This window comes from Emys orbicularis, chromosome 2 (genome assembly GCF_028017835.1).
Source record: "Emys orbicularis isolate rEmyOrb1 chromosome 2, rEmyOrb1.hap1, whole genome shotgun sequence".
In the NCBI taxonomy this organism is placed as follows: Eukaryota; Metazoa; Chordata; order Testudines; family Emydidae; genus Emys; species Emys orbicularis.
In genome coordinates this window covers 131,408,347-131,478,051 of record NC_088684.1, presented here as the reverse complement: position 1 = coordinate 131,478,051, position 69,705 = coordinate 131,408,347, and the positions used below count along the sequence as shown (strand labels likewise).

The 69,705-nt window shown below is 47.9% G+C and overlaps 4 protein-coding genes across 5 annotated transcripts in view; 2 read left to right on the top strand and 2 right to left on the bottom strand.

Moving 5' to 3' along the window:
- The window catches only part of EIF4EBP1 (eukaryotic translation initiation factor 4E binding protein 1), an 8,711-nt gene extending 6,439 nt beyond the window's left edge, over positions 1-2,272 (top strand). The window contains exons 2-3 of the mRNA XM_065398583.1: positions 448-618; positions 1,855-2,272. Of these exons, the coding sequence (XP_065254655.1) occupies positions 448-618; positions 1,855-1,886 (203 nt within the window). The 3' untranslated portion in view covers positions 1,887-2,272. The remainder of the gene's footprint in view (positions 1-447; positions 619-1,854) is intronic.
- Positions 2,273-22,692: 20,420 nt separating this feature from the next.
- NODAL (nodal growth differentiation factor) lies at positions 22,693-28,038 on the bottom strand. The gene is made up of 3 exons (XM_065398342.1): positions 27,741-28,038; positions 23,829-24,649; positions 22,693-22,845 (listed from the first exon to the last, which is right to left on the bottom strand). The coding sequence occupies exons 1-3, from the start codon at positions 28,036-28,038 to the stop codon at positions 22,693-22,695; spliced, it is 1,272 nt and encodes a 423-aa protein (XP_065254414.1).
- A 13,084-nt stretch (positions 28,039-41,122) lies between these two features.
- On the top strand, positions 41,123-54,424 carry ASH2L (ASH2 like, histone lysine methyltransferase complex subunit). 2 transcript variants are annotated; one of them, XM_065397960.1, is made up of 15 exons: positions 41,123-41,250; positions 43,174-43,262; positions 43,699-43,793; positions 44,039-44,134; positions 44,361-44,456; positions 45,599-45,674; positions 47,041-47,058; positions 48,596-48,689; positions 49,221-49,438; positions 49,628-49,795; positions 50,407-50,600; positions 51,200-51,292; positions 51,805-51,903; positions 52,371-52,430; positions 53,718-54,424. In XM_065397960.1, the coding sequence occupies exons 2-15, from the start codon at positions 43,190-43,192 to the stop codon at positions 53,823-53,825; spliced, it is 1,488 nt and encodes a 495-aa protein (XP_065254032.1). In that variant the 5' UTR covers positions 41,123-41,250; positions 43,174-43,189; the 3' UTR covers positions 53,826-54,424. The 2 variants fall into 2 exon arrangements, with proteins under 2 accessions (XP_065254032.1, XP_065254031.1); XM_065397959.1 differs by lacking the exon at positions 47,041-47,058.
- Positions 54,425-56,406: 1,982 nt separating this feature from the next.
- On the bottom strand, positions 56,407-61,835 carry STAR (steroidogenic acute regulatory protein). The gene is made up of 7 exons (XM_065397961.1): positions 61,772-61,835; positions 60,324-60,437; positions 59,799-59,926; positions 59,545-59,703; positions 58,574-58,758; positions 56,866-56,959; positions 56,407-56,523 (listed from the first exon to the last, which is right to left on the bottom strand). Exons 1-7 carry the CDS (start codon positions 61,833-61,835, stop codon positions 56,407-56,409), a joined length of 861 nt encoding a protein of 286 aa, XP_065254033.1.
- Positions 61,836-69,705: the final 7,870 nt, after the last annotated feature.

Genomic DNA, 69,705 nt, shown 5'->3' with positions numbered 1-69,705 from the left:
TCCATGCAGAAAACTCTGCTGTAATAACACTAAAAATCTGACTTTAAAAAGAGAGGCAATTTCCACTACAAATTTCCTGATCTATCTGCTTAAACGTGTGATCTTTCAGAATTGTAGGTAATCTCAGAAAAGTGTGTGAAATTTATATACTGCCACCATAAGGGAGATGGGATGAGACTAACAGAAGCAGTTTAAATCTTAATTTAACTGATTTTTTCCTAGTTTTGCAGGAGCCTAAATATTATTTTCATGTAGACTTTGTAACTAGGTGTTCACTGGGATGCAGTGTGTCCTAGTAGGTTGAGCACTGTATTCTGTTCCCAGCTCTGCTACTGGCCTCTTTGTGGCTCAGTTTTATGTAAGTTAGGGCTATTGATATTTGCTTTCCTTGTAAAGCACTTTGAGATATGCTAAAAGCTGACAGTATTTCACATTTTTTTCCTCTAGGTACAAGAATTATTTATGACCGGAAGTTTTTGATGGAATGCCGCAATTCCCCAGTTGCCAAAACCTCACCTTGTGACCTTCCAGACATTCCAGGTGTTACCAGTCCAAACGTGGAGGAGTTGAAGATTGAAAACAACCATGTCCACAATTACGAGGAGAAGGTGGGCGTAGGTGAGTGGCACCCCCTGGCAAAGCCTGAAAATAACTTGCATGCTTCATCTTTTTTCCTTGGAAAATACACAAGAGCACACCCGGGCTGAAGCCAGAATATTGTTATAACAGCTAGGGAGGAATTGATGCTGTGTGTGGATTGTGGATTCAGGCTAAATCAAGATATCTCTGGGGTTAGACTTTTGCTACTGTGCTTCTTCCTTACACCAGAATGGTATGGGGATCAAAGGGGAATTGAGTTTGTGGCCCGTACAGTCCTTGATCTCTCTGCAGAGATGTCTAGTCTCAAGGACCAATTACTGTAAATTGCACTGTCAGTTTTGTGATGTGGGCATGTGTCCACTGAAAACTAAGTAGGTTGAGTTTCCTAACTTAGCTCACACAGACCACTGAGCAAGATTTGGCTGGTAACTTTTGGTCACTGTCTCACTCCCTGGCTTCAACTATCAAAATTGATCAGCCTACAAGTCAAAATAAGATTTGTTCCTCTTTTGGCTCAGTTTGGTACCTGAAAAGTTTCTTCTGCATCCCTGGCAATAAGGAGTGTAACAGAGCTGACCATTTATGTAGCTTGCAGTGTTGTAGCTGTGTTGGTCCCAGGATGTTAGATTCAGGGTAGGTGAGGTGATATCTTTTATGGGTCAGCTGAGTAGTAGGGTCCTGGCTTACACTGGCGTCCTATCAACAGCAGCAGCTACAATAGCAATCATACATGCAACAGTAATTGCATCATGCTGTGCTGACTAAAAATTACATTTGCCTCTTGTTGCAAACAGAAACCCACATTCGTGGTCAAACATGTCATAGGGAAAAGGTAAAAAATACTTCTGTTGCTGTGGATTTTTTTGAGTAGTGTTCCAAATGATGGGCAGATTTCTATTCTCAGATCCCCCCCAGATGCATCATATCTCTGAGGCTCTGCGCGCTCTGCATTGGCAGAGTGCCTGCTGGCAGAGTAGATGTTCTTTGTATAGAAGGAGAGCAGAACATCACCAAAGAGGAATGGTTTTCCCCCCAACACCAGAGCAAGCCGCCATCTCTCACAACAGTTCTCCAGGAAAACTCAATTCCTGTACATAGCAGGCTGAGAGTTTCCCCAATCTTCACTGCCACATCCAAACTTCTATGCTTTTGTGAGGCTGCTGGTCTCTGAGCGTCACATCCATGTAGTGTTTGATATTTAACATAGGACTTCATCAAGTACTCACCTGCATTTTTGTCGTTTCTTTTCAACAGGTGAGGAAGCTCAATTTGACATGGACATCTAAAGTATGTGCCCTGAGAGTGTTTATCCGGTGAAGAATGGGACCTCAGCGTGAGGGCTCCCACCAGCCAGGCTTTTAGAATAGCCGTGCTTTTCTGAGTGACTTGCTCTTTCCTACGAAGGGCAGTCCATTCGCTTTGACTGAGAGCAGAACACATCCTGTTACGTGAGGACTGGAAGTATCAACTGATTCATATGGGTGTAAATCCATGAGTATGGCCCCTGCTGGCGATGGGCAACAGTGAGAGGAGGAAAGCTCTCTCTGATTTTTTGTTTCATGTTTCTATGCCTTTGTTAATTGGTGTATATCAGTACTGTAAAGGTGACTGAAATGTAATATCAGGGGAGAAATAAAATCATTTGGGGTCTCCAGGTTTGGGGATTAATGCAGTAATGTGGGTATTTGGTCTTTGCTGATTAGAGCAAGCAAACTGCTGCCTATTACTGTGCCGGAAAGGTATATTAGGGCAATCCCACAAACTAGATTGAGGCCAGAGTCTTTCATACAAGGGCCTGGGCATAAGTGCTCCAAAAAAAGACACTGGGCAGCACCCACTGATGTGCCTTAGAGTGCAGGTGGTGGAGTCCCCCCTTGGTATGCTGGAGGATGGGCCTGGCTGGGGCCACCAGAATCAGAGACTACCTGGACTACGCTCAGAAGGGCTGGGTGCATGCTGCAGCATTCGACCAGTGCATGGGGCTGCCAACCCTGGGTGTCCCCTGTCTTGTGCTTTGGGAGGTGAGGGCAGCCTGGTCTCCTGCTTCTCTTGCTTTCCTTGAGCCGGTCCTGTGGGAGGGTGCTCCCACCCCTCCCCTTCCATAATGTGTCATTGGGCCTCTGCCCCCAGAGCGTCCCCGTCCACCCCCAACACACCGCCTCAGCCAACTGAATGATGTCCAGCCGGTCTGGTTCCAAACTGCATCCACAGCACATCTCTACACACTCGTGCCCCATAGCATCCACTTCCTTGCCCTTGTGTCCCACACTGTGTGGCAGGACCTGTTGCTGCATGGGGAGGGTGAGGAACCCCAGTGGGCCAGACTATATTTTGGGCCCACCAGGGATATTGGTGGCTCCTCCGTGGAACCATGAGCACAGGCGTGTATGTGGCGTGGTTCACCATTTCCCCTGACACTTGTCCCTTCTGCAGTGAGAGGGAGACCCTAGCGTACATCCATGTAGTGCATCAGGTTATAGCCCCTCCCGAATCTTTTCCTGAGGTTCTGGCTGCACTTTTCCCCACACCTGCTGATTTATGGACACCCCATCCAGTGCCCCACCCTGTCACAGGACAGCCTTGTCAGTCTCCTCCTGGCACAGGCCAAGGCAGCTATCTACTCTGGGAGGGGCGGGGTGCTCATTTCCAGTCCCGTCTCCGGGCAGTGTCCACTGACTCCTTAGACGCCTCTGAGGAGCGGTAGGCATTGCTGAGGGTTCTCTGCACAGTATCCTCTGGAGCCCTCATTTTTAACCTGGGACCTCACTCCTGTTCCTGTTTTCTCCTTCCTTGTCTCATGTAAGCAATTGTGCCCTGGGCTTAGTGGTTCGTCCCTGTTAATGGGGAGGGAAGGCCATTAGGTTTGGGGGGGCCTAGACCCGCCTGCTCCAGTCCAGCAAATAGCACACACATAATCCCCATTACAAAACATCTAGAATGCCCCAAAGTCCAGCTAGCCTTTTAAGACTGAGGTCACCTTTAATGCTTCCCAGGACTACTAGAAATCCACAACAGCCCAATGTCTAGTCACTTGCAAGAGATTGAAACACGTCTTCCAAGCATGCTTCCAGAACGAGTTCTCAAGCCCTGTGTCCATAGAGGCTCTGTAGCCAGCTCCTCGGGTGGTTCATCCTTTTGCAAGCACCCCAAAAAACCTCTCTCCTATACAATCACCTCCCCTCCTCCCTCAAAAGAGGGTTTAATAGCTTCCTTCTATTGCAGGGCCAGCCTCAGCAAGCCCACAGGTGGAAGCTCTCTCTAGCCCATCTAGTCTTAAAAGGAGACACCTGCAGCCACGTCTGCCTAAGAGGAGCAGTTCAGCTGCACTCAGCTCCCAGACTGGAGCCTGTAGCAAGTCTCCTACCTGCAGTAGAAAGGACCCCCCCATACCCAGGGCCGGCTCTAGGCACCAGCAAAGCAAGCAGTTGCTTGGGGCGGCAGATTTGCAAGGGGCGCAAGAATCCAGCATGGGAGCTGAGAACCAACAGGGGGCCCTGGGAGCTGTAGTTCCTTGGTTAGCTCCCTGCCTATAGAGCCAGCCCTGGAGCAGGGAAAGAACTACATTTCCCAGCATTCCCTTGGCCACTAGCAACAGGAAAGGGTGTGGGAAAGGAGTATGGAACTGAAATCTGCAGCTTGCTGTGAATGGTAGGAACAGAGCCAGCTCTAGGTTTTTTGCCGCCCCCCCCCCGCGCACACCCCCTGCTGCCCCAGTTCTGGCCCCCACCCAGGGCCGTAGCAACAAAGAATGTGGCCCCCTCCAAACGGTGGCCCCCTCCGAACATATGTCCAGGCGGGGCCCCTTACAATGCAGAAACTGGAATGCGGTATTTATTTTGCCACTTTTAGGGGCCCCCTTCCTTGTGGGGCCCCCTCCGGTTGGAGGGTACGGAGGGCGCTCGCTACGCCTCTGCCCCCACCTGCACTCCCCTGCTGCCCCAGCCCTGGGCTCTTCCCCTCCCCCCCCCCCCGCACCCCCTGCTGCCCCAGCTCTGGCCCCCACCCGCACCCCCTGCCGCCCCAGCCCTGGGCTCTTCCCCCCCACCCGCACCTCCTGCTGCCCCAGCCCTGGGCTCTCCCCCAAAGAAGGAATTGGGGGGACTAAATGGACGGTGCACCTCTCTATCTGAAGCCTAGCAAGGGAGGTATGTGGATCCCACTAGAATTTAAAATGAAAAGTAAGGGAGGGGAGGCTCTGGACCTGGGCAGCTTTAGATACAGTACCAGGCACTTAGGAGGATTTCCACTTCTGAGCCATGGAAGCAGAAATTGACTTTTCCTCTCCAGATATAGCTAATATTCAGAAAGGGAATCTAGCACCTGCCTTCCAGATTTGAACACCCTCAAAATTCAGGAGTGCTCAAGCTCAATTTGGGCAGCTGTTACTTCATTTCCCCCAAATCAAATATACTGATCCATTGTAACTTGCTGTAGAAAAAGTAGAATAAATTGAGCAAGAAATGCTTCCCAGTGGTTATTAGGACTGGAATTGCTATTTATAACAGCCATTGCTTTTTTTAAAAAAAAAAGTTTTAGTTTTATTTGTTTAAAAGGGAGACGGTGATAGTGCATTCCCCATAGAAACAAAGAATGGAACAAAAGAATAATAAAGGCACCTCAACTTTTCCTCATTTATGTAGGACAGTCTTATAATATGCATCCAGATATCCTCCAGTCACAAAAGCTGAAAATTGTTCCACTTTACTGCAGTTCTGTAACCATATGGGAACCAATCCTGTCTGTGTTCTGTGCACATCCAAAATTCCTGCTGAATGACCCGCCCTGGGAGCGAGTTACCAGTGACCCAGGGCTGGGGCAGCAGGAGGGTTCAGTTGGGGGAAGGGGGAGAGCCCAGGGCTGGGGTTGGGGGCAGCCAAAAAATTTTTTGCTTGGGGCAGCAAAAAACCTAGAGCCGGCCCTGCCCATACCTGTCCCCAGCTATACCTAGCATCTCCTTCCAGGTAGGTAAGTCTGAGCCTCCAGTTCAAGTGTATTGATTAGGGACCCCCTGCCATCCCTGTTCCCCCAAACCACTAAACCCTTTCATCATATAAATGAGGACCACTTAGCCTAGTTCCCTCTCGAGTGTCTCTTCTCTCTGACCTATGTTAAAATTCTTGCTTAGAGCTTGTCTTTCACCAGATCACTTTGGTACAGGGCACCAGGCCCAATCCAGCATTTCTGTACTGGCAAAGCTCCTGATTGAAATCAATCATTTTGCTGGAGTCAAGACAACTGGATCAGAGCAATGCTTGGTAGCAGGTTGCAGACAGCACTCTAGTGTCTTGCTAGCTAGATACTGTCTTTAAATTTGGAGTTTTCTTTATAATTTTCTGCTCTTATTGGGCAGGGATTATTTACAGCTTGATGACAAATACTAGCTTTGACCGGATGTTTAGTTTTCAATGCTATTGAAGGCACAATAGGCTGCTGGTGTTGTCTGACTGGGTGCTCCAGGGAGGGAGTGAACACAGTGTAAAGCATTGGGATGTGGATTGGAAGTGGGGCTTTCCACAAGACTTATCTGGGGGAGAAGGCAGATCATGTGTCTTCATCTGCTTTTTACTGTTGAAAAGTCTGCTAATGAATTACAAAGGACACATCACATTAAATTACTCTATTACTCTGAGAATTACAAAGGAAACAAAGACAAAAGAAATGACACCGATCAAACTGCATCGAAGATAAGGTTTTAAATGAAACACTTGCAATCTGACAGGAACGGGTATTCAGAGTTGTTGCTTTCAGCAGTCATTCCATCCCTATCTTGACACTAGTGCTTAGCATGTGTGTAGGGTTTTACTGTGATCTGTATCTAGGGAGCTTTTCCTACCATTAGCAGAATGTGTACAATAGAGCAATAGAACTTACTGCCTCTCTTTGTTAATTGGCAGATCCATATGCACATCACTTGGTTGAGTTTTCTTTCTTTCGTTAAAGCGCTGGTAGCTATGCACAAGAGGTGATCGTATTCACATTTTCCAAAAGGAGTGCAATCTTCTGGTCACTGATATAACCAGCAGAGGACTGGGGGTAACAGTTTAGGTGCTTTGTGTCTGTGCTGAGATGGCTTTTCTAGAGCAGTATACAGACTGGGCGTTAAAGATACCAGCACAAATATCTGAGCCATCAGAGCAGAATTTAACATTTCAACTAGCCAATCGAAATTACGGATGTTGTAGAAAGAAACCAGAGGGATCAGCAGCACATGACATGGACTATTTGCTCTAAATAAACACCCATAAAAGTATCTTTCAGGCCTGCTCCATGCAATTTCTCAACCAATGTAACTATTTTGGTAAGGGTGGGGTGATTTTTTTTTAAATTGAAATAGTTATACTGGTACAACCTGGAGGGGACACAGTTCTATCAGTACAACGGTGTCTTAGAGCAGTATAGAGGTTTTTTCCTTTCCCAAAACTATACTGGTCTAAAACTGCATCCACACAAGGGGAGGCTGTATTCTTTTAACTGCACTAGTATAGCTAAAGCAATGCAACTTCTCTGTGTAGACAAGCCTATACTGTGCACTCATTATCTTGGGAGGCCAGTCAAGTTTGGCTCTGCAGAGAACTGGATAACCTGAGTGTCCATAGACCAGGACACTCAGGTCACATTTTAAAAACAGGGTTTTTTCAAAACAGCTGAGGGACCACTGGCAGACAAATGACAAGGTGAGTCATTTACAGAACAACTGTTACATGTGTGAAACTTCAGGGTTTTGCATAGACTGCAGGATAAGCAGACTTTTCTCTATTAGGGAGCATGCTGTGATGTTTATCTAGCATCAGGTTACAATAAGGTGCATAGTTATTAAAGATTTCATTCAACCTAAGTGTATCTAACCTGAATGATCAAAAGCAGCTCTGTTGTATGACTCCTGTAACCAGTTTTCCTACATGATGTTCCTTCCCCTTTCCAAAGGCTGACAATAGATCTGTTACAGGAAATGAGCTGCACAATTTATAGGACAGCCTGCAATAAGCTGCTACAAAAATAAAAAGGCATGTCCAACTGATTTGGCTCTGGAAAGATAGTCTCATTTTTTGTGAGAGTTTATCTCAGCCCATGGGATTCTTTAACAAAGCTCAACTAGGAAGGGACATTTGACACCGTAGGTGTTTGTTTTGGTGCAAAAGTGGCTGGACATTTATTCCCATTAAAATCTTTATGCGCTCCCTGTTGGACTTTTCAGATGAGCACTGCCTCTTGCTAGAAATAATCACGGTAAATTAACTTTCACTGATTCTATTTCCCACATCATCTAAAATAGCCACATTGAACATATAGCAAATACTTCCAAATATCATTAATCCTTTCTGCAGTTACGCATAGGCAGATATGTCATTTATGAGTGTAGGTCAAAGATTTTCAAAAGTGGCTAGTGACTTTGGGTGCCTAATTTGAGACATCTTAACAGCCCCTACATTTTAGAAAGCACTGAGCTCCCCTGCGATCCAAACTTTTTAAGGTTCTCACGTTGGGCATCCAGAATCACTGTTCACTTTTGAAAATCTTGGTCATAAGAGTTCACATATCAAATGAGGGAAGTATTATGGCCTGTTATACAGGAGCTCAGAGTAGATGATCACAACGGTCCCTCCAGGCTTTATAATCTATGAATCAGACACTTGGCCCCAGAGCCACAAAGGTATTTAGGCTCCCAACTTCCACTGAAATAAACAAATGAAAGTTAGACCCTTAAATACCTTTGTGGATCTGGGCCTTGGCCCTTGGTTCATCAAAGCCAGTGTAGCCTCCACGGGTGATTCATACTTGATGGTTCAAAGAAAGGCAAAGTATCATCATGAAGTACCTAGTCAAGTGTGAAATGCTCTAGGTGGGAGGCAGAATTCCTTCCTGACTCCTAGAGTGATCAACCCTGAAGCCTGAGATTTGATTACCTATATATTTTCCTTATCCTAAATTGCTTAGAAATTGTGTTTTGCAAGCTCTAAAGAGCTTGGTCATATCCAAAACATGCACAGAAATCTACAACTGATCAAATAAATCACTGAATAATTTTTTGGTAGATTCCACAATATCTTTCAAATAAGCTAGCTGATGTTTATTATTATCCCCCATCCAGTTATAAAGCTGGGCCGATAATTTGACAAATACAATAGTACCCTGATTTTATGAACATTTATCTTATGAATGACTTCTTATATGAACCAAAGAACAGATGCGGTTCTCTCAAACCAAGAAAAATCAGGCACACTGTACTGTATACATCTGTCACCATTCATTATGTACCCTGTCACTGAATGACTGTAGTTTTGCAATGTTCAATTTTATTAACCCCCTAATTAGTTCATAAAATGGGGGTCCTACTGTATATTCATGAATAGTTTATTGGAACTACATGCTATTTTAAAAATACATTTTGATTTGTTGTGTATTCACCTGGCTGGTCCCCTGACCGTGATTCTCTGTTGCATTCATTTATCCTTACACCAGTCCTCCGGGTTTGTAAGCAGCAGGATTCTCAATTTACAGATGGAGCGACTTTGGCACAGATCTTGCCCCGAAAGATTACACAGGGAGCTTCTAAAAGTCTGGAAGAGCTATGGAGAGTGGGCCCCAGCAGTGCTGCCTTACCGCTCTCTGCTCTGACCACTCTGTAGCACTCCTTCCCAGGGCAAGGAAGTTTGCCTCCCACTCCTTTGTTCTAACTACTAGGTAACACTGCATCCCTGAGCCCGGAGGAACCTTAATTTCCCCCTCTTTTGCATAAGATGTGCAAAGAGCAGCTAAGCCCTTCCAATACAGATCTCTGTGTTTTCTGGGGTTCATTACTTGTCTGTAAACCATGTGCTAAAAGATGGGCTTGGCTGGCAGCCTAGTGCAAGTGTTGCCGCTATCATTAGTACCCACAGACCTGCCACATGTTTGATGGCAGGTGATTAATGGAATTGTTGATTGGGTTGAAATAGCACAGCTGGGATTTTTTAACATAATGGTCTGAGTGTCAGCATTCGCATTAGATTTCCTGTCTCTTGTCACATTGCCTCATCTTTATGTGGAAGCCCAGTCCCCAGGTATTTAAAAATACCTATCATTCCTTGCTGACTGTTTTCCTGCTCACTTCTTTCTAAGCCTGGAAATCAAACCCCTTTTCTTACCCAGACTGTGTTTTCCTCTCAGTTGCATGTGTGCATTGATTCTTTGGACAAACAGTTTCATAACCTGAGCACACACTGATTTGTTGTTACAGAACCCCTCATAAATGCGGAGCTGTGTATGTTGGTTTGTTATTGTAGGTCACTCTTTAGTACTGGGCTGCATACACTGATTTGCTCCTTGGTGCTGGGCTCTGCCTGCTGGTTTGTTGTTACAGGACGGCATGTGAGTGCTGGGCCCGTGTGTTGCTTTGTTATTGAAAGGTGACTCGTTCGGCTAGTTTGTTTTGTACCATTGCTCAGGAGTGTTGGGTGGCTGCTGCCATTTTCATTTTTTTGTTTGGTGAAAAAATTGCAACCTATTGCTTGGTAAAGCACAGACCACAGCGGAACAAACTTCCTAACAGCCAAGAGCCTGCAGGGACCATCTCTGGGGCTGGGAAGATAACCCCTGGCCTCTTTGCTAAGACTGCTAACACAGGGCCAAATAGTAAATGACTGAAACCTCGCTAAGGATGAAATGGAGACTCCTTTAAACAACAGCGTGACACAACGTGTTTTCCTGTTGGGTCGATGGCTCGACAATGCATATCAGTTTCCTAACTGGTACTGATAAAACTAACTCTACAGTGTCCAAGGGAGACCAGCTCAGCTCTGTCCCAAAGCAAGCAAACCTAGAGTTTACCCAGCAAATCTAACTGCTTTCCTCGGGATAGCCTCACACTCGCTGAGAGGGGTCACCCGCTCCCCAAGAGGTATGTTCCGCAATGGGACAATGAGGGCTGCGTGTACCAGCTCCTGGGGAACCAGAAATGGCGCTGCTAAGCTGTGGATTGTGGGGGGAGTAGCAGAAAATGCACCAGTGTGTCTCCAAACGTTCCAGACATTGGCTTGTCTCCTGTGGGGTTAACTGGTAGGAATGCATTTGACAGCAGCTGTTTGCTTCTTCCTCACATGGTTAGTAGCCTTCTCCTTAGCACATCTTTAATCCCAGGGAGAGTGACCACCGGGCAGGCATTGGAATGCAAAGCTGTCACTAACGGCTAAATGCACTCTGCAGCTTTGAAAGTCTAGCTGCTGCATTTGTGTTGGGGTGACATGTCAAGCACAGGGCAAACCTCCTCCCAATTCACTTCCCATTGCTTAACAAGCAGAGGTGATAAACCCGGCTAGCAGAGCCTGCCTCTTGGGTTTTGTCTGCACACCAACCCGCTGCAGACCCCTGGGCAGGCACTTTTATTTCTGATAAAAAATAATCGTGGCTTAATCTGGTTCAGCTTCACTCTGTTCCTGACTGACGCTAACCTGAAATAAGCCTGATTTAAACCAAAATCAGACTCTCCACACGGGTTTGCAGCTGTGGTTTAACTAAATGGGTTTAAAATTGTGCCTTTAGTTAATCCAGTGCCTTGGAAGCCAGACAAGAAAGAGAGTTTTGGTGTTACATGCAGGTGTGCGATGGTGCCTGGCTGGCTCAGGGGCTGGGGTGAGCGAGAGCCTTTATCCTCTGGTCGCTGGTTGGGTTGCAAACCAGTGACTGGCTGTCATTACCACTTGTGGGCTTTCTAGTGGCCTGGGTCCATTTCCTACCACACAGGCATCCACATCACCACAGTCAGCACTAAACATCACTCTCCATGGCCATCTCCGAGCTGCTGGAGAGTGGGCAAGCCCGGGGATGCCATCTCATCGCTAGAGGCCTGGCCCCTCAAGGATTCAGGCTTTGTTCCCATTATGTGTGACACAGGAACTGTCTAAGCTAGAAGAATCCTTCAGCACAGGGGACTCGGGGCCCCTAGGAAGTCAGGGATCAGTGGAACCCCATCAGAAACAACCCCCCTCACCCTGCCCTCATCTACCCCTTCAGGGTGCGATGGTCTCATCTGCTTGTTTTGTGTTTGTACAGCACCTAGCACAGTGCGGCCCTGCTCCCTCACTGGGGTCCCTGGGGGCTGCTGCAATACAAATAATACCCGTAGTAGGGGAACGCTGTCCACAGAGTGGAGCGAGCGCCTCAGGACCCGAGGGGGCGGGAGGCCCATGGCACAAGGCCAGACTTGTTCTCTGTTACACCAGTATGAAACTCCACTGACCTCACTGTTCCTTTTCCTGCCCTCTGTGAAACTGAGACCAGAATGTGCCCCCTCGTATACTATCCCCCCGAGCCTGCAGCCCTACTTCTGTAGGGAGACACTTACACCTGGGCCAAGTCTCTTCAATCAATGGTGTTCTTTCTGCACAGGTTCCAGCGGGTCCCGTCCCCCCAGTATACACCCCCGCACCCTGATCCAATTAAAGGATCAGAGCCCCGTTAATTATTTTTACACATTGTATTTTATTTCTGGCACTAGTGCTTTCAGTGCCAGCCAGTGCTGGGAAGTGCAGAGACTGCAGGACCTTATGGCAAAACCCTGTCAAATTGAATAGGGAGGGGACACTTTAAAGACCAACAGGATTTCCCTCTCTCTTCAGGTTTCAGAGTAGCAGCCGTGTTAGTCTGTATCAGCAAAAACAACGAGGAGCCCTTGTAGCAGACTAACAAATGTATTTGGGCATAAGCTTTCGTGGGCTTTTCGTGATGAAGTGGGTTTTAGCCCACGAAAGCTTATGCCCAAATAAATTCGTTAGTCTCTAAGGTGCCACAAGGACTCCTCGTTGTTTTTCCTCTCTCTTCAGTTCCTTCTGTTGGGTTTTGTATCCAGTCCATAGCGGATGAATCCTCTGCTCAGTTCTTCAGGGTAGTTGCTCAAACCTCTAGCACTGTTCCCATTCTCTATTAAGTTCTATGGGGTTTTTCCATAGGGGAATTAAACTGAGAAGTAAAGGGGTGGGAGAAGCAGACTAGGAAGGCTTTGTCATTGTCTCCTTCAGTGTAGACACTCGCAGCACTGATGGGCAGGGTTCTCCTGTTGCTGTAGTTAGTCCACCCCACATAGAGACAGTAGCTAGGTGGATGGAAGAAGTCGTCCCTCAACCTAGCACTTTCTATGTTGCTCAGGGGTATGGATTTTTCAAACCACTGAGTGACATAGCTGAGTCTATGAGTTAACCTTTCCCGGAGTAGGAAAATCTCCAGTTAACTTCAGGGTAAGTCTGAGGGGTGGTCTACACCGGAAACTTACATTGGCATAGCTGTCTTTCTCCTGGGTGTGAAAAATCCACACCCCTGTGAGACGTCGTCAGCTGACCTGACCCCCAGTGTAGGCAGCGCTAGTCGATGGAATCATTCTTGCGTTGACCTAGCTACCACCTCTTGGGGAGGTGGATGACCTGTAATGACGGGACAACCCCTCCCGGCTCTGTCGTGAGGGTTGGTGCTGAAGCGCTACAGAAGCGCAGCTGTGCCCTTGGAGCGTGTAAACGTAGTCTGAATTTGGCATGAAGGTTCAGGGAGGATTTTACTTTATCTCACTATCTTAGATATTTGTGAGATGCTCAGATGCTGTCCCTTAATATCTCTCTCCTCACAACCCCTGTGAGGGAGGGCAGGGCTGCTAGCCCCATTTCACAGATGGGGAACTGAGGATAAAAATTTACAGAAGTTACTAGATGAGTAAGGAGACCAAGCCCCATTTCTAAAGCTAACTTAGGCACACAGGCGCTTACATTCCAAGGACTTCTGCTGAGACTGAGGCTCATAAGTGACTGGGGTGCGGACCCTGAACAGGTATTTAGGCACCTAACTTCCATTCGTGTCTAGAATCTAAATGGGACTAGGCTCCTTACTCACTTGGGGTAACATTTTGTAAAGCCTAAGTGACATCCTCAGGTCCCCTCTGCAGTCTGTGGTAGAGCAGGGAACTGACCTGAGTCCCAGTTTGTGCCCTGCCCATTGGGCCATCCTTCCTCTGAACCAGTGCCTTATCCACACTGTTCAAAGGGGCCATCTCCAGCTGAGCCAGTGAGTGAAAGGATCAGGCAGGGGAGGTAGAACCCAGTGCTCCCTTCTGGCCCAGGTGTTGCTCTTTGTCCGGCCAGGCCGGGCAGTAATCAACAGTTTGCTTTAGCATTACTCTTGTGCCTTTGATAAGCAATTTCCCCATAAACAGCCTTTCAGACTGTTTACTCTCACTCCCTCCTTTTCATATGGAACCAGAGCAAACTCCCCTTATCTTCTCCTCCTTGAACTCGGGCGTGGCCTTCCTGAGGGTGGATATTGTTAAGCAAACAGGCAGGTGGTAAGTCCCACAGGTTTCCATGGCTGACAGAGAGCTTTGCAGGCCCTGAACTGCAGAATGATCAGGCTAATGCTGTCTGCAAACTTACACTGTTGTCAGGTCAAGTACAGCCGACTGGAGCAATGACTCTCTCTCAGGAATCTGGTCTCATGCACTGAGGGAGGAAGCTAAAAAGATTCTGAGGTTCAGTGTTTATAGATTCCCAGGCCAGAAGGGACCACTGTGATTATCTAGTCTGACCTCCTGCGTAACACAGGCCCTAGGACTCCCCCGTAATAATTCCTGGTCCACTAGAGCAGGGGTGGGCAAACTATGGCCCAGGGGCTGCATCCTGCCCTCCAGACGTTTTAATCCGGCCCTCGAGCTCCCGCCGGGGAGCGGGGTCCGGGGTTTGCCCTGTTCCGTGTGGCTCCTGGAAGCAGCGGCATGTCCCCACTCCAGCTCCTACGTGTGGGGGCAGCCAGGGGGCTCCGCACGCTGCCCCTGTCCCAAGCGCCATCCTTGCAGCTCCCATTGGCCGGGAACCGCGGCCAATGGGAGCTACATGGGCGGCGCCTGCAGATGGGGCAGTGCGCAGAGCTGCCTGGCCAGGCCTTCACGTAGGAGCCAGAGCGGGAACATGCTGCTGCTTCTGGGAGTCGCTTGAGGTAAGCGCCGCCTGGAGCCTGCACCCCTGACCCCCTCCAGTGCTCCAACCCCCTGCCCCAGCCCTGATTCCCCTCCCACCCTCCAAACCCCTCAATCCCAGCCCAGAGCACCCTCCTGCACCCCCAACACCTCATCCCCACCCCAGAGCCCGCACCCACAGCCGGAGCCCTCATCCTCTCCCGCACCTCAAACCACAATTTCATGAGCATTCATGGCCTGCCATACAATTTCCATACCCAGATGTGGCCCTTGGGCCAAAAGGTTTGCCCACCCCTGCACTAGAGCATAGCTTAAAAAAATCCAGTCTTGATTTAAAAATGGTCAGTAATGGAGAATCCACCACAGACCCTGGTAAATTGTTCCACTGGTTAATTACACTCACTGTTAAAAATGTGCACCTTGTGTTCAGTCTGAATGTGTCTAGCTTCAACTTCCAGCCATTGGCTCTTGTTATATCTTTGTCTGCCACATAGAAGAGTCCATTATCAAATGTTTGTTCCCCAGGTAGCTACTCTCAAGCTGTGATCAAGTCACCCCGAACCTTCTCTTTGTTAGACTCAAGGAGTTCAATCGATTTAGCTTATCACTAGAAGGCAGGTTTTCCAATCCTTTAATCATTCTCATGGCTCTTCTCTCAACCCTCTCCAATTTATCAGCTTGACTAGCAATCAAAGCATTGGCTACTTCTCTACTTTGCAAATATGGTGAGAGTATTTTTTCCCATGAGATTTGTTTCCTGATTCCAGCCAGGTTGGAGGTGATGCAAGAGCTGCAGCTCTGTTGATTATGTGGGGTTTGCTCTTCCACGTCCCCTTGCTTTGGTGCTGGAGCCTCCTGTTCTAACCTGCCACCCAGCTGATGGGAAGGTTGAGATGATTCCTCTCTCCCTGGAGACCAGTAATTCATCCCTGCCCAGGCCAACTTGTAAAGATGTTTCTGAAGGGCAAATTCCCTGCCTGTAGAAGAGACCAAACTGCTCCAAATGGCAGGATGCTCACCCCATTCCTAAAAGGACTTCACCCCAATCACCTCGTCAGCGAGTTAGACGCTACACTGCAGTGTCTGCACACTCAGTCAATGGCAAACCCCCTGCTGACTTTGATAGGGCCAGGGTTCCACCCAACGCGTTGATCACGAATCTACACAGACACACACGCTATGTCACGGAGGGAAATTAGAACTGTTCACCAGACCTGGCTTAGGTGCAAAGCTCCGTGTCCCTCAGCTTGTGGGCAGGGCCGGCTCCAGCGTTTTTGCCGCCCCAAGCGGCCAAAAAAAAAAAAAAAAGGTGTGATCGGAGCTGCCGCCGCTTCATTCTTCGGCGGCAATTCGGCGGCAGGTCCTTCCCTCCGGGAGGGACTGAGGGACCCGCCGCCAAATTGCTGGACGTGCTGCCCCTCTCCGTTGGCCGCCCCAAGCACCTGCTTGCTGCGCTGGTGCCTGGAGCCGGCCCTGCTTGTGGGACTTAGTTGCAGAACCTTTCATGAGCGCTAACCGTGCATGCCCCAGGCCAGCACCTGCAGAGCCTGCATTCTGGTCAGGATGGAGAACTGCAGGCTAGGAGCTGAGGTTGTGGATACCGCAGCTTGGATCAAACTTCAACTTGGGTGCGATTCAGCCTGACCCAGAGCTGCACCCACACCCAGTTGGGGATAGAGCCAAGCAGGGGCTCTCTCCCCTTCAGGAATCAAACAGTGGAACCTGTGCTATGCACCATTCCCCCTGCTCAAACCCTAGTCGAAAGCAGCCAAGTGGTTTCCAGCACAGTTTTGTTCCTCTTTTAGTTAAAGACCCACTGGCCCATTTGGCTGGTCCCTAGATGGGCGCTCAAGGCAGATTTCACTGTGCTGTGAAGAGACTTTAAAGGAGTCATGCCCCCACCACCCAACTTCAGCACATTTTGGTTGATTTATTTATTTATTCATTTCAGGCCCCAATTCTACCCTCAGATGCTTAGAGTAGCACCATGAGGTCCCGTGGTGCCAGGTGCAGAAGGTACACATCATGAGAAACAGACAGTAAGTTCATCAGGGCAGGGACTAAATAGAGAAGACCGGGAGGGAGGGGAACCTGAGGCACAGAGCAGGGAAGTGACTTGCCCAAGGTTGCACAGCAGGTCACTGGCAGAACAAGGAACCGAACACAAGCCTCCTGGCTTCTAGCCCAGGGCCCTACCCACTCACCCGCCCTGCCTCTTATGGTGATGGGCCTGTGCTTTGCATTGACTTCAGCGAGAGTCCTGGTCAGGCACACAGAGGCAGGACTTGCCCTTCACAAGGGGCACTGACCTCAGAACACAGAGACGTGGCTACTGCATGAAAGGCAGGGAACACAATAACTGGCACTGCCAATGGAAACAGCCCGGGCACGTAGGGTCCAGAGGCCAGAACGTGCCTGGTCTCACTGCACTGCTGTTCTTCCCAACAAAAGCCTCGTCCCTGCGTTTCTCCTTAACACAGCAAATGTATATTGGGCTGATGCTCACAGGGGCTGCAAAGCTTTTTGCTAACAAAGATTAGGTCCCCATTCATAGCGCAAGCCCCAGAGCTCTATGCCCTTAAGTAGGCACCATGCATAGCAAGATCAATGAGATTTTATCCTGAGTCTCCTGGCGTTTGATGTTCTTCTTAAAGCCCTGGCTCCCGGAGTTGTAGGAGAGTCTCGGCTTTCAAAGTACCCACGCGAAACCTTGGAAATTCAACCCTTCAAGGCTCAACATTGAGAAGGCAAAAAGAGCCCCCAGGTTCCTGGTTTGTTTTCTAAACCAGCCTTGTAATTTTGGGGGCGTCTGACTCACGCTTGGCATTAGCACAGTGCAAGGCTTTCCCCCTTTTCGGAGCAGTTTAATGGCTCCTGCAAATGACCCTCAAGTGGCTTGTTAATTACTGGCGGGTCTCAGCAGGACATGCCATCTGAATATGTAAGCAGCTCTGGTGATCAATGCCAGGAGGAGGGCCTCTGCTGTGAGAACCAGACGCGCTTTGTTTATCCCTGGGCTTGGATGTGGATTGGAGTTAATCAGGCCAAAGCCCATGCTGGGGGATGTGGGATCCTCATGCTGATGGAGCTCTGCAGCGGGGAGGGGACTCGGGAAGGGCTTCTCGACCTCTGCTCCAACACCAGACATGCTTGGCCTCTCCTGGGAGCCATCCCAGAATCCTTCGGGCTTGCTCTTCAGGAGCGCCATGAGCACTGGCTCTGTGGTGTGGGGGAGAGGGGTGCTCTGAGCATGACCAGCAGCAAGGGGACAGGAACCTGCGTGCGCTCATCACCATTCCCATGGGGGTGGCATGATTTGCACCCCTAGAGAGGGCGTCCAGCTCTCGGAGGGAATGCATGACAGGGCTGGGCCAGGCCAGCAATCAGGGCAGGGAGGAGGGGTCCCCCAGGCCCTGTGCAGATGGTGAGGGAAGCACGAGTCACATGGGTAGCAAACTTCCCCAAAGTCAGACAGCCCTTCAGTAACAGGCGGGACACCTTGAGCAAGGAGAAACACAGGGCTGGAGAACAGGGATTGCTGGGAATGAGCCAGGTTAGGCTGTGGGCTAGTCTCCCCTGGGGCATGGGGAAGGTCCGGTTGCTCCGGATACTTTCAGCTAGACTGGACAAGGCACTAGCAAGTGGGGAATGCCTTGCCCTGTCCTGGGAATGGGCTAGGTGGGACCTGTCCAGCCAGGAAATGCAGTCGGGCTTCGCCAGCTGAGCCTGTTAGAAATGTGACCTTCTCCTAGTCGTGATGTGGCTTCTGTTATCTCTTACTTCCCTGATCCTTAAAACGGGGGGAGACCCTGGCCCCGGAGCAATGTCGCAGGGGCAGGGGGCTGCTGGAGACTTATTGACAAGGGACAGATGGGCTCGAGGAATGCTGTACAGTAAAGCTGGCTGCCACCAAGGGCCGCTCCCCACCACCACCACCTCCAGAATCAGGTCAGGACCAGCCTATGCATGGAGGGAGAAACCTCTCCCTTCCACTCTCTGCAATCCAAATGCTGTGCTCTTCTCTACCAAACCACTCACAGGAGGTGTCATTCTCCATACCTTACCCAGAGAGAAACTGAGGCCTGGTGCGAGGCAGTGACTCGCCCGAGGACCTGCAACATGCAGTTCAGCCCCTTGTATGTATGCATAATGACAAGATTGCATGCTATGCTTTCCCTCCGCCCCTGGCCCTGTTCAGGGCACAGGACAGACCTGCTTGGGGATGTGTCCTGGTTGTGTAGTGAATAGTGGTGCCCTAGGAGTCTGGCTGCAGCTCCAGCACTCCTTGGGAGTGGGGTGGGGCTTTCTCTTGTTACACAAACCTCCACATCCCCACTACCCAAAAGGTCCCAGAGGTGAGACTGAAGGACATGGCTAAATTGTGTAACTGGGGGGGGGGGGGGGGAATCTCTTCCTTGTTTTTAAGATGGGGGAGAAAAGCAAGAGAGAGAGACCCATTTAGCTCTTCCCATCCCAGGAGGGAGGTGTTTCACAAGCTTTGTCCTCCAATGAGAGGCAATCTATGAATTCTCCTGACTCATTCTCATACCACCATGCGCATGTCCCCCTTCATTGGGCTGCTTGGTAGTCTTTCACAAAGCCTGTCTAACTATGTCATGCCTCGGCTATCAGAGTGTCCTGCTCAAATGCACTCATGTGCGCACATGCACATATTATTTGTTTAATCAAAGGGGCCCAAATGCCACCTCACCATCTTCTGGGACCTGAGAAGTAGGAAGGAAGCCAGTGAAAGCCTCCCACCATCACCACCATTCACTCCCTCTGGAGTCTCAAGCAAACCAATCACACCCCCAAGCAGGGCTGTTTGGAGCTTGTTGGGAAGTTGATATTTTCCCCCATGAAAATTGTATGATGAAAACAAAACATTTTTCATTTTTGTCAAAAATTGCCTTTGAATTTTTTGGGGTTTTCATCAAAAAATGGAAACGCTTTTTTTTCCTGCAGTGTTTGACAATGGAAATGTTGGGTTCTGTGAGTTGTTTTGGTTTGGTTTTTTCCCCACAACATGACAAAATGTCCATTTGGTTGCAAAAGCTGTTTTCTGTCCGCCCAAAAAATGTGTTGATGGAAAAATTTTGCCCAGCTCTATGGTATTGCAGGCTGCTGATGGATCGAATGATTTCAGCATGGACACATTGGCCCTACCCTCAGCTGGTTTGCCTTCCTTGATCCTTTTCTTTCCCTGGGCTAAGCTGGTTTCCCGTCATAAGTTAGAGCAGTCTGAGGACTGTTCTAGTTTCCAGTGGCTGCCGGGGGCCCGAAGGCCAGCAGCTGGGGGAGCTAACAGAGTGGGCAGAACCCTGGTTTGGCTGTTCCCAAGGCAGGATTTCAGAGGAGCTGTCTCTGGGTGGACAATACCTGGCCGCACTCGCTGCTTGGCTTTGGAGTTCATTAGTTTGGGTATGTTTGAGAGCATGAATGGCTTTGCAGAGCCAGCCTGCCTCTGGGGTGAGCGCTCAGCCCTGCCACACAAGAGACAAATCGTTGGGGTCCAATCCACCCTCCCCAGGATCCCACTGGGGGGAAATCAGAGCGCCTCGTATTCTGCTGTGGGGAGTCAGCCCCTGGCACTTTGTGGCTTGCACAGTTGCCAACTTTCACGGGGTAAATAAGCACCCCGACTTTCACAATAAGCCAAAAAGCAAGCTAATCCCATTTCAAAACAAGGCCGAAACAAGCCAATCCCTAAGAACCCCAACACTCTTATGTGACTAGATCCCCCCGGTGTGCAGTCTGGGACTGTGGTGGGCCTGCTGTGCACCCCTGACTCTCTCCCACCCTTGCCCCTGCTTCCCTCCCTCCCCCTTTGCCCCTGCTTCCCAGGAGCCGATCAAAAAGAAGCAACAAGCTACAGGCCAAACAAGCAACAAGCTACAAGCCAAAAACTAGCCAACAGGCAATTCACAAGCCAATTAAGCCAAAACAAAGCCCAATTTCTGCGTTTTTTCCCATGGGTTTGGCATGTCTGGTGGCTTGATCCTGCATGGTGCTGAAGGCCCCCCCCGCTGCTGCTCAGGAATGTTCAGTGCCTTGGCAAGAACAAGCGTTTGCTGCTTTGCCACCAGGGACTGGAGCAGTGCCCCGAGCTCAGTGGTGCTGAGTGGTAAGGGATTCCCTCTGCCACAGGAGCTCCCCTCCCCAGGAGGCCTTGAAGCACAGAGGCAGTACAGGGAGAGTGTGTGTGGGGATGGGGGAGGTATAATGGAGATTAAAGCCAAAGAAGCAATTGCAACAGTGAAAACAAAGCACGATACTGAAATATGCCAGGCACCATTTTATTTAAATATGTCAGTTTGTTTATTGGTCAATAATACAACAAAAGACCTTTTATTGTGGATCTAGTCATTTAATCATAGTGTAGTTATCATGGCTTTAACACCGTGAGTTAGATTTTAGAGATAAAGGGATACTGAAGAAGCTGGAAGCATGAGCTGAGCTGAGATCTTTCACTCTATTTTTCCTAGAGGAGTCAGGTCTGTGCCAATCCAGACCTCTGCACCTCCATGATACTCACAACAAGTTTGCTTGCCAATAGCAACCCTCTTGCTGTCTCTGGTTACTAGTGAGCCCTGCAGGGGTTGAGAGGAAGGATGGTCTTGTGGTTAAGTTGTTGGCTAGGGCTCAGGAGGCCTGGGTTTAAATCCTGAGACTGTTCCAGAATCCCCGTGTGACCTTGGACAAGCCAGTGAATTGCTCTGTGCCTCAGTTTCCCATCTGTACAGTGAGGATAACAATAGTTCCTTTCTGCCAGCCTTGTCTGTTTAGATTGTAAACTCTTCAGGGCAGGGAGTATCTGTGTATGTACAGCACCTGGCACGATGGGGTTCCAATCTGTGTACCCAGTGTAATACTAATTATAAAAAGAATGCCGTGTGTTCATTGTGTCTAAATTCCCGAGACTGCTTTGAAAATCTCAACCATTAGTGTGATTAAATATTAAGACAAACGCCTGTGCCTCTCCTCTCAGCCAAACTGTAACGGGCCAGAACATTTATCACACGTGGAAGAAAAACAAATAACATTTGCAATGTTTAACAATAGTGAACAGTAACAAAGGAGACAGAGCTAGTGGCATTCTCAATGGCCCTGTGCATTCAAAGGTCAAATTCTGCTCTCTGCCTCCTGGGTGCCTCCGCTGGGAGGTGCGGTTCTGTCACTGAGAGCAGAATTTGGCTCCTAATGTTTTTGCAAGAGATGCTTCACATCGAAAATCCTGCAGACTAGAGCTGTTTCCCAGTGCAGTGTCTAGCAATACAGACACCGAAAGGAAACAGTGCTTTCACAACCCCTGAGGACGAGGGCAGAGCAGATAACGCCTATTGGTTTGGTTTTTACAAATAATACAGCATGCAGAAGAGGGAAAGCCCATACAAAGGAAAGTAACTAGCACGCTGCATTTTTTTTTTTTTGCTGGAAAACTGTTTTGTGCAAAAAAAATCCCCAGCTCTAGTCAGCAGTTCTGCCTCCCTTCTAGGTGCTCTGACCTCCCCCTCTTTGTGAATTACATGGTTCTCTTGGTGACCATGCACAGAACAAACTCCGTGTGCACTACTATGAAAGTAGCGATAAAAATCTCTTGGCCTATATGCACGAAATATAGATCTATGTATTTACAACATTCACAGAACATTATGAAGAGCTATTTACACCGGAGTGAGTACGTTTTGCTGGCCAGCATTGGCCCAGTTCAGACAAAGCTGCGGCAGGGGTTGTCAGGGGAAGGAAACGTCCACGAAATTCCCCTTGCAGAGCTTGTCTTCCCAGATTCTCCGATCAGGGTGGGGTTTAATATATCAACGGGGGTGTTGTGCATTTCCCACAGCCCTGCCTTTATCCTCCTCAGTCTTCTTCTCAGCCTTCTCTAGTGAGGGCTGCATGGAAAGGCCAGGTCAGAATCCCAAGAGGACAGCACCACGCGGGCAGCTTGATCCCCGCCATGCATTAATCGGTGGGTGGGTGATGACCTGAGCCTTTGTCCTTATAAGCACTTAGACTTCAGATTCTTGGGGATTGGTTCCTGGCTGCACAGGGCTTATTCCCTGCCACCCCCAGGGTGGGATGAGCCTTGAGTCTCATGTTGGTAGCCTGGCCATGCTCATCACTGAGCTGCAGGATCTCTGTCACTCAGAGGAGAAGAGCTTGCTTCAGTTGCAGCCACATTCCTCGATGATCATGTCTTCATGGTGGCGGAGGACGACTTCCCCTTTCTCATAGTACAGCATGGAGAGGGGGCTCATCTTGACTGGAGCACAGGCTGGACAGGGCACCCGGTTGGGCTGGTACAGCTTCAGCAAACTCTGTTGGGAAAGGGGAAGGCGTTAGTCACCTGGCTTGTACCAATGCAGCCTGTGGCCAAGGTTTGCCAACAAGTCTAGTGACTGTGGGTGCCCCACTTGAGACCCCTTACAGAGGCCTGATTCTCAGAAAGTGCTGAGCACCCTCCCCACCCCCACCCCGGGGATCCGGCCCTGGCAAGTCCTCTCTAGCCGTGCACCCAAAATCACTAGTCCCTTTGGAAAACGGCCAGTCCTGGTAGCACACACATGCTCCAACCATGAACCAGGACCCCCCTTGTGCAAGGTGCTGTACAAACAGAACAAAAGCTGCTCCCTGCCCCCAAATAGTCCTTGCTCTGTGAGTAGCCCTGCTGAAATCGGTGAGGTCACTCCTAGAGCACGGTACCCACTCAACAGCAGTATGGGTGGCCCTTAAATAGCCTGGATGCACCAATGTTCCCAGGATAGGACCTGCTGCAGGTAAAGGAGCCAACCCTTGCACAGAACCCCATTGGCTGCAGGGCCTGACTGATATTCCTGTGGCACGAAGGAGCTGCTTTCAGGGTGATGCTTAGGCCAGCGGATAGCAACTGCTTGAGAACCTCCCCGTCACCCCAGTCTTAATTCACCCCAATGTGTTCGGGTGGCAGAAGCCCTGTGCCCTGAGACATTTTAAAACCAGACTAAACCATACACTAAAAAGCATAGGGGCCAATCCTGCAGTGGCTTTAGGATGGGAACGGGGACATGGACTGTGGACTTAATGGGTCCTTCCCGTTTCAAATGTCTCTGGTTCTAGGATGCTGTGGTTGGCTTAGCAGTTCACATGAAACGGAACTTGGGAAACTGCCCACTATTCTTTGTGTTTCACTGTAATCTCCATGCGCAGCAGACCACACCCTGCACAGAGCCAGGGGGCAGCTCATCCTGTAGTGCTGGGGGGCAGTTCAGGGAACCTCTGTAGGAAACCTTTGCTCTAGCAGAGAGGAAGAGGCCTCATTTACCTGAATATACGCATGGTTAGTTGGTTTGAAGGTCTCATCCACGGGCGCTGGGCACTCTCCCTCACACCGGTAGGCGTTGTACTTCTTGGGGTAGACGATCCAGCTTCCCCAGCCGGTCTGCTCAAAGTTCACGATCATATCTACCCTCCTGCACAGAGACCTGCCTTCCTCCCCCAGGCCCGGGGTGGAGAGGTCAGCCATTTTAATCCTTTGCCTCTCCTGCTTGTTCCGGCGGTGCCGGCGGTTCCCCAGCTCTTTGGCAGCGTTGTCAATCATGACATGCTTGGAGGTCTCCGCAGTTCTGATGAGGGTGGATGCCCGGGAGGGCTCTGCTGAAGGTTTATCTTTGGAGAAGACAACCAGCAGGACCTTGTCCGTCACACCATGGGACACGGCTGGCTCCGCCTGGCTGGAGCCACTGGAATTCTGCACACCCATCGATCCAGTGGCATTGCTGTCTGACCCGGTCCTCTCCTCCCTCTCCTGCCCCTGGGAGCCCTGAGCATCTGCATGCTTCCCGTTGCCGGAGGCCACCCCTTGGTGGAGCCAGGACTGAAGCAAGCTGGTGATGTTGAACACTCTCCAGGAGGAGTGGCTGACAGCAGGACTGCTAGTGAAGGTGCCCAGGAAGAGCCTGTCCACGCGGGTCTGGTTGCCCTGGTGCTTGCGCTCGTGGCTGTGGTAGATGTCCACCGTCACATTGTGGGACTGGGGGAAGGACGGCAGGCGGACCCGCAGCTCGGCCAGCCTCACCTCATGGCTGCCGGAAATGGAGGTCATGTCGAAAGAGAGAGTCCAGTGATCCCCAGCCTGGAGAGAACCTGCAAGAGACCAACACAGTGCCAGAGGTGAGGGACCTGCCCAGCACAAAGCATTCACCCCACAGCCCTTTCTGGGGACTGTAAAGAATCCAGGGGTTGCCCACGGGGCACTGGTACTGCAGTGAGGGGTGGGCAGAGCTGCAATGCCCCCAGGAGAGCACTGGGGGGCACAATGCCTCCTGGAGCTTCTGGGGGTGCAGCTGCTCTGTCTCCCCCTCCCCCCCATGCCCACGAAGTCTACTCCTGCTGGTTGGTGCAGAGCAATGGACCAGGCCTGGGGGAGCAGGCCTCTCGCTGTCACAATGGTCATGTCCCCCAGGTGTGGGATGCTTTGCCCCATTCCAATGGATCTCCCCCAGTCTGGACCCAGATTTACCCCCCTACTCCCCACACGTGGAGTCGTATCTTGTTTATTGGTTTAATTTGCTAGGGCTGGGTTCTGCCTGGCCTCCCAGGGTGGCACAGCAGGTAGGGGCAGAGGGGGCAAGGAGCCTTCTCCACCTTCTTTACATGGGGCAGGGAGAACTGCCGCTCTGTGCTGGGTGAGGGAGCACAGGCCCCAGCTCCATTCTTCACCCCGAGGCACCAGCCACCTTGCCTGGCCTTCACACAGGAGAGCATGCTGCCCCTCACTAGGGGAGGTAGGAATAGACCCACAGCATCTGCACCCCGCATGGCGCCAAGAGATATCTGCCTAGTGCTGGCCCTGGGGCACTGCAGTGCCACCCTGTCCTGGCCTCGCTGGGGGCTGGGCCTTGGTGGTCCTGGCCAGCCCTTTTCTATAGTATGTATTTAGATGTACCGCTCTCTAAAGGCACAAAGCCATCCCTCCCTGGGCCGAATGAGCTACGCAGTGACGCAGCAGCTTCCCCAGAGCCAGGAAATACGGCAGGAATGAACCCCAAACTGCACCCTGCCTTACCCCACCAATACCAGCCCCGCAGCAGCAGCTGAGGCCTTGGCTACACGTGTAGTCGTGCCGTCAGCGCTGCGAGAGCTCTCTCGCAGCGCTCTACGTACTCCACCTCTCCGAGGGGAATAGCTTGCAGCGCTGCGAGCGAGCGTGCAGCGCTGCAGGCGCTGATTACACTGGCGCTTTACAGCGCTGCACTCGCTGCGCTGGGGGGGGGCGTTTTCACACCCCTGAGCGCAGCAAGTTGCAGCGCTGTACAGCGCCAGTGTAGCCAAGGCCTGAGGGTTTAATGCACCCCACTAGTGCAGTCTAGTACTAAATGATGGTCATACCCCCAGCAAGAGGGGCAGATCTAATCCTATGCCCTCTGCGCTACAGGAGGTCAAACTGCGACTCCTCCCCATATCCACCAGCTGCTTCTCCCAGCATCCCTTCCACCTTACCCCAACTGAGCTGCAGCCAGCTTGCCCTGACCCAGGCCCCAGTCTCTACCGAGCACTGATTAACACAGTCCTGCAGTTAATGAGGGCTGGGGGGTTCAAGGAACCTCTAAGGGAATGAGTGGTCAAAATCTCATTAAAATTCAATGGGATTGTGGCTTCTAATTCACTTAGACGCCTTTGAAAATCCCAGCCTAAGTAGTTTCCTTTTGTTGGGTTGTTTGAAAATGTAAAGCACCATAGCATCCACCAATCAGCCAGGCGAGGCTTTGATATCCCATTCATTCCCATAGGATCAGAGTGCTGCATAAATACCTACTTCTCACCTAGTGCTTTTCATCAGTCGTTCTCAAAACCCTTTGCAAAGGGGATGGGGAAACTGAGGCACAGAGCAGTAAAGTGACTTGCCCAAGGTCACTCAGCAGAGCAGTGGCAGAGCTGGGACTAGAGCGGAGTCCTTGCCCAGGGGTCTAGCTTCTACCCCACACTGCCTCCCGATAGAATTGTTCATTACTGCTGTTCATGCTGTTGCTATTGGGTAAAATTTGCAAATTTTACCCAAGTGACTTAGGGTAGGTGCTTTTGAAAAAGCTCCCTGTTGTCAGTTATTTACAGCATTAATAATATAAAGTCATGCGACTTAGAGTGGAGAAAACAGGAATTATGCTGATGGGAAGAAGCCCCACCCTTATTCCAAAGCACTAGAATAAGGTTTGCCAGGGCGTCTGTTTCCTTCCTTCTAGTAACTTTGCTAGGTGGTTGGTTATTTCAAACTTTCCTGGATCTGGCCATGCTTGCTTCTGCAGCTATTTTAAAGGCTTTGCTTGTCATCATACAGTCTTTGTTCAGAATCTGAGGCCGCTGCCGCTGCAGTCGGCAGGCCGAGGGCTCCCATGAATGGAGTGAGAAATGCAATGCCCACCTGTGTGCTAAGGCTTTGAAAACTGCCTTGTGAATTAGACAGTCTGCTCCCTTCGCCTTCCCCAGGGGCTGTTCTCCTTGCTGTGTCCATGTTCCCCTTTGCATCCAATAAGCAGTTAGTTAAAATCACTGCACTCTGCCCCTAAATACTGCAATAGCGCCCAGATTCTACAGCCTGAGACGACACTGGCGTATTGAAGGGCACTAGCCAATCTCCCTGATCCCACGCTGGCCTTTGGCAGGCTGAGGAAGGGACCTACTCCTCTGTACAAAGATTTGCCTTTCCAAATAACCTGCCAGCCAAAGTTTGGATACCAAGGGCAACACCTTAGCTTTTCAACCACTGGCAGGGGAAGCCAGGGCAAGCATCCTCCCACTGCAGAGTTCAGGATCCAGGCTCAGGACTGATCCCTTCAGAGCAAGACACCCCCCCCCCCCACCTCCTCCATCCACGGTTCTCTCCCTCTCTCCCCCCACATGCCACCCGTTAACAAAACAGCAACTGGCTATTGCCCAAGCTTGTTCCTGCCAGATGTCAAAACAGTACAGATGTGGATTGGGTCCCCATGGGGTCCCTGCTTCACAGACGTCTGGGGTCCCAATCCACAAAAGCAATGGATAGAAGCACTGGAATAGCCAAGGCCCTACAGGGAAGAGTCTGATAAGCAGCAATCAGTCAATGAGGTACTGACAAACCTGAGGGCTCAACCCCCATCACCGTATTGCTGCTGCTGAGCCAGGTCCTAGGGCAAGCTAGAAACACAGGGAAGGAAGAAAGGAAAAAAAGAAAGAAAAAGAATAAATGAACATCACCTACTTCTAGCCACGAGGCTTAAGACTGAGTCAGATTCCTGCAGTGCTGATGTCTCCATGGTGGGCTGTCCCAGGTGATTCCCAATGACCAGAGATCTGTACAGCTGCATCATGTACAACGGGTACCGGAGAGCAGGGTGTGGGTGCCGGAAGCCACGGACTGTAGACAAATTCTTTAGCCCTGGGCTAGGTCCTGCTGTATGTAACTGCTGCTCATCCTTCTGCTGTGAGACCCCGGTCAGCTCTGACGTGCCCAGCTGCATGAGGATGAGAGCCCAACACACCAGCTCCAAGCCACACATGTTCCTGGGTGGCATAGCTGCTGCTGCTCTCTGAACTAAGCTTCTTACACTTCCCTCTGGCTCCTTTCAACACCCGGAGCTGTCTGGCTCTCTGAGTGTCTTTCCTCTTCACTGCTGCACTATATACCTGAGGCTCCCTGAGCAGGCTCTAGTCTGCAACCCTTTGATGTCAACACTCCCTCCATCCTGAGTCCAGAGCTGTCAAACCTTCTACAGTCTCCACATGGTCCCTATTCTTATGCAACCCCTCCCTCTAATGAGGAAGTGATGGGAAGACACACAGAGCAGGTGATTAATTACCTCTCAAAACTCTTCCCCATTATGCATTGGCCCAAACTGGAATGTGGCCTGAGTGATCATTTCCCAAGGGCCTGAGAATGGTCAGATCCTGAAATTCCCCTTCATCCTGGTGCATTTGCTGGTGGCTTCTGCTTTTACACTTTGCCCAGAGAGAGGGAATCTGGATTTGGGTGGCAATGTCTCTGCTTGTTAGAAGCTCATGATTTTAGTCTGGGTGATTGCTGTGTGACACTTGTGAAAAGGGGGCTGTGGAGGTGAAGGGTGAATTGTTTTATTTGGGACACTTTGCAGTGCAATAAGTGCAAAATAAAGTTATTTAGAGCATGGAAACAGGCTGGCTGCTTTTAACAGCAGCAAACTGGAAGTGAAGTGTCATGAGAGACAATATAAAGCTAAATCTTTTATGATAAGGAAAGCACCCGAGATTGCAGAAGAACAAAGAGGAGAGAGAAGACCAGGGAATTTCACTCCCTGTTTTTGCTTGTTGCTTTAGTTTTGTAAAGAACCTACCAGCTCCTTTTTACTGAGAGTCCCATTAGAAAATAGAATTCTCTCTGTATGCCCATTCTGGAGTGAAGTTAGACAATAACTGAATTTCTCTAACCAATAAGAGGAAGCAAAATGCTTTTTTGAAAACATCCCAGTTTCAAAGCAGAATTTCGTCTCTCTTCTTCAACCGGGCAGAGAAATTCACATCAGTAACATGCCCTGAGGTCAAAGTTTGGTCCTGTGTTCAGTCTTGTTTACGTTGTGCCGTACTATTTTATAAATCAGTAGAGTCCTCTTGAGTAACACTTTTTACAGCAGCACTGTCACATTGCCAAGCATTTCCCCAGTATCCATCACGGTGCTGGGAGAGTGCTGTGCTTCTGGAAGTGCTCCTGTCACATGAGGCATCCTATGTGGCCACTTCGTTTTTATGGCACGTTTCATAAAGAGTAGGGGCGCTGATTGAGTCCTGGCCAAATTCCAATTAGGATAATTCTATTCTGCCTCCCTAAATTCCACCCCAAGCATTTTCAGTCAGATAGAATATTCTCCTGCTAACAATAGGATTATTTATTGAGTAAGATGCTGCTCCGTGTGAGAAGAGGGATCAGAACCTGGCTTGGGGAGAGTAAGGACATACTGGGTGTTTGTGGGAAAAGTCAGGAATTGAACAGAGATCTCCCAAGTCCCAGTCTACTGCCTTATATCTAAAACTAAATCAGGCTCCTTAATCTTTATATCCTATCTATCTACTGTGCAAGTTTTATTTATTGTACGATGCCATCTGAAGCAGGTATATTAGAGGACAATAATGAGTGTAATTTAGTCCCTATCCTTGATGGAATAATACATGTGTAAGGTCTATAGGGAACTGTCTGGCTCCATGTGATTCAATGGATCTTTCCGCTAACTCAGAGTTCCAAAGGTAAGCTCTGGGGTACAGAGATCTCTTGTGGATTTGTCACTCCCTGAAGGATTTTGGGCCCATAAGCCAGCAATCCTGTATCCATTTAAGGACCCAGTGGTTTCCTGTGTGGAAGCTTATGGAGGAAATTTGAGTGCCGGATCTGGTCTTGTGTCATTTTCCCCCCCCATCTGTGATGGGCATAAACTGGATAATAATCTATGGAATAAAAACATTTGTTTGCTTAATCCAGTCGTACTTTGACACAAACTGCTGCTGTAGGTGAGGAATATTCTTTGCCTTGCAGCTCTCCAGTTGGAGGGGCCATGAGGGAATGTTTCGATTCCTGCTCCACCGCAGACTCCCCGTGTGACCATGGGAAGTCGCTGAGTCTGTCTGTGCCCCAGCTCTATCCGTACGATGGGGACAAGACCACTTCCTTCCTCACAGAGGTGTGGTGAGGATAAATGCACTAGACTGTGAGGCACTCGGTGAGGTGGGCCATACCTAACATAAATAAATGGAGATGGCCCATCCGTAATAGGAGAAGAAGCGTATGTCCTGGGTCAGGTCTTTCACCACCAAGCTTGCCCCCTGAAACCAACGTCTGCCACTGCTCTAACCAAATCTGTGCCCTTGGAAACCCACCTCTCCCCAAAGAATCAGTCCAGTGCCCTGGCTTCCTGCTCTTCATTTAATAACCCTCAAGGACTCTCCAGCCAGCTACCATAATGAGATCTGCAGCAGCAAGCCCAGCCACCAAACGCCAACCCCTCCCAACAGAGGGGAGGAAGCTGTGACTCTAGGAAGAAGGGCACCAGCCTCTCTGGTGCTCAGAGGTGTTCTCCACGGCACACTCTGTTCTCCCAGCCAGTCATTGGCAGTAGCCCTGCCAATACGCCTCCACCCTACATGAAAGAATTCATCCTTGTTCTGATGCTTCAGATCTCACTTGAATGTCCAATCAACTTCAAAGCAAATCCTTTCATCTTGATTTGAAGGGAAGTTCCAGCATTGATTCACAATCCACTCGAGTTTGTTTACTTTGTTTCCTTTCATAGTGCCTCGTGCCTTGGCAACGTGACGCCACGTGTCTGGAACCTGCATCTGACCTTGCGTCTGCCACGGGCAGCAGAGGAGCCGCAGTCGTCACTACTAGAGGCAACGATGCCCCACCCATCAGATTGCAAGGTAAGGCAAGACTGCTAAAAGCTCATTGGAGGCTAACCCAAACAATGGTCCAGATTCATCGCTGGCACAATCCTATTTACAGAGGTCAATTTGATCCATTATGCTAAGTTCTGAAGACTGCTGAATGCAGCTTCAGTGGACCACCAAGGAGAGTGGGTTACAAAGGCGGAGGGTCTCCTAATGAGACATCCCTTCCAGTGGCCCTGGAGAGTTCAGTCCCCGGTACTGGGACCAAGAGCCTCCCAGCTCACCTTAGCTGTTGCAATGGGATATAAAGCGAGAGGCATCTCTGGGTCCCAGACAGCTTAGCACAGATTGTCACCAACAGCTTCATGGCACCCTCAAATGAACAGGAAGCCAGTACCAAGACCTGAACATGGGTGCAATAGGACCATAGTGGCCTGCCCTGCTTAGATTATCTGGGTATATCTAATTTAACCAATTCCCTGCCATTGCAGGGGTTACCCCGGTCCCTCCTAATCTCTGCCTGTGTCATACAACAGTTTAGTCTCCTGAGGGCTGTAATATTTTGGTCTAATTCAGGTTGTTGTGGTTGGTGTGCTGTGGCTGGGTGGGGTTTAGTGGCCTGTGGTATACAGGAGACCAGATGATATGGTCCGGTTAGGCCAGAAGAGACCAAACTTTATGGCTCTGTCAGAAGGCAGATGGCTGCATTGCATTGCATGGCAAAGGCATGGAAGTCCATTGTGAGGCCACCATCTCTTGGCCAGCCACGGATGGGGAAAGGTCCTTGGGCCCATGAGCTGTGATGGATCCAACTGGAGTCCACCTTGCTGAAAGGCAGGCAAACATTCCCAGCATTCCCTTTTGCTGCCATTACCACTGCCACCTCCTTTTGCTTTTGCAGCAGCTGGCTTGCTGGCACCCAGGTCCTTCTGTCAGCCACGCACTTTGGATGCTACAGTTTCATTCAGCTTTGATGATGATACTCCTTTTTAGTGTATCCGTGCAGCCCAGGCTGTTTCACCATCCCTCCCAGTGTCTTCACACACTGCACTCCTTGAATAGAAGGGGAGAGGAAACCTATCCCTTCATGAGAGAGCAATTGCCTTGTGCTGCCCTCTGGGGTTCCTCACAGAGGAAGAGGTTGGAATCCCTTTCAGAGTGTACACTCTTTGGGCCAGCCATTGTGTCTACATACAGGAAGGAATGTATGTTTGAGGCAGGATTGACGATAGTTAAACTGACTCAAATGGAATCGAAGTAAATCTAAATACAAAATGAAGTAAATCCATTTTTTAAAAATATGCCTTAGGAGTTGTAGAGAAGAATTAGTAATAATTGAAATGGAAGCTGCTAGGTTGATGATCAGATAATGCAGAATAGGCTGGAAAAGCTCTGAGAAAGTGTTGGAAATCAGTGAGTGCCTGGAAAGCAAGTTCTGTCACTTACGTTATGTTTTGCTTTTAGTTTGTTTAATGCAGCGCACATCTGCCCAACCAACTGTGAGATCAGCCAGGCAGAAGGTTTGAAAGAAATGGTAGAACTTGTCCAACACAGATCAGTAGCTCTAGTGAAACAGAACCTTTTTTTTAAAAAATGTATCCCTCTTGCTTATCCCTGAGTGCATATACGTATACCGAAACATTCAGCCCTGACATAAGCAGGTACAACTTTGTGGGTTTCAAGGCTGTTTAAGGAGCAGCTTCAAATATAGCCATGTGTGAACATTTTTAAAAGCACCTAAGTCCTATTTTAAAAAGTGACATGGGCACTTAGGCCCCAGTGGAAATCAATAGGAGTTAGGAGCCTAAAAACCCTTATGGCTCTGGGCCTTAGGAGCTTACTTTAAATTCAATGGGGGTTAGGCTCCTAAGTCACTTCACATGCTTTTGAAAATGTTACTCTGGGTCTAAAATTGCAAAGGTAAGATATTTCTGGGGTCCACTGACCCTAAGGCGTCATAGAAAGATGTCTATCTGCTACAGACATTTTAAGCTTGGACGTTTTGTGGCAGTATTGTTTGCATGTTTCCCTTTACTTAAGCAGAGTTGTTATTATTCATGGATTCATTTTCCCTAATGCAAATGCAGGACTGTTATCTCTGGGAACCTATTGTATTACATTGCTTTCTAGCATTCATCTTTCTCCTTCCAGGCACGTCCTCATGAGCTGGCCTCTGACATGGGTTCGTACTGCCACCCAGCGGACAGAGACATAAATCTTCTCTTTCCCTTACTGTCTTTTCCCAGAGAAAGATCTCTTAGGACTGGAGTACTTGTGGCACAAGTACTCCTGTTCTTTTTGCAGATACAGACTAATACGGCTGCTACTCTGAAACCTCTTAGTACTATTTTCCATTTCTCCCCAGCATGCAGTTAACATACAAGATTCCAGCTCTCTCCACTGCTGTTAACTTTTCCCCAGCATGCATTATCTGGGATGAAGTGGAGCTATATTTTCCCCATCTTGTGAAACACACTGTCCATATTCTCACCGCAGTTATTCCCATCTACCAAGATGAACCAGGTAACTATAGGTCAGTTAACCTGACATTGATCTTGGGCAAAATCATGGAAAGGCTGATACAAGACTCCGTCAGTAAAGAATTAAAAGGTGGTAGCATAATTAATACCAACCAGCACAGCTGTATGGAAAATAGGTCTGGTCAGCTAAACTCAATATCATTTTTATGCGATTACAAGTTTAACTGATAAAGGTCATTGGTTTGACATGGAAAAACGTCTATAAAGTGATTGATTTAGACCTGCCCAGTATGAGCACAGTATACAATCCGTATAGCTCAGATTACATAGATTAAAATCCAGCTAACTGGTTGATCTTATAAGGCAATTGTGAATGAGAAATCATCATCCAAAGGAGGTGCTTGCGGTGCAGCCCCACAGGGATCTGTTCTTGGCACAATGCTATTCAATATCTTTATCGATGATCTGGAAGGAAATGTAAAATCAGTGCTGGTAAAGTTTTCAGATGACACACACATTGGTAGAGTGGCAACTAATGATGAGGCTAGGTCAGCTGTACAAACTGACTTGGATTACTTGGTACACTGGGCTCATTTGCACAGCAGGTGTGTTAATACAGGCAAATGCAAAGTCACATCTCAAGGAACAAAGAATGTAGGTCTCAATTAAAGAATGGGGTTGGGAAGTACCCTGGAAAGCAGTGACTCTGAAAAGGATTTGGGGGGTCATGGTACATGATCTCCCAGCGTCATGCTGTTGCTAACCGTGCTAATGGAACATAAGATGGGGAATATCAAATAGGAGTAGGGAAGGAGTATTAGCTTTGTATACCGCATTGGCGAGACCATTACGGGAATGGTTGGATTCTTTATCACTTAAAAGTCTTTAAGTCAAGACTGGATGTCTTTCTAAAAAATATGCTGTAGTTCAACCACAAGTTATGGGCTTGATACTGGAATCACTGAAATTCTATGGCCTTTTGTTGTGCAGACTTAAAATATATTCATCTATGTATAAAGCTCAGAATAACATAAGAACAGCCATACTGGGCCAGACCAAAGGTCCATCTAGCCCAGTGTCTTGTCTTCCAACAGTGCCCAATGCCAGGTGCCCCAGAGGGAATGAACAGAACAGGGAATCATCAAGTGATCCATCCCCTCTCGCCCGTTCCCAGCTTCTGGTAAACAGAGGCTAGGGACACCATCCCTGCCCATCCTGGCTAATAGCCATTGATGGACCTATTCTCCATGAATTTATCTAGTTCTTTTTTGAACCCTGTTATAGTCTTGGCTTTCACAACATCCTCTGGCAAAGAGTTCCACAGACCGACTGTGTGTTGTGTGAAGAAATATTTCCTTTTGTTTGTTTTAAACCTGCTGCCTATTAAAATAGTAGTTTAAACTAGAAGTTAGTATTAAAATAGAAGTAGTTTGGTCTATGTTAATGATAGTATATGGCTCATAGCACTGAATTCAGAGGTGCTGTAAGTTGCACATTAGTAAGTTCGTGTGAATATGAATTTAATGTGAGGATAAATTGTTGTAACTTACCCAGCAAAGGGACAAAAGGGTAGGGTTGTAGCAGGAAAAGCAACAAACAGGAGAGTATAGGGAGCTGTAAGATAAAGTAAAGGGGGAGATTGATATCTCTTAAACTCTCCTGTTAGTCTTGCTAGCAGGAGTTTGTTATAAATCAGTTACTTCAAACAGGATGAAAATGCGACTGATTCTTGACACATAATTTTTATTGGTATCTGATCCAGCACCAATTGAAATGGCTCTGGGTGGAGATGGAAGCATAGCAGAATACCAAATGCACATACTCCCCCTCCCCACACAACTCTGCACATGCTCAGGACATCAAGGATCCGCTCTGTCTCGAGCTCAGAATCAAAGAGTCCAGTTATGGTCCCATAGCCACTTAGGAAAATGAAAAGAACATTTTTGTTTCTTCCTTCTGAAGTGTTCAAAATATTGATGGTCTTTTAAAGTGCTTAAAGCCAAGAGAATTTTGACTTCGAACAGACTGATCTTGAAAGCCTGCTTTCACTCTGAGGAAAACAGACTCATTAAACTCAACTGGGGCAAAATGCTACACTCTGATGCAGGCAATGTACCTCGATTCCCAGCACATGTGTAGAACTCAGTCAGATCATAGGAATGGTCCTTTCAGTCTGGCATCTTGTCTCCAACACCACCAGTACCAGATACTTCAAAGGAAGGTGCAAGAAACCCCATTTTGGACAATGATGGAATAACCAACCCGGACGGAGAGTTTCTGGTGTGAGCAGAGGTGTGGGTGAGAAGAATTGTGCATACTCCTGCAGTGCCGGAGCCACAGAAGGACTTGGAGAGACTCAAGCCCACAAGATTGCCACATCTGAAACCCGCGACTTCAACTTCCCAGCCTCTTATGGGACAGAACTGATTCCCTGCGGGTGAGGCAGAAGGATTTCCCTGCCTGAGTTCCACTCCTCTGCTGTAAGGCTCTGGCTTGGCTATGTGGGATGTCCCCTCCCCAGGCTTGAGAGCCGCCACTCCAGCCCGAGCCATAACATCTTACACAAGCTCTGCTAGCACAGACCCAGGCCTGGAGGCCTCCCCAGGTGCAGTGTTGACATACCCTGCGTGACCGAGGGAGACGACTGGACTAGCAGTGAGCACTCCTCAGTGTGGTGATGCAGGAGATGGATGGGAAGGAGGTGGGGGAGCTGAGAGAAGATCAGGAAACTGGACAGGGGCCTAAGGAAGGAAGGGCAGGAGGGGGATGGAGTTGGTCAGTGTCTGGAGGTGCGAGAGATGGAAGGATGCCATTAGTGGTAAATTAAGGGAGAGACTTTCAGCACCGACAGGCTGGACAGCAGCTCCCCAGGATGAGAACTCCACCGCAAGAAGGCAGCTCCAGGACATTGTTACAATCCCTTTTATTTCCTCCCTGGCCAAGGAGGGCATTTGCTTTGTCTTCTGTTATTAGTTACTATTTATGTAGACTGCAGTGACTTCCCAAATTCATGATCATCTAGGTCTCCAACATATCCCTGGCCGTAGTATTTCACCCGGTGATTCCTACTGAGCCCAGCATTTTGTAGGAACTAGCGCACTCTGTTGAGAGAGACATCCACCCTACAGTTCAGAGGGAAGGGTCCACCAGCATCCCAGCAAGGACTGCTCACCACAACTCTGCCCTCATTTTATGGCTTCTTACGGCTCTCATCATTGAAATATGTAGGTGTCACTGGACAACAAGTACAGTTAGAGAAGGAGGCCAAGATTTGCAATAATGGGTGCCCAAAGTAAAGCTCCGGAGTCCATATCTAGGCACCCACAGAAATAACCTGATTATACAGGTCAGCACTTCAAAGGGCCTCACTGAATGGAAGGAACTTCTCCTTTGATGTCTCAGGCTCATTCAATCACAGGGCTCTTCCCTCTCTGTTGGAAAATATTGCAAACTTTTGAGAAAAGATTCATATTCCTTCTGGAGATTCCTGAGAGGCTGTGAAGGCTGGTGATCTGGGCACAAGACCAGGAGCCAAGAACAGCAGACTTCTTCTCTTGGGCCTGTCAGTGAATCATTATGTGACCCTGGGCAAGTCACTTTGCCTCTCTGTGCCTCAGTTTCTCTCCCTGTAAGATAGGGATAGTATTTCACAGGGGTGCTGTGATGGTCAAGGCCTTTGTCCCTCTCAAATTAATGGGAGTATTGACATTGACTTCAGTGAGAGCCCCATTGTCTGTTTGTTAATGTTTGTGCAGTGCTTTGAAGATGAAAGTTACTTTAGAAGTAGTAATTACACTGCCAGGGACGGGCTAGTGCATCTGTGAACCACTTCCCTCTATTAGATTATTAGCTGAGATAAATCTTACTTGTATTAAAGTCGTTTCGATAAGCCAGTGGTTCTCAACCAGAAGCCTGGGGCCCCCTGGGAGAGCACGAGCAGGTTTTGGGGGGGCCGCCAAGCAGGGCTAGCATTAGACTTGTTGAGGCCCAGGGCAGAAAGCTGAAGCCCCACCACATGGGGCTGAAGCCTGGGGCCCTGAACCCCGCCACCTGGGGCTGAAGCCGAAGCCTGGGCAAGTTAGTTTTGCGGGGCCCCGTGTGTGTGGGTCTCTGGGCAATTGTCCTGCTTGCTACCCCCTAACACCAGCCCTGGCTTTTATATGCAGAAAACCAGTTGTTGTGGCACAACTGGGCTGTGGAGTTTTATAGCATGTTGGGGGGGGGCTCATAAAGAAAAAGGTTGAGAACCCCGATATAGGCCTCAAATCCAGGATCAAAGCTCCATTGTGGTAGGTATGGACAGACAGGCATATCCCTTCTTCAGAGTTTAAAAGCTTTAGTTTGAGGAAAGGTGCAACTGGGGCGGTTGGAGGGGAAGCAAACTAAGGGAGGACAAAGTAATAGTGATACTGATGAATTTTAATGGAGACAAAACAAACAGATGATTTAGTTGGTGTTGGTCCTGCTTTGAGCAGGCGGTTGGACTAGATGACCTCCTGAGGTCCCTTCCAACCCTGCTATTCTATGAGTTGCAGCAATCTCAGGTCACCAGCTGGCCTTTTGGCAGAACTGCTTCTCTTCAGGGGTAGATAGATTCCTGGGAGCCTGGTGAGGTCACAGCCTAGCAGTATGACATCAGCATCGTGCTGGCATGATACCACGGCGCAGTATGTGGAGTCACCGCATGCGGGGGAGGGGGGGCACGCATGGCAGCACACTGATGTCATGGCACAGCACATCACAGTGAGGTCACTGCACCGCAGTGGGGTGATGGCACGGTGAGGTCACGGCAAGGCCTGGTGATGTCACTGCTCTGCGGGACCCTGCCCCTCCGTGATGGGGCCCAGCGCTGGCATCGCCCCTTTATGGAAGGGAAGGGAAATCTCGCGAGAGCCCAGGCGAGAGTTTGGCGCGACTGCGCGGGAAGAAGGATGGCGGCGGTTGCGGGAGCAACAACGGCAGCGGCGCCGGAGGTGGGGGAGGCCGCGGCCGGGGACCCCCCGGGACCCCCTGAGCAGGGCGCCGGGGACTCCGAGACCGGGTGAGGCCGGTAGTGGATGGGGGCCCCCGGTTACCCCGGGCGCTGCCCCCTGGAGCGAGACCCCCCCCCCCCGTTACCCCGGTTACCCGGGGGGGGAGGAGGCGGGGCGTTGCCCCCTGGAGCGAGACCCCCCCGTTACCCCGGTTACCCCCGGGGGGGGAGGAGGCGGGGCGCTGCCCCCTGGAGCGAGACCCCCCCCGTTACCCCGGTTACCCCCGGGGGGGGAGGAGGCGGGGCGTTGCCCCCTGGAGCGAGACCCCCCCGTTACCCCGGTTACCCCCGGGGGGGGAGGAGGCGGGGCGCTGCCCCCCTGGAGCGGGGCCCCTGGTTACCCCGGGGGCTTCTCACCTTCTCTCTCCTGTCCATGCAGGGGGGACACCACCCTGGTCGATGTCACCGCTGGCTTGGAGACCGAGTCCTCTAATGGGAAGGATCCCCTAGTACGTGAGTGCTGCTGTGCTGGGTCTCTGCAGGGCCGGGGGGTGCCGGTACCAAGTCCCCAGCCGTTTGGGGGAATCCCTGCGGGGCAGGGACCATTGTTTCATGTTTTGTGCAGCAGCTGGCACAAGGAGAGTCTGATCCCTGATGGGCACCTTTAGGCATTGCCACCTTACAAAGCAGACGTAGCAGTGTGTTGCCTGTGGCACGGTGCTTGTGTGTATGCCCTGCAGCCTGGATCTGGCTCACTGTGCCAGAAAGCCTCTGTGTGTAACCTGTCAGACCATACATGTGGGTCACCTGTGCGCTGATACCTATGTGCTACATTAGACTTCTCCCTGAGGTGTTTTCATTAACCCCAGTGGGGTTGCCCCACGAATGAACTGAATCAATTGTATGTAAAGTACAAAATATTTCTGTGGGCTGGACATAGGCCTGGCAGGTTGGGGAGTCATTAACACCTATGCAAAGGAGTAAAATTATACAACTGGTGTAAGGTCTGGCCTACCAAAGGAAAATTTGTATGTATTTTTCTGTGTGGTTGCTCAGAATAAGAATAGAGAACTTAGTATGTGCCTGTGTCTTGTCTGTAGATAGGGCCCTACCAAATTCACGGTCCATTTTGGTCAATTTCACAGTCAGAGAATTTAAAAATCATAAATTTCATTATTTCAGCTATTTAAATCTGAAATTTCATGGTGTTGTAATTGTAGGGGTCCTGACCCAAAAAGGAGTTCCAGCGGGCGGGGATGTCGCAAGGTTATTGTGGGGGGTTTGCGGTCGATACTGCTAACCTTGCTTCTGTGCTGCTGGTGGTGGCAGTGCTGCCTTCTGAGCTGGGCAGCCAGAGAGCAGTGGCTGCTGACTGGGAGCCAAGCTCTGAAGGCACCAGCAGCAGCGCAGAAGTAAGGATGGCATGGTACGGTATTGCCACTTTACCTCTGCTCTGCTGCCTGCAGAGCTGGGCCCTCAGTCAGCAGCCGCCACTCTCCAGCTTCCCAGCTCTGAAAGCAGCAGCGCAGAAGTAAGGGTGGCAATACTGCGACCCCCCCTAAAATAATCTTGTGACCCCCCCCCCTGCAACTCCCTTTTGGGTCAGGATCCCCAATTTGAGAAACACTGGTCTTCCCTGTGAAATCTGTATAGTATAGGGTAAAAGCACACAAAAGACCAGATTTCACGGTCCGTGGCGCGTTTTTCATGGCCGTGAATTTGGTAGGGCCCTATCTATATTGTCCAATGTTGGCAGAGCCAGTGCAAAAAAATATTTAAAATGCCTGCAAACGTGTGTAGTGTAAATTTCCTCAATGTGTGGCGCATTCTTAGTTGGTAGCATCTTACAGTCTCTACCCAGATGTAAATGGATACACAAAGTGTCTGGTGGCAGAGAATCTTGCCCAGTATATTTTCTCCGGTGGTCAAACCTAAAACTTGTTTTTTTAAATGTTCTTTTGATACTTAACAACAACAACAACAAAAGCTTAGTACACTTGGCCTGATTCACTTGTTACTTTGGGAGGAAACTGTCATAAAGATGCTTGCAGAAAACTTTTTTTGTCTTTACTAGTATAATGGGCCTTTATTCACTGATGATTAGCACAGGAGAAGGGGAAATATAATTAAAAATAGAAAATATTTTCCTTGAGGCATCAGTAAAATGTTACTAGTTAGCTATCAGCGGCCTGGCAAAGCATGAAATGTCAGAGGCCTTGAAAGATTAAAGTTACATATTGGCTCGGGTACAGCTGGATTCAGACTAGCGATGGAATGAAAATGCTGGAACTGTGAACAATGTAAAGAAATTCAGACTGAAATTTCAAAAAGTTACTTTTTAAAAGCCATTGCTGTATATGAAAAATTAAACATGTACTCCTTGAGTCCAGAGAGAGAGATTTTTCTCATTTGGGCTTTTATTCACCTCTAAATCTCCCCTCCTTTAACTTACCATGCTATATTGCTCACCTATGCAAAAGCCAATTCTTGATTCAGCAGCTAAAATTGTCACCTGTTTCCATGGAGAAGCTTGTGTGGCTGTCTCTGTTGTCTGACGCCATCCAATAGTTAAACCCATTCACAGCAGAGTTGTCCCTCAACTATTGGCATTTTGAAGAAACGAGGAGAAATCTTTTGATCCTTTTAATTTTAGCAATCTCTACAGGGGACTGTAATGAACAAAACGTGACTTGATTGACATGGGATTGTTCTTGGCGCTCTGTTTAATCAAGTCCAGACCTGTTAATGCTGCTATGATTGCAGGAAGGTGCTGGGGACAGTTCTGAAGTCTTGGACACTCAGACGGGTTCAGTGGATGAAGAGAATGGGCGACAGCTTGGAGAGATAGAGCTGCAGTGCGGGATTTGTACAAAGTGGTTCACAGCGGACACCTTTGGCATTGATACTACGTATGTAATAACTCTCTTTAGTACTCTGCAGATAATCTGTTCTTCTTTTCATATCTCGGTACTTATGGCCCCCCAGCACCACAGTATTTTTGTATCTTCCAGAATTTACTCTAAATTCTATTGAACTTCTCTGTAAAATAGTGGTTTATTTTTTAAGAACAAACTCCAACCCAGGAACGGTATACTTGCTTGTGAAATGCTTCTGATTCCAGCTGAGGGAGGTCTCCAAAAAGCACAGTTAACTTAGAGCTAGGGTTGCTCAGGGCTAATTTTTGTATCAGTGCACTCACTAAAAATCAAGAAAATTCCCAGTTAAGACAAACATAACAACCGTATGCACTCACGGATTCCAAAAAGTTAAAAAGCTCAGTGAAGCAGAGCTAAGGAAAATACATACAGTAGAACATCAGAGTTATGAACTGACCAGTCAACCACACGCCTCATTTGGAACCAGAAGTCTGCAATCAGGCAGCAGAGACCAAAAAGAAAAAGCAAATACTGTTCAGAACCGTGTTAAATTATCCTTTTTTTTAGTAGTTTGTGGGTTTTTTTTTTTTTAAATGACATGGCGAGGAAACTGTTTCTGTACTTTTAAATTTAAGATAGTTAAAAGCAGCATTTTTCTTCTGCAGTAAAGTTTAAAAGTTGTATTTAGTCAATGTTCAGTTGTAAACTTTTGAAAGAACAACCATAACGTTTTGTTAAGAGTCAGAGGGGTAGCCGTGTTAGTCTGAATCTGTAAAAACCAACAGAGGGTCCTGTGGCACCTTTAAGACTAACAGAAGTATTGGGAGCATAAGCTTTCGTGGGTAAGAACCTCACTTCTTCTTCTTGCATCTGAAGAAGTGAGGTTCTTACCCACGAAAGCTTATGCTCCCAATACTTCTGTTAGTCTTAAAGGTGCCACAGGACCCTCTGTTGGTTTTGTTAAGAGTTATGAACATTTCAGATTTATGAACAATCACTGTTCTCAAGGTGTTCATAACTCTGGGGTTCTGCTGTATGTCATTACATGAGATTCTGAACGTTTTTCTTACATCACAAAGGTGATGGAGTGAAGAATTTTCTTAAAAGATTCAGATCCTAAACTCAGTCAAATTCAATACATTTTGAAAAGATGCTGCCAGGTAGAGGAAGTGCTAAATCTAAGTTTTGTTTTGTTTAAACAAAAATGGAAATACTTAGAATGTAAATTCCCTGGGGAAAAGACCTTGTCTTCCTATTTTGTTTGTGTAGAGTCTAGCACACTGAGAGCTATGTAAACAGTAATAAAACAGTTTTACATAACACAAAGTGTTTATATTTTTCTTTCAGTTCAATGAAAAATCTTTGTTTGCATTTAGACATTTTCCTGAAGTATTTGCAGCCTTGGGCTACTGCATGAGACAAATGTGAAACTGACTTAAAAAGGGGTTGGGGGAGGGAGGAGAGAGTTGGCTAGTTTATATTTGCTGACTGACAAGCAAAAAAGTAAAGAGACACTGAAATTGGAAAGTAAGTTCAATTTGATATTTGAGGTGTCTAAGGAATCTTCTTTTTAAATGTAGCTTTAATGTGTGTGAAATAAAAATTAGTTTTAAAATGGACTTGGTTAGTGTTTTATGGGGAAGTTTTCTATAGCTATAGATGTACCTTGACTAATCCATGGTTCATTGTTAAAGGCCCCAGAGTTGCTTTCAGCTTACCTTGGTGGCCGAATTTCAGGACTGCTTCTTAAAACAGAAAAATGACATTTAGTCCACATTCACGTTTTCCAGAATTTAATAGTTTTCATTGTTGTTGACACTGAGTTACCAAATCTGATGAAAACATCGGTGAATGTGCGTGGGGGAATTTTTTAATGAAGAAAGAGAGTAATCATTTTCTTTTTCTGATGTAATGGAAAAGCTGTGGATAGAGTCAAATGATTTTGCTGTTTCACAGATCATGTCTGCCTTTCATGACCAACTACAGTTTCCATTGCAATGTCTGTCATCACAGCGGGAACACATACTTTCTAAGAAAACAAGCAAGTAAGTAAAAACAAACACTTACTGCAAAAGCTTGATTTTCTTTCCCTCTTTGAATCTTTGTTGGGGATGGAATGGTCCTGTGTGACCTTTGTCCTATAGCTGGTTAAAGTCTGTCTGTGGGTCTGGTGAAGATTTGTGGTGCTGATTGCAACACAACCTGCTGGAGGATGCCACTGTGCAAATGAATTTCTTAGGTTGGTAGAATTCTTGCCTTCAGCCAAGGTTCCTTTTTTTATGAGCACATAACTCACTCTAGCATCCCCATTTCCAAAATTCAGGATATTGTAGATGTGAAGCCAACTAATGGAAGTTCATCTAAGCTTAGATCTGCTGTGTTCTTAGTATTTACCAACCTTATTGTTATATATAAATACACTTGACCTTCATCATCAAGGATGTAACTGTAGTTTTGGTATATTTTTGTTTTGTTTTTAAGATCTGAAGGAAATGTGCCTTAGTGCTCTGGCCAACTTGACGTGGCAGTCAAGGACACAAGATGAGCACCCAAAAACTATGTTCTCAAAAGACAAGGTACAGATATGATTAGACAGTTACATCTGAACGTGAGTTATGACTTGACAGAAAGGGAATTGCCTAGATCCACAAGTTCAGACAAAAATTGACAGTATGAGCTGTCAGTTTCACCAGCTCTGATAGGTCAATTATAATGTGTATGATCTGGAGTTGAAAGAGATGTTGGCTTAATAAAGTAATTTTAACTCTTATCATATAACTGTTTTAAGGTCTCATTTTATTAACTCTTTTTTTTTATATAGGATATTATACCATTTATTGACAAGTACTGGGAGTGTATGACAACTAGACAGAGACCTGGAAAAATGACTTGGCCAAATAACATTGTAAAAACAATGGTAAGTAACAAAAAGTTTAAATTTGCAGAGGATCTTTGTTAATGATCGAGCTGCTTTCTGATAGTCTTGTTTGATAATAATTAGAATTGAACTAGAAAAATAGTTCAGACATTAATACTGTCTCTGTGACTTCTTACTTTGTGGTGTGTATCTACTGTAAATTTTACACAGTTATTCTTGGGCATGACTTGGTCTTCTGAAGGTGTTTCTAACTCCCATATTTCAGTGTAAAGAAAGGGATGTGTTCTTGGTGAAAGAGCATCCAGACCCAGGTAGTAAAGATCCAGAGGACGATTATCCAAAGTTTGGGCTACTAGATCAGGTACGTGATTGAGGCAGGGGGAAAGTTCTCCCTTCTGCACCATAGTTCTCATGACTCGATGTAACTAATATTAAGAGCATTTGAGCATTAGGACTTCATATTGCATTGCCGAAGATTGTGGTACATGAATGTGCATTGAATGAAAGGTGTGTTTATAAACGTAACTGTGCATATTTAAGTACACACATTTGGAATGTACGCATGTTGCCTGCTGTTTGACAATGTATTTACAATAAGAAACTGGAGACCCACCAGGAATTTAATTCCAGGGACCATCAGATTCCAATTGTTTGTCCTCTTTAGCACATTCTGTGCAGTTGTGCTGTGCTGCTGTTCCAACTCTGCTGGAGAAACATTCAAGTCGAAAGAATATGGGAATGTTGGGAGTTCCACCCACCAGCTGCCTGGCCAAACTCAGTTGCATGATTTGGCAATAATTCCGGAAAGGATGCGTGATAGTCTACTATTGTTGAGTGCTAATGCTTTATTTTCTAGTATGTGCAAGGGCTTTTAAAAGGTATCTCTGTTTTTATGGCCCTTGTTGCACTCTCTGATGGCATCAAAAATACCCATTCTTAATGCTGTTCTGGTAACGTTATGGTGTAATTGAAACAGAGTCCTGCCTTTAGCAGTGGAGACTATCCTGTTGTTCTCCTCATCCTTTTTGTTGTGACTCACTCAAAATGCATGCAGGAATCTTGCCTCCATTTTTAAAAGGCATGTCCCTCAGCCAGCATGTGTCTAGGATATAGGAAGGCTTAAAATCTCTACTAACTTATGCCTAGCTGTTTATATGACATACATGGTGCACAATCCCAGAGCTTGGTAACTTCTGATGCTATGTGACTGTTTCTTAGCACAAATAAAAATGGCAAGAGCATGACCCTTTGTAGTTTGGGTCCTTTTTTTAGAACTAGAAAAAACATAATCATCCCAGGGTATTAGATGTAAGACTTCTGCTCTGAACTTGTTGTTTTATGCCGTGCTGCTAAAGTTTCAGTAGCACTTCAGTTCTTGGAAATCCTCAAGAGCAAAAACTTCTTGCTCAGACTTTGAACCAGACACACGCTCTCAGAACAAGTGGTAAGTACTAACTTGCCCATAAATCTGTAATATTGTTAAACTGAGTTTTTCTTTTTCAGGACCTTGCTAATATTGGTCCAGCATACGATAACCAGAAGCAGAGCAGTGCTGTATCTACTAGTGGAAGCTTAAATGGCAAGTTCTTTAATTTTACTAAAAGAAAATGTGCTAAATAGTTCACATTTTCTCAAAGTCCTACAGCTGAACACATCCTCTATTACAGAGGTAGGCAACCTATGGCACGCGTGCCGAAGGCGGCACGCGAGCTGATTTTCAGTGGCACTAACACTGCCTGGGTCCTGGCCACCAGTCCGGGGGGCTCTACATTTTAATTTAATTTTAAATGAAGCTTCTTAAACATTTTAAAAACCTTATTTACTTTACATACAACAATAGTTTAGTTATATATTATAGACTTGTAGAAAGAGACCTTCTAAAAACGCTAAAATGTATTACTGGCACGCAAAACCTTAAATTAGAGTGAATAAATGAAGATTCGGCACACCACTTCTGAAAGGTTGCCAACCCCTGCTCTATTATATTAACTTTAACATTTACAGCTTAATAAAAATTAAACACCTATTAGCCTGTATGTAAATAGTCTCGTAACTGCTATTTCCAGAATTTATTGAGCCAATTTAAATCTGTCTTGTTTTTCTGTAGTGATATAAATTAGTCTTTACCCTATCACAGATGATCACACTTTTAGACAGCTGGTCATACCATAGTGGTACACATGTGCTTGCAAGCCAGCTGTTTTAAAAACTGATATCTTCACTGAAAACAAAGTTTGCCTTCCTCTTTCCCTGTCCAACCCCAAAATGTTGATTTTTAATTGTGACAGAACATTATCCCGCGAACTTCCAATTTTCCTCATTCTGAGATTTCAAGAGCACTTGGGAAGCTTTATTCAGTTATACATTTCCATGTGATGCTCACTTGCAGCTTAGTGTTCTCCCTCTTAGAGGAATGACCATGCTGATGGAGTAATCTCTTCAGCTCTGTCCATGCTATGAGCTAGAGGAGTGATTGCCCACTTGCCAACATGTACTCGTGGCTGCAGCAGCATGGCTCAGCTGTCCACCGGGTTCAGGTGGGTTTGTATTCCACTGCTGCATCCCTTGTTGCCACGGCTACACAACTATTTATACCCACGCTAGCTCTCCTCCAGCTAGCGTGAGAATGTCTGCAAGCTGGGAGTCACTCCCCTTGCTCAAAGTGCAAACATAGCGTTCATGTGTGAGGCAAACATTTTACTGGTACCTAATATAAACTATCCACAAAAAATTGCTGGTTGTGCATGGTGTTAAACCATTTTTCAGTAACCCTACAACCCTGCATTATCTAGCGCCTAACCTGAGGTGGTTCTCTTAAAAAATCGTGCACCTGTCCATCATTACAGATCTCTAAAGTGTATATTGTCTCCATTTCATGCACTGGTTATGTTTTCCTTTAGTTATTAAAATTTGACAAATACATGGTGGCACTTCTGTCCTTACAGGTGGAGCCTCTTTGGGAGGTGAATATTTACCTTTCAGCTTCTAAAACTTAAGTATTGTTGTGGTTTGGAAAAGCTTTTTGCTCAATTGTCTTAGAAGCTAAAGTGAATTAAAAATCTAAAGCGTGTCCTAAAAATGATTGCAGTAATATTTAATATGAAACAGTAATTCCAGTTTTTAATGTTTAGCAGTTAGAAGCTGTTAAATTGTCATATTCTGCCTCACATGACTGATACAAAGTGTCCCTTTCACTTTAATTTGTTCTCTGGTGTAGGATTCAATTTGAGTTACATTCTGAACTTCAGTTTAGTATCAAATAACTGGCTTCTGAAGAATTGGTGTATTAAACACAAGCACAAAATTTACACTGTGCTTTTGATCAGGTAAAATTCAGACATGCTGCGGTAGCTTTAGTTTTGCGATTTATAAATCTACTATGACAAACTACGGTGTTAGTAATCTGCAGTATAGATACAAACAAGTGCAGTTTAGATCAGTTCATGTTTGTGCAGAATATGATATCCCTCCAAGGTCTCTATCCCTTACACTGCAACAGGTATGCTAATAATTTAAAAGCTTGCTACTTTTTTAGTTACAGTACACCACGCAGTTGTTAAAGGTGTTTCACTGCAGTACAGCAAAATTGTGTATTCTTTCATTTTTAGGTTGGTAATGTAAGTAAGCTATATTTTTCCTCAGGGGGATGTGAGATAATAATATATTCAATACAGGTTCAAAGTAATTTGGTTTATCAAATACATTAAAGGAGTTAGACACTAATTTGGCATAATTCTGGTATTAGATGTTCAATGTTTTGTCTTACCCTGCAGTTTGATGAAGCTAGTGTTGAAAACATTAATATTAACATGAAATGCCTTGCTCTTAATATTTACATTGCAAAAAATAACAATTTTGGAAACACTGCAGAGAAACACCTTTTATTGCTTTTTATTTTCCCCATTTTGGTGTATTTCATTTTATATATTGAACTTAATGTTAAGTGCTTACTGCTGAAGCAGATATTGTGTGTCAAAGTGTATCGCAAGCATATTGTAAATCATTGAGACAACTGACAGTCTGCTTAAAATGGGAAAAAGTTGACTTTGGGAGCGGGGTTACTTCTGCAAAAACAAATTAAATCCTTTGTTGTCCTTGTGTGTTTGGAACTTCCATGAAAGTGTGTCAACATTTTCTCTCAAACTAAATATACAAATGATACCATTTGAAAAGAAAACTATGAGCAAGTAAAGATTTATAATTCACGTAATAAAATTGTTGAGTTTCCTCCTGTTAAGTGAGTTTTGATAAACTGACTTTATTATCTGCACATTTCTCTTAAAACTGATTAGAGACTACAGATAAAATTTATCTTTTGCTAGATTAGTTTTCTCTGAATGGTGTCAATGTCAAACTTCTATATAAAAGTTTGTTTTTTGTTTAATTAAGCCATTTGATAGTGACACACATGGAGTTTCTGCTCTCACAGATTCCCTGTATCACCAACCGTTGCATATAAAGCACTAGCTGATGTGGATTTGTGGTAATTTCTCTCCAAAGGGGGCATTCCAGCAGGAGGTAGTGGGAAAGGAAGAGGAGCAAAACGCAAACAGCAAGATGGAGGGACCACAGGAACAGCCAAGAAAACCAGAAGGTAAATGAAAGACATAGGCTAAGTGAAGTAACTTAACAGTGGCAGATGGACAAAGTACAGGAAAATATAGGGAACACTCTTGTATCGGCCAGGGTTATGAGGATGGTCTTTCTTAACGACAGAATAAGTGCCTCCCATCTTTGACGCAGTTCTGCCCATGCTATTTGGAAATTAAGAGGGTGCAACCTTGTTATAAACTTTAATCTCCCACAATTCAAACTAACATCTTGATATAATCTGTCCTCACACTAAACTATAGACCATTATATCATACAAACTTCCTGTATGTGACTATATGCCCATCTGTTTTAGAAACTGTCACTTTGAGCACCACTTAAGCTCGTCAGCGGTGGGATGCTGTAGTCATCTGCATGTCTTTGTAAAAGGCAGTGAAGGAGGAAGTATTTGAAGGGTGGCTTTGCTTAAGGAAATGGTTAGAATGTTGTTCGTGTCTCTAGCAGTTTATGGGTGTGTGGTTCCTGGCAATTATGCTGAAGTCAATGCTAACATTTTCCCTTGTGCTTCTTCCAGTGACCCTTTGTTTTCTGCTCAGCGCCTGCCACCTCATGGTTACCCTCTGGAGCACCCCTTTAATAAAGATGGATATCGTTACATTCTGGCTGAGCCTGACCCCCATGCACCTGACCCAGAGAAACTGGAGCTAGACTGCTGGGCAGGAAAACCTATTCCTGGAGATCTCTACAGAGCATGCCTATATGAACGAGTCCTCCTAGCATTGCATGACCGAGGTAAGCTGGATAGCCAGCTCCCCATATGAGGGATCTTCTCTGTAACCTCACTGTCTCAGTTAGTAAAGCTTCAGAACATAATTGTGCTGGGAAACAGACATGGATGTTAAATTGAGCATCGCAACCTTTGATCGGTTCACTCACCCGCTTGTTAATCACAAATTGCATCTGTCTTTCTAACTACTTTAGCACCTCAGCTAAAGATCTCTGATGACAGACTGACCGTTATCGGAGAGAAAGGATACTCCATGGTACGAGCCTCACATGGGGTGCGGAAGGGAGACTGGTACTTTGAGATATCTGTGGATGAGATGCCTCCAGACACAGCTGCCAGACTTGGCTGGTCGCAGCCACTAGGTAAAGTAATTGCTGAAGACCCCTTAGGAAAGCAAAGCTGCTTGCTCCGGTTTTCATTCCCTGCATTTTGGGTAGCTCAGATCACTGAACAATAAGCCCCAGTACTAACTCTAGAGAGGAAATCGATGTTGATTGGTTATGGAAGTGCTAGAACCCTTAAGTGTATTTTTCTGAGAATGTGATTGGAGCAGGACTGCTGCAAACCCTTTGGAATATTGTGTAGTGAGTCATAGTGCCCGAGTGCCTAGTTTTCTGCTTGAGTACAGATTAGTCCTGCAGACTCTTGGCTTCACTGTTGCTTGCTGGGCCTCGCTAATCACTTTAGGGTTTATTAACTCTTTCTAGTCCAGTTCAACAGTCCGTGCCATAGTTTTAAGAGCCAACAGCAGGTGTGTCATGAATATTTATGAAGTAAATATTTTCAGTATTAAGTGGAAAACTTTGCACTGAAACACACACAAATATGTAGCCTGGAAGGAAAAATCCCCGTTTCATGTACGATTAGATGTTAGTGCCTGGTAAACCTAGCTGCTTTTAGAAACAGTACATTCATGCAAGGTCCTGAAGAAAAGGATCTCGTGCTTCCCGGTCTGACATCTGGTTTTCTACAGGGAACCTGCAGGCTCCCCTAGGCTATGACAAGTTCAGTTACTCCTGGCGCAGCAAGAAGGGAACAAAGTTTCATCAGTCCATAGGCAAACACTATTCAGCTGGCTATGGGCAAGGAGATGTACTGGGTTTTTATATCAGTCTTCCTGAAGATACAGAGACAGCAAAGTCACTGCCTGATACCTATAAAGATAAGGTAAGCTGGATTCCTCTAGGCTGTGCCTAACTGGTCTCAATTTGTTTAACTATACCAGACCTTGGCTATGATAAACAGGGCTCCACACTTGAAGGTGTAGTAGCCCAGGCTCTGTGATGAACTGGAGTCCCTCTAACTGAATGGGAGGCAAATAATGATGTTTTAACTCTTACCACTGACTAAGGAAGTAGCATGGTGTGATGGTCTAGAGGGCTAGTCTTAAAAGCCCCAAATGCCTTATGTAAACAACAGTCCTTACCTGAATTCCAGACACTACAAGCGAGGGTCAGATGAGCAAGAGACAGGGAGAGGAAGAGCGTGACTACCTCCCAGTTATTCAGTAAGGCACATCCATGTCTTGGTTCCATGAATGTGCCAATCAATAGAAATGCTGCAGATGGGACTAGTTCAGAATTCTGATTCCATACTTAATGGAGCCTCATTTGTCATTGGTGACCAGACATTGATATATCTGGGTCTCCAGTCATTAGGGGCTTGTGTACTAACCAGTCCTATCGCATCTGGTTACCATTAACTATATTACAAAAAGTAATGGTGTGAATGTCTTGCAGCCTGGCTCTGTTGCTTACCTTTTTTAGGCTTTGATCAAGTTCAAAAGTTACTTGTATTTTGAAGAGAAGGATTTTGTGGATAAAGCAGAGAAGAGCCTAAAGCAAACTCCTGGAAGCCAAGTAAGTTGGATGTCAGGAGTGGGGTGGAAACTTGAGACCAGACACTTTAGAAATCCATAGAGAACGATAGAGCACCACAATTCTATTGAACAGGTTCACTGTACATTCCTTTATAGATTTTCACTTAAGATTCTTGGTGTTCATTTATTTGAATCTTATCACACCCTTTTACAAGGATGTCAAGTTGGATGGTCTCTGTTAGGCTTATACAGACTTGACTAAGCAAGTAATGCAGCTTGGGTTACACCTTCTTTGACCTGTAATAAAACACTGCAGCTAGTTACATTTTGTGGAATGCAAGACTTTAAAGACTGACTTATTTTTCAGTTACAAATGCACGAGGCATCTTGCAAAATGAAGTAAAGAGATAGTTGCTAACAGAGCATAAAGCCTAAATGCATAAGTCGTCAAATTGGGGGGTGGGGGATGAGAGGAGGGTGGCTACAAATAATTTAGGGCTAGTCAGTAAAGCATGAACGTGTCTTGATTCAGTTACTGTTTCTGTTTTGCAGATAATCTTCTATAAAAATGGTGTCAGCCAAGGAGTTGCCTTTAAAGAGATTTTTGAAGGTGTTTATTTCCCTGCCATTTCTTTGTATAAGGGCTGCACGGTAGGTACATACTGAGGCAAACGTACAGCACGTGTGTTATTTGTGTTGGGATAGTGCAGAGGTGGAGCAGAACCCCATTGCACTAGGCAATGTGCAACCACAACACAAAGGGTCCCTGCCAGCGTACCATCTAAATGTGCATTGGGGGAGGAGTCTAACAGAACTAAGCTTATTCCAATGATGTGGGCCTAGTGCTTTCCGAGTACTCTTGCAATAGCTCATCTGCCTACTGTGGGCTGCAAGTAGATGTATAAAGAGACTCCACTTGAAGCTACTCTTAACTTTAGTTCTGTTGTATCACTAGTCTCCATAAAGCTGAGGCAAAGCTCTTACCTGTGGTGGATGAGATCATAGCTTTCCATGTCACCTAAAACCACCCAGCCTGTTAAATGCTGAGTGAGCAATTTCCCGTGCTTTGTGTTGTGCATGTCCATCTGATGCGAAATAGATCTACTTCCCTGTCACAGGTTTCAGTAAACTTTGGACCGTACTTCAAATACCCTCCAAGAGACATCACTTACCGCCCTGTAAGTACTAGTTAATAACTACATCCGCTTTTTCTTGTATCTCCATTCTGTCAACAAAAGAAAGTTCAAGATTGAGTGGACCACTCAGTTGTCACCTGGTTCTCTTTTGGAGGGTGGCAAGGAGAACCTAATCTGACTCTATAAAGAGGCATTAATAGTAACTTTCTGCTAACTTCGTTAGGACAGCTACCTTGCCAAGGTGTGTGTTTGAGCAACATTTTATTGAGGGGGAAAATAGACTGGGTTTTAAAAGTCCAAAAGCACCATCTTGGCAGGATCTGTCAAGTACCTCAAGCTAACTATTTCCCTGTAGTTTACATGTGCAACTTTAGACTATGTTTTTATCCCATGATGTGCTTGAAGTGCAGTTCCTAAAACAAGGCACTCTTTACCTCCAATATATTTACCAGAAGTAAAATTAGGGGGGAAAATCTCAAATCAAGTGGCAGTCTTAAAATCCCATTACCCTGTATTGCAGACTCTTGCTTCTGACTCTATTGAGAGCAAGTTAGAAAAATTCAAAGAGGGATTGGACATTTATTTGGCTAACATGAATTACTTACTGTTTGAACTGGAGTATATCTTTCAAAAAACATGCGTAGGGGTCACATTATCCCACATCTGCCTCCAGTCCCTTATATTGAAACATCTAGACTAAACTGGCCTAGGAATTGCCAGACTGGATCAGACCTATGTCTTCAAGTATTAAGGTTGCATCTAAAAATATTGGGGAGGGTAGAAAGAAGCATTTTGCCTCTGAAGCATCGCCTTAGACTGCGTCAACTCCAGTGTGCCATCTGTGAACGTACGACCCCAGTCACAAATGGAAGTTATTGCATCAGATATTCCTTGAACTTTCCTTTGTCCACCAGCTCTCTACTTTGAAAAGGGTGTACGCTTGCCACCCATATTGTGTGGTGGGGGATTTAAGTGTTTTTTCCAATAAATCTTCTTAAGAGTTCCTTAGACCAATTCCTTAACAGGTATTAAAATAGAGGGATGAGCTAGATTAGAGTGGATGAAAGCCCTGTATGTGCATTTCATTGCTTAGTGTAAGACTCTGGATTTAAGGATTATTGCCTTTTCCATAGGGTATATTCTAGCAGAAAACATTCCTTGAAGGCAGTTTTGCCCATTGCTATATACACGAAGACTTGTGTGACAGAAGTAAGGTGATTTTATTCTGAAGTTAACCCATTTCCCATCAGAGAAGTGATAGAAAACAGTACAGTGCTAAGCTGTGCTCTGCAGGGCTGCTGTAACCTCTTCTCTTCCCCTTCCCAACAGATGAGCGACATGGGCTGGGGTGCTGTTGTAGAGCACACATTGGCAGATGTCCTGTATCATGTGGAGACAGAAGTTGATGGAAGACGAAGCCCACCGTGGGAGCCCTAGAGGAGATGCTGTATATACCGATATCTTAAACACTGGACAAACATGGTTTATTTTTAGAGAATTGCAACATCAGTTTCTGAACCATCACTACTTTGTAAAGGATGAACCAGGCTCAGCTGCTACTTAACTGGCAGGTATTTATAGAGGGTTGAGGGCTTGGGTTATTGGTGGTGTTAGGTGTACACTATATTTTAAAAACCCAGCCTCCGCCACCAGGCCAGTGACTTGTTACATGTATTGTGCTACTCAGTGGTGTCTTCTGGAGTTTTCAGCTAACTGTATTTTTAACATGTTACTGGAGTGAGTATTTGATCATATCACAACTTCATTTAATATCTAGATTAGTCACTGCACCAGGAGTGGGCAATAGCCATACAGCCCTGCTTAATCATACATTTCAGTTGAGCAGTTGTAGCCAAATACCTTAACACAGGTCAGTATAAGCAGCTGTGTTGAAGGATTTTTAAAACTGTAAACAGCTTCCATACAAAGGGATCTTGCTGTACCAAAAGTACTATGTAAAACTGAAGTTATGGGGGAGAGATTGCGATTTTTATATTAACTGGCAACCAGTTTAAAATAAAACCTTTCCCCAAGCTTGTTACAGCTTTTGTCTGTTTTATGGCTAAAATCTTAAGAGCCTTGATCTGGCACACCACCTAGGCTAGGGAGATTTGTGATGTGCTCTTAGCTTGACCCCCCTTTCTCCAGGCATTGTAGGAAACAGTGCAACATCCTTGTCCTGTGTAGGAGTCAGAGTGTACTTCCAGCTGAGTTTAAATGCATACTGCAGGGGCTATTCACTAGCACTGTGACCACCTGATGTAAGTTAAGGTTTGACTTGCAGAGACCAACAGCTGTAAGCTACTTTTCAGGCCTTAGAGCCCTAAAAGGTTTATTTTGTTGTGGGTAGGTGTAGAGAGCGCAAGCCGAGTTAAGATTAAATTCCAGGGGCCAGGCTTTCAAGCATACCATCTTGTACAGCCTCAACAATTTAGATAAGTTCCTTATCCTGGAGGAGTGTGTCTCTAATCACAGTGGTTTGTCTCTTTGCCACACAGCAGTTGTCTTACAATATATGTTATGCTACAAGTCTCTTCTTCCCACTCACAGGTTTCTTACAGATAACACTACTAATAATGGAGAGTAAGGATTTTTATGAAGCTGTTACATTTGCACTCTATGGTCTGGATAAAGAGCCAGGCAAGAATTTTAATCTTTTTCAGCTATATATTTTAACAGAATCTATATCTTACATCACATTGGATTATTTAAACTACGTCAGTACATTAGGCTACTAGAGAATTACATTGCAAATATTTTAGTGTTCTGCATAGCAGCAGTCCTATCTCAGCAGGGCACAGGAATTGGTTGGTTCTAGAGAAGTCAATCATTGCTTTATACTACAAGGTAAGACAAGCATTGTTTAAGATTTCCCTAGTGGATAAGGAACCCCCACCATCTAAAATAAACTTGCCTAGAGCTCCATGGTCACTGAGAATAAATATTAAATAGTCCCTTATGCATGTCTATACAAGAAAAATAAATACCTGCAAACTGGCTTTATAAATTAACTTCCTACAGCTGAATTCCACTGAGTGCAAAACTAATGCTGGTGTATTGGGTTCTTAGGTAAAAGTGTAAGCTTACAAAGATGCACGGTCCTACTCTAACTGTGTAAAGTGTCTTATGAGAAATCAAGTCAGCCACTATCCAGCCTATTAAAAACCAAGACAAGTTACACAGCCCCCTCTGAAAGGGGGGGGTGGGAAATAAGTACATGCTGACTGCCTCAAATACTGTGATCCAGTTGTACTCAACAGAGCAGGCTACTTAGTTACTTTGCTGCTCTTTTCAGTCTGTAACTTACATTAGCACATTTAAATGAAACTGAAAGCTAGCTTGGTATAAATTGGCAAATCTCCCTTTGCACTAACAATTCAATAATAGGATCTGCCCAGGGATTGATTTTGGGATATTGCAAGATGCCTTGAGCTAGATATTAAACCTGTAACTCACTTCTGATCTTAAGGCTAAAGAGTGTGTTCCTGTACAGCAAAGTACCTATGAGGGAAATAGAAAAGTGGAAGCTGAGGGTTAAGCTGGAGCTCTCGCTGAGTGTTCTACTCTGTGCCTTGAAGTCAAGGCCCCTGTTTGATCAGAAGTAGTTTTGCTGTGAAACTATCAAAAGCTGTTGCAGAGCACACAGCCAGCAACACTGAATCCTCCTACGTGTAATCACACAGAGCAGTAGCCTTTTCAGTCAGTCACTTAAACATACCTTCTGGGGAATTTTGAAGTGGTTGCCTACACCAACAGATCTGATATGTTCAGCTAAGAAGGGAGCCCAGCTGGGTGGTGGTTGGAGGCTTAAGTGCCCATTGTTGAACTCAGTGTGGCATTAAAAACCTGAACCCATTCATTTACCCAAAAAGAGCCCCAAAGCATGTCTCAGATAACACACTACACAGGATAATCACCTCTGAGGCGAAATCTAAACATCAGGTAGGCTTCTGGCTGTCCCTGAAGATGCAAATGCCACCGAAGATTAATAGTTCTTTAGGGTGCAGCAGCGACTGCTTCAGCAGCTGACAGCAATTGGAGTGGCTGTGGTAGCCAAACGCTTGCGGAGGTGGTTGGCAAAGTCTACCTGGGTCTGGGAGAGTACTTGGTTGATTATCGTCTTAGGCAGCCAGCCCTGAAAAAGAAGGAGTGTGTTAAAGTGGAGGTATTTCCTGGGCCTAAGGAGTAGGAGGTTGGAGGGAGCCAACCTTGCACCTTAGGTTGCAATGAGATTGGCAAGTGGGTTTGGATAAAACATGAACCACTTATTTCTGGTTGGAAAGAGCTGGAATTTCCAGTGAAGATGAAATAGTTTTCACCTGACCCACAGTGGGAATTACTTCAATCAGGAGAATTTTATTTCAAGAAGTTAAACAGCTCCTTAACCTTAGACAATGTTCAACCACCCCCTTCCTAAGGAGTCTGCCTGAGAGGACTCATTTATACTGTTTGAATGCAGTTCACCATGTGCACTTACCTTTAGGTCAATGCTGAGTAGCCAGGTTAACTTGGTCTGTGAAGGATTTTCAGCCAGTGGACGGAGAACCATACAGGTGGGACCGTTCTCAGCTCTGGAGAAGGGCAGGAAAACATTGCATTAGGAAACCAGGGACAATGATTTACCATCCAAATGTGTGTCTTCTGTACAGTCCGTTTTAAAGGGGGGTGGCAATACCTCACCTCTCAGGCCAAGAGGTGCTGCATACACTACTCTCAGGCTGGAGTTTGCTACAGAGCACCAGAAGATGCTTCTGGGGAGAGGCTGCAACGTGCTCCCAGCAGCCAGAAGTTTCCCATGGCACAGTCACTGCTATCCAGCTATTGGCTTTGTTCCAGTGGGACTTGGCCAGTAGTCTTTCTACTGATTTAAGTCTCTCTAGCCCTTGACCCCAATTTTTTTTTAAATTCAGGTTAAATAAGGGACTTGGAAGAATAGATCTGCTTAACGGAGGTGTAAAATCAGTACTGCAATGAGTGCATGTGCAAAGCCTGGCTGCTAGGCTGAGAGTGGAGGGACTAGCTGCTGCTACCACCATGCTGTTCACTAGTGGGGGTGCAGCTCACGCTCCTTCTTGGAGTTAAATTTAAAAATTGCCCAGCTGTAGTTTCCTACCGAGTGGAGAAATAAGGGTGCATTTACTAGACACCTGGTGGGAGAGGAGGGAGGGCCAGTACCAGTCAAAAGGGAGCAGGGGTTAGGGAAGTTTAGAGTCCTGCCTATTTTACACATTTGAATCTTTCTTGGTAATGGGAATGAGATACCAGATCAATTCCCTGCCATGGTGGCACCTCCATCTCGGCTGCTGAAGACTGAAATGCTGTAGGGGCTTTGAGCTTAGTAAAGGGACATCTAGGTGAAATGTAATGGCATGTACTATGCAGAAGGTCAGACTAGATGATCTAATAGTCTCTTCTGGCTTTAAACTCCACAAAGTGAAGAGCCTCCTGTTCCGTGGCATTTAAGGCCAGGAGGTCCCAGGAGATGGTCTGTGGTACATAGGAGGGCAGGCTAGAGTATCACCTAGATACCTGTACAGTAGAAACCCGTTTAGCTGGCCTAAGTGGGATAAACCAGAGAATGGGAAAATGCAGTGCTATCTAGTGGCCATAGGAGAGATTGCCAGCTTCTAGCCCTTGAGTCCTGGTTGGTTGGTGAATGCCAAGAGCCAGTTAAGGGAGTACTGGAGAAACGGGATGTTATAGCCTACAGGATTTCAGTCTTTGGGGAGAAATTGAGGTATGACCACTGCCCAAGGCCCAGCGATGGCAGGGAATTGCTAATGGGACAAGATAACAGCTCAAGCAAGCTTGAAATGTATAAAATAGGCAGGACTCTAAACTTTAACATACTCACCACTTTTACAGCCCTCTTCCCAAACCAGGCTGGTAACAGGAGGCTCTGTACTTCGGTACATCAGCAGCTCCCAGAGCTGGCAGACATACATGGGCTAGCTCCGCTCAAGCTGTTACTTCCAACATGGCCTCTTGGGTTAGCCACTCCCCTACAGTCCCACCCGACCCCGGCTCTGGACTCAGACAGCTGCAGCCACACTGCTGTGTGCACCCGAGCTGGGAATGGCGCCTCCCACACGCTGTGCAGACGTCCCCTTTCCTGGCTGTCCAACTACTGCTGCTGCTTTGGCTCAAGGTTGGTAAAGCAAGATAACAGCCAAAGGGCTCCCTACCTTATAAATCCCTTCTGTTCTGGCATCGCTCCGTAGCTTGTGGCCATCCCTGCCAGGACACATGTAGAGCCCCGTCTTCTAGAACACCGCACGCTGACAAAGTCCCGTGGCCCCACCACATTGCCAGGCGTGGCCGCAGCAGTCTCATGGGTGATCACGGTGTCTTTCCCAATCTTCTGGAGAATCTGGACAGTGACAGTTACACAACGTTAAGCGAAGCCAGCATAACATGGCTGGTTACACAACCGTTCTATTTAATAGCCCAGGGGTTGTGGTGTATGTCTCTCGGTTACTGTGTTTGTGCCACACTTATCTCTAGGGCTCCCTGTACTAGGAATCTTGCAATGCATTTAATAAAGTTCTGTGCCTTCCTCCCCCCAACCCCAGCCTGCTGTGTCTACTTCATTGGCTCCGTAGTCCCGCGACTGTGTTACAGATGAGGGAAATGGATTTCGGTATTTGGCGGTAATGTACACGGTGCTCTAGGAGCAGGCTGTGCTGAGTGGGAGAACGTTTAACCTAGTGTGAAATGTGGCTATCAGGCAGGCAGCAGGCCAGCACTGTTACCGCTTCAGTGTATATACTACACACCCCCACTTGCAATAAGATTCCCTAACCTCCACCTGGAAACACAGGCTGCTCAGATAAAGAAATGGACTTCTACCCTTTGCTGACACCTTGTGGCTATTGCCAAACAAGCGCCATATCAGCTGCAAAGCAGAGCCAAGATAACAGCTGAAGCTTGGAGCTGGCGCTCAAAGGCTGGAAAGCCCTTCGGCCCAGGTGTATTTACCGCTTTGGGCACATTAGACGTTTCTCTCTTTAAAATATATAGTAGAAAAACCCTTTATTTTACTGCTTAATCATAAAGGCCCCTCTTCAGCAAAGCACGTGCTTAAGTCCTTGGCTGAATCGGGGCCAAAGCAAGCAGTCCTCCCTCTTCGGCGGACGAATGCAGTTGAGTCTCTCACCTTGATTTCCTTGATGCTTGGATTCCAGTCTCCCATCTGCTCCATTCTTTCCACCAACTCATCATACACAGAGTTCAAGGGCTGGTCCACAACCACCTCCAGCCGGAATACCTTCCCAACGTCTGGGAGCATCTTGCTCAGCACTTTGTCCCCATTCCCCTAAAGGAAGTCAGGAAGCCCCGAAGAGTTAGTATTCCCAGTAGGTTCAGTTAAGAAAGGACAAGTTAGAAACCACCACAAGTCAGAAATCCTACCGCTATGGTCTCCGTTTTCCAGCCATCCTGGTCCCCGAGGATGCTGAGCGATTTCTGGAGGGCTTCCTCTCCCTGTTTAACATAGGACATCTCCACTTCACTGAAGGGCTTCTCCTCCAACCTGGAGCCTGAAAGGGGTTGGAGTAGAGGGTTTTACTGGGGCATTTATGCAGTGCTGTTTGCAGCTCTATCCTCTCAATGAATCTCCATTGCATTGCATAGGACAGAATAACTTAGCTGAACTAAGTAACCTTTCCAGTCCAGCACCAGTGCTGGTGGGCTTAGTGGTGGGCTTAGGAGCGATGCTGGTTTCCTGCTATCTTTCTGTATTTATATTTTGCAGAATAGGCTGTGCATGTTTATATGCATCAGCAGGTCTGAGTCTATATCACAGCCACAGCCTCTTAAAGGACCTGGGCCCCAATCCTGCTCCTACTGGAACCAGGTGCAAGACTATCAGGCTTGAATGGTGCGGGATCACCCCCTTTGCTTGTCACTGTACATTTGGCAGACTCTGGTACTTACTGAGTAAGGAGCTCCTCCTGCGAACTTGGTTGATCCATTTACTGGGACCAGGGCCAGCAAAGGCGAGTTTATTCAGTTCCTGGCTGATGGCAACAGCCGCCTGCCTTCTCAAGCCTTGAAATGAGAGGGTAAGATTGAAATGAAAAGAGCTACGAACTTCACAGTTTACTTTTCATGCTTCACTGTTTGTGACCCTGCCTGAAGATAAAGCTGTTCCTGGCCAATTTCCTCCCATCAGGCCCACGCTGATTTTTTCTTTTAATTTTATTTACCTTCCATCATCACCGGCTGTGTCAGTACATCTACAGAAACAGGGTTTATCATCATCCACACACGGTTGAAGCAGCAGCATGTGTATACAGCAGCTACATTTGGTTTGCTTTGGATTTCTGCAAGAGTGGTGCTCTTTTAAAAAAAAAATCCATTTAGGCCCTTCCCCAACAGAGTAACAACTGTATTTGGAGACCATATGTGGAGCCTAGGATGTGCAAAACACGGGGAACGGGGACTAGCCACATCCCGGGGGCGGCTTAGAATCCAGCAGTTCACAACATCGGAAAATTCACCTTACACTGAGACTAGAAGCTGTTTTAGAAACTCTACCTATGCTCCTACTTTTCCAATTATACAGCATGCTGGGATTGGAGAGCTGTGCACACCAGTATGTGCAACACCACACCAAGCAGAAGGGAGGCAGACTTCTTCCAAACCTGCAGAATGACTTTTGCCAGAGAAATGGTCTTTGGCATAAACCTGGTGCGATGTGCAATCTAGACCTCAACCTGATCCCTAGTCCAGCAGAAACCGAGACAGCCAGAAGCCAAGAAGAGTCTGTTGGAAGTTTCTCTCTCTCTCTCCAGCAGTTTGGAAAAGAGAGCAGATTCCTAGCAATTGGAGTGGATAATCTAAGTCCTTTCCATGTGAGCTCTTCAAGGCAGGGAGCATGTTTTATCTGTACATTTATGGCACTATAAACAATAGCCTCCCTGGAAACACAGACTGTTCTGCATTCAGAAACAGGCATACCTTTCCCCCTGTCGAGCTAGAAAGAGTCTCCTGGCAACAAAAAGGGGAGAAGTGAACAGATTTTAAGGCCAGCTGGGGACCTGGGACAGACCTTTAACTCCAAGGGAACTATGACAATTTACACCAGCTGAGGGTGTGAGCTGCGTAACCCACAGCAGAGAATTCCCCCAGTGATCCCTGCTGGCAAACAGGGCATAGAGCAGGGGTGCCTCTAGTTGCTCAGTGTTTGGGGCAATCAGGGGTCACAGACAGAGTATCCGTAATAGAAATAAACATCACTGCTAAGGAGCAGGAACCGAGGCACTTTGAATCTGACAGTCAAATCCACAGCAATGGGGCCTTCAAGCCACACACCACCACCCTGCCCCAGCCCAGCTCCTGAGGCAGCTGCTGCCCCAGTGACAGCTGCACGTCCCCCTCACCGGTCATGTTGCGCAGATGCCTGTAGGAGATCCCGGCACACAGTTTGAAAGTTGCTGGCAGCATTTTTCTTTTCTGGTCTTCCAGCGTCAGTGTCTGCGGTGCTGCCTCTGCTGGACTAGCGTTTCTCTGCTGCAGCTCTCCCCACTCGCAGCCTTAAATACTCCAGCTGAAGGATGCTGGTTAGTCAGCAGAGAGATAAGAAAAGACATCACTTACCCAGGCCTGCTGGGGGCCAAGGCCAAACCCTTCTCATGCATCTGTCATGTGGGCAGCGTTACAAGAGGCAAAGCTGATTAAGGGAACAAGCCTATCCTCCCTTGGCTACATTAACCCTCTGCAGCCAACCAGACGTTCTCTCTCCAGAGCGACGGCTGAGCACAGTTAGCCGGACCTAGTCCCAAAGCAAAGGCCGCCAGCTGGCCAGTGCTTGGAGTTCTTGCTGAACTATAATACCGATTCCCAGACATGTAGCCTAGCGCCACCTGAATGCAGGTGTCCAGCACAGGCTGAGAGCGGCTATCTCCCATGCAGTGATAGACATGGTCACCACAGCTTAGACACTGCAGTTCGCCCCGGGCGGGGTGTGTTTTTCTCCCCCATGATTGGACAGCTAGGCCCCAGAGACTGCCATCCATTGCCCTGGATCAGTGCAGCAGGTTGCAGGGAAGGGCACTGGATGGCTCATGGGGTCGGCAATGGAACCTGCCTTCACCTAGGACAGGGTTCCCGTTTGGAGAGTTGCTCACAGGCACTGGCTGGCTATTGTAGAGGGGCCCAGGAGTGCCAGGCTAGGGTAACTGAATGGAGCACCGGCGCTTTAAGGAACGAGTTGCATGGATTTGCAAACAGATCTAGTTGTAACAGGCAGGGCTGGTGGACGTGTCCTTTAACTTAGAAAACATGAGCTTTAAAAAAAGGGGGGGGGGGGGGAAAGAGACGCAGCCTCAGGAAGCCAGTGGAGTCAGTAGCCTTGGGCAGAGCATTAGGAAAATAGAGACCCTGCGTGCTGCTCGGCCCCGGGCCAGCCGCATGCACCCCTTACAAGGGGCATATCCCATGAGGGGGGCTGGTCTGGCAGCGCAGCCCCCTGCGGATTCAGTCTGGATGCTGGGCGTGAAAGGATCCAGCCTCTGGAGCGTGAACAGGAGCAGACCTGGCTGAGGAAAGACGCCGCGGGGGGAAGGGGAGGTGCTGTATAGGCAGCAGTCCCACCTGTGTGAGTGAGGATGGGGGAAGTCAGTTGGAACTATGGTGTGGGGCTACACAGGCAAATCTGAGCAAGGGGCCGTCCCATTATGTACATCCCTGCACCCTCAGAAGCCCCTCACCTCCCCCCCCCCCAGTGCCTTGAGTGGTCTGAACTCAGCTGCCCCCAGAGCTTTGGGGGAGGGGAACTCCGCACCCCCACCACCCCTTAGGGGCATCACTGACCAAACCTGGCCCTGGGGGTGTCAGCGTGCCCCCATCTGAAGCTGGTCGGGATGGAAGGAGGGAATCTACACAGCCACCTAATACAGCTTCCTTGCACAGCGAGTGTTAGGAACAGATCTCTCCCCCCCACGCCTACCCCAGGAACCTGGGCAGATGGGCATTCTCCCGGCATATCGGGGGCAGGAGGACACAATCTGCCCCTCGAGATGGAGAAGGCTGTCTGGCTCCGGGCTCATCCACTCCCCAGGGCATGGTGCAGGATTCGAACCCTACGGGACATGTACTAACTGAAAAAAGAACAGGAGTACTTGTGGCACCTTAGAGACTAACAAATTTATTAGAGCATAAGCTTTCGTGGGCATCCGAAGAAGTGGGTTGTAGCCCACGAAAGCTTATGCTCTAATAAATTTGTTAGTCTCTAAGGTGCCACAAGTACTCCTGTTCTTTTTGCGGATACAGACTAACACGGTTGCTACTCTGAAATCTGTACTAACTGAAGCAACCTTAATGAACAGCAGCAGCACTTGGCTCTTATGTGCTCTTTCATCCATAGCGCTTGAAGAGAGGTCAGTACCATCAGCCCATTTACAGAGGGGGAAACTGAGGCACACAGGGGGACGTGCTCAACAATCCAATGGCTGGGAGATGAATCACTGAGGGTGATTAACCATGGGAACAATTTGCCAAGGGGCGTGGTGGATTCTCCATCCCTGACCATAGAGATCTGCTCTAGGGATGATTTTGGGGAGGGTCTCCAGCCTGTGTTACACTGGAGGCCTGACTAGCAGATCACAGCGGTCCCGTCTGGCCTGGGAATCTCTGAATGTACCAGGTGACCTGGCAGGGCAGGGGACAGAGCCCAGGTCTCCCCATAGGCACTGCTCTGCAGTGCAGTACAGATGCAGTCATCTGAGGGAAGGGGAAGTCCCCCTACACTGAGGTTTTCAAAAAACATGCATTTGCCGGGCCAATATCTCCTTCAGAGGTTGGATTATCTCCCAGCAGGGTGGGCAAACTGACAGCGAAACGATAACACTCAAGGATGGGATGACATTTCCCAGATGAGTTACAGCCATAGAGACAAAGGCTCAGAAGAGCCAGTGAATCACCAGCTGCTTCCTTTGACGTCAGCGTTCGTACCCTTGTGCGGGGAGCCTGACCTTCCACTTGATGTTGCAAGAATGGAGGAGGCATGAGGGCAGCCCCATCTGCGCCATTAACCCCACAGTCCGGCCTCAAAGCCAACATAGAGGGGCTGGGGGGGGGGGGCATGGCCAGGGCACTGGGCTGGGACTCAGGAAAACTGGGCTCTGTTCCCCAGACCTGCCGGGCAACTCCCCCATTTTCCCTCCGACCCTTTGTCTTGCGAGCTCTCTGAGGCAGGGACGGTCTCCAATTATGATCCCGTGCAGCACCCAACATGGGGTCCCAGCCTCTACGTGCTACCATAATACAAACAACTGCTACTACTGAGAGCAAGAACATGCGTGTCACCTGCCAGCAGCCTCCAGTTCCTCGACCCGACACAGCTCAAGCTGCTGGGCCGTAACAGGTTCCACCCAGGGCAGCATCACAGCTTGGATGCCTGCAGCTGGCCCAGGCGTGAGCGTAGGCCTCGGGCAAGGGTAAAGTCAGGGGCCAGTTCCACACGTGGGAAATGTTTCTCTCTGGCAGATCAATTTAAAAACCAAGCAGCTGCTGTGGGACGCTGCTCGGGCCATGGAATGGGCTCAGGGGAGATGGGCAAGTGGGCAGGTGAATTTCAGACACAGCCATGGGGCTATCGTGTCACCAATTCACCCACCCCTCCCAGCAGGGTGTGTGACTAGCTACCTCCACCCCCATCCTCACCCTGGCTAGCATGCACTTCCCCCTCTCTAAATCATGCTGTGATTGTGTGCCTGAAGGCCACTGCATAGAAACAAACAAACAGCCTTTTCTGTCATGCTAGATAAGAGATATCGAGCATTTAAGTGAGTAATAAAATCAATTAGCTGGAGCTGCCTGGTAGGATTAGGATAAAGTGTTTTAATACAGACAGATAAACTATCAGTCCTGGCTGCAAATTACACAAGCAACAACTGAAGCACAGCCTGGAGCTGGTTTTCCTCACAACATGGGTCCATTACAGTCCCCCACCACGCTCAGCTCCAATCGAACATCTCTGAGCAAAAAGGTTTGGGGTGAAAAGTGGCTTTTCAAACAATAGGGATATTTCTGTATGTTTTCCACTCCCCCTCTCCCGCATACAGAGAAAAGGGTCTTTTTCTCTTTCAGAGTATTTGCACAGAAAAGACTCACCATGTTGTGATGCAGCCACAGAGCAGAAAGGTTCCAGGTCCGAGCACGGTGTTCTGAGGGGGATGGAGATCTATACGTACAGTGACCAGATAAAGTCAGCAACCGTCCCTAGAAGTTAAAAACCAGTATGTAAGAAGGTCACATTTCACTCAGGAAGATTTTTTTCTTCCTATCCCAAATACTGAAGATTCACCTCGGATGTATTGCTTGGCTGGTTCTTTGTTTTGTTTAGAGCGGGTAGAAACATGCAGGGGAAAAGAGCAATTTTTTGGGTGAAAATTAAGATTGTTTTTACATTAAAAAAAAAAAAAAAGTTTCCAGCCAGCTCTTTTAATGCCAGCTCTTTGCTGGAATTCGCAGCTCAGCTGACAACACAGGCACGGGAGCAAAAGCTGGAATGAAGGGATGGATCCCTCGATAAATTGCCCTGTTCTGTTCAGTCCCTCTGATACATCTGGCACCTGCCACTGTCAGAAGACAGGATCCTGGGCTAGATGAACCATTGGTCTGACCCAGTAGGGCCGCTCTTATGTTCTCTGCCATTCACAGGAGTTTGAAAGATTTTCCAACAGAACCAGAATTACAAGGCCCATGCCAGGTGTCTATCTGGCTGACTGTATGGCTCCCACCACCGTGCCAGACACCTCCCAAGCCTCCCTGAGTTCAGCCTGGCAGGCAGGGCAGCGTAGCCCCAGTTGACCGAGGAGGAATGGACGCACACTCTACCCCTAAGCTGGACTAGAGACGGGCAGTCGGCTTAGACCAGCTTTCCCAACGCCTACCCCTACGGAGGCGCACAGCTCAGGACGTTCCAGTCGGGGATCAAGGCCCATCTCTGGTGGTGGCCACAGCAGAGGCTAGTCTAGCCTGAGAGAGAAGCTGAACCAGACCCCGGAGTGCAGCTCTGCATGCTGACCAGCACTGGCGAGCAGCGCCCCCTCTCCAGAGTTAGCTTGCAGGTGGCCAGTGCTGCTACTGACCCTGCCTCACCTCCTCCCAGAGCAGATAGATCATATTCGGTTACTTTAACTCTTGTAAAAACCATCCAACACCCAGCTTCAGCTGTCCTGGGGAAAGCCAGTGTGTGAGAGCATGCCTCCAAACACGGGGCTGCCCACCACTGCCCCTGGAAATAGATGCCAGTAGAGAACACCCACCCCTCACCCCCAGAGTGTGGCTCTCTTAGCATGGCTGGTCTGTGGTTTACTCGGTTGGTAACAGGGATTGTTTTGCAGCCACACGTGTTGGTCCCAGTACTGCACTCCGCCCCACCCCAGCCACTCCACTGGCTGTTGTGCACCTGGACAGCTCTATCTGCAAACCCCAGGGACAGTGCCGTAGGCTCTGCATTGGTGGGACAGCCAGCTGGACGCCCACATTGCGGCTGGTGGATAGAGTCTAAATGCAATCGTTCGTGTCGCGTCTTTCACAGGAACCACGCCCCCAGAACTCTGGAGCTGGACGCAGAGCTGCAGATAAACAGCAGCAGAGGGACAGAAAGTCTAGGCATGGCCAGGGGAACAGCAGTGTTTGCAGGGGAGAGAGTCTCCATGTGCATAGGCACAGGGAGCAGACCACTGTGACAATGGGTAATGAGGAGCCATCCCAGACAGGGGAACCCTGAACCCTTCAAGCTTCATCTTCCCCAGAGGTGCTGGTCAGACTAGGTAGCCCAGAGCCCCTGTGGTTGTGCAGCCTGTACTTATCCACACAAAGCAGTTGCTCCCAAAGGCAAGGCCTCTGTCCAAGGACATGGTTTTGTTTTGAAGAGTGTCCAAAACCAAAACCACCCCCAAGAGCTCAGGACAGAGCCACCTCTGCAGTTCCTGGTCCCAGACGCTAGTGTCAGTTGTAAGACCAGAAGGGCTGGTGGGCTGGTCCCCTGTGTGACGTGCCAGAGAGTGCCTGCAGCAGAGGGATTGCTGAGAAAGGAGCACTGTCTATATGGGACAGGCCGGCTCACTGCACCAACCACCACCAATTTCAAATCAACGTTCTTGCCTCCCAAAGCAGAGTGAGCCTGGGTCTCGGAGCGGCAGGGTTCGGATTCCCGGAGCCCAAGGCTCCAGCCAGACCTTCTGAGTAGAACAGTCGAGTCCCGGGAAGCTGACCGCGCGGGCGATCAGCACTCAGAACGTAGCCACAGGTTCCATTTTACAAAACGCAGCTCCAATGCGAACAATCCCACCATGGGGCCCCGGAGGCCTTTGCTGCAGCGTGACCCGCTCGGCAAGGTGCTTTGTTTCTCCCAAGACTCTCCCAGGACAGGGGCAATTGCAACTGGAGGGGTTAAATGTGCTGGCTGGCTCCCCACACCAAGGCAGGCTGGCCCTAGATGCCAGGGTGAAGTGTCACAGCCCGGCTGGCAGGCGCTGGGAGAAATGCCACCCTAGAGACTAATTCAGAGCCAGGATGGAAAAGGCTGCCTGCAGCACAGCGCCGAGCTGCCAGGTTTGTCTGGAGCCAGGACTTCAGGGGGAGCCTGGGGAAAGACAGGGGGCACCGACGTTAGAGGCCTGCACGCTCCTGGGCAGGGAACGAGGAGTGACCCAAGACAGGTTATTCACTCAGTATTGTAACAACGCCTGGCTCGGACACAGCTTTCTCCTCACACCCCCGGGAGGCAGGGCAGTGCTATGATCCCCCGTGTACAGATGGGAGAGCTCAGTGACTTGCCCAGGGTCACACAGGAAACCTGTGGCAGAGAAGGGCCAATAGACCAGGCTTACTGTAGGGGCAGTAATCACCTACCCTTTCTATTAGCCACTGGGGCCAAGAGGGGAGAGCGGGTTCTCCTAAAACTGAGCCGAGACCCTACGGGACTGAAGTAAGGGGGTTTCAATCAGCTCCTGATAAAGGCGGGACGTGAACTGGCAAAGTGCTGAGGATCCAGCATCGGCCCCATGGAGCAGAGCAGGGGCTCGCGTGCTCGGCTCACAGCTGCAGGGGGATGCCGCGAGCCCAGCCCGAGCCCACCCTCACACAGAGCCGAGGGTTCTTTGGCTCGTTCGGTTTCCAGAGCAACAGGAACGGAGGCGATTTTCCCTGCTCTCCTCACCGTTTGCAGGGAGCCTCCGAGCAGCCGGACCTTGGAGAGGGAGAGAGAGAGAGACGCGGAAGGCAGGGCTGGCTGCACAGAAGGTACTTAGGGCTGGAAGCACCAGATGCTCAATTGCTGCACCAGAGAGGGAGAGGTAGGTGCTGGTGCCTAGAGCCGTCACACCACCGTTGGGTCCAATGCTCCCCCGGCTAGGGGATGCAGCTGGTTTCCTCGGGACTCGCTCGGGGACGGGCAGTCGGACACCCAGTCTGGCTGGTTATGCAGGGAAGGGGAGGCTGACAGTTTCGTTACCGGGATTGTCTAGCGGAGGCTGGCAGTTTGCTTTCAGCATGGATAGGCTGGGCCTCAGGCTCCCAGCGTGAAAGGCCCAGAAAGGACTGTCTGGAACAGACTATTTCCCATCTCCCATCCAGCTGTAGCCTTAAGCACGACTTTGCTTTTAGGCTCTGAGCTCTTTGGGGCCAGGCTGGTCTTTACTCCAGATCTGCCCCCGGCCAGCATGATGGTGCCCAGCCTGGTGACCTCTACGTGCTACTGCACAGAGATATGAAACCGCAGCAGCAACGTCCCGGAGGTTCCTCGCCTTCTCTCCTGCAGCTGGGAGCAGGAAGCTCAACATGCTGCTGGGGTTGAGAAAAGGCCCATTTCCTATTAGAGACATTTACAAGTCTCTCGTTAACCTTGCTGACATCGCAGGCACCCCAGGCCCAGCTTCGCCCCGGAGCAGGGGCATGTGCAGGAGTAAAAACCAACGGCTTTTGGAGGGGCACGTTGTGTGCCCCCGCTGGGGCCCCCAGAGCTGGTCACTAGCACTCTGGCTGTTTCCAAAGGAAGCCTCCCCACCTCCCCAAGCATTTTACAATGCAGCTCACCCTCTGTCCTCAACACAGTGATGGACAATAGGGTCCCAGCAGGGCATTGGGATCAAGCTGGAGCACTGCACGCTGGGACCTGTAGTCTCCATAGGGCAGATGCAAGACTTTGCCCTATTACACAGTACGTAGGCGCTCCAGTCGTGGACCTCCTGTGCCAAGCGCTGTACAAACAAAGCCAGTCCCTGCCCCAAAGAGCTCACAGTTTGGGCTGGTCCAAACAGGGTGGATATGGCGACATGCAGAAGTTAGGGGGGGTTGTTCCAAT

Excerpts from the sequence above, each read along its gene's own strand:
- ASH2L (XM_065397960.1), top strand. The coding sequence starts at position 43,190 with ATGACCAACTACAGTTTCCATTGCAATGTCTGTCATCACAGCGGGAAC. Across the intron at positions 43,794-44,038 it reads CTATGTTCTCAAAAGACAAG|GATATTATACCATTTATTGA; the intron begins GTACAGATATGA and ends TTTTTTATATAG. Across the intron at positions 44,135-44,360 it reads ATAACATTGTAAAAACAATG|TGTAAAGAAAGGGATGTGTT; the intron begins GTAAGTAACAAA and ends CCCATATTTCAG.
- STAR (XM_065397961.1), bottom strand. The coding sequence starts at position 61,835 with ATGCTGCCAGCAACTTTCAAACTGTGTGCCGGGATCTCCTACAGGCAT. Across the intron at positions 56,960-58,573 it reads GAACAGAAGGGATTTATAAG|AGCTGAGAACGGTCCCACCT; the intron begins GTAGGGAGCCCT and ends GCCCTTCTCCAG. Across the intron at positions 56,524-56,865 it reads TACTCAGCATTGACCTAAAG|GGCTGGCTGCCTAAGACGAT; the intron begins GTAAGTGCACAT and ends CTTCTTTTTCAG.
- NODAL (XM_065398342.1), bottom strand. The coding sequence starts at position 28,038 with ATGTGTGGCTTGGAGCTGGTGTGTTGGGCTCTCATCCTCATGCAGCTG. Across the intron at positions 24,650-27,740 it reads CTTAAGCCTCGTGGCTAGAA|GTTCTCTCCAGGCTGGGGAT; the intron begins GTAGGTGATGTT and ends GGTCTCTTGCAG. Across the intron at positions 22,846-23,828 it reads CTAACCATGCGTATATTCAG|AGTTTGCTGAAGCTGTACCA; the intron begins GTAAATGAGGCC and ends CTTTCCCAACAG.